Source organism: Erigeron canadensis, chromosome 5 (genome assembly GCF_010389155.1).
Source record: "Erigeron canadensis isolate Cc75 chromosome 5, C_canadensis_v1, whole genome shotgun sequence".
In the NCBI taxonomy this organism is placed as follows: Eukaryota; Viridiplantae; Streptophyta; class Magnoliopsida; order Asterales; family Asteraceae; genus Erigeron; species Erigeron canadensis.
Genome location: NC_057765.1, coordinates 28,589,421 through 28,654,003, shown reverse-complemented (window position 1 = coordinate 28,654,003; position 64,583 = coordinate 28,589,421). Strand labels below are relative to the sequence as shown.

The 64,583-nt window shown below is 32.9% G+C and overlaps 11 protein-coding genes across 12 annotated transcripts in view; 10 read left to right on the top strand and 1 right to left on the bottom strand.

The window, feature by feature from the left end:
• The first annotated feature begins 14,952 nt into the window (after positions 1–14,952).
• On the top strand, positions 14,953–16,883 carry LOC122601501 (LRR receptor-like serine/threonine-protein kinase FLS2). The gene is made up of 2 exons (XM_043774257.1): positions 14,953–15,709; positions 15,796–16,883. The coding sequence occupies exons 1-2, from the start codon at positions 14,953–14,955 to the stop codon at positions 16,881–16,883; spliced, it is 1,845 nt and encodes a 614-aa protein (XP_043630192.1).
• A 5,055-nt stretch (positions 16,884–21,938) lies between these two features.
• On the top strand, positions 21,939–25,442 carry LOC122601500 ((+)-pulegone reductase-like). The gene is made up of 6 exons (XM_043774255.1): positions 21,939–22,199; positions 22,870–23,050; positions 23,693–23,859; positions 24,441–24,523; positions 24,908–25,034; positions 25,127–25,442. The coding sequence occupies exons 1-6, from the start codon at positions 21,939–21,941 to the stop codon at positions 25,379–25,381; spliced, it is 1,074 nt and encodes a 357-aa protein (XP_043630190.1). The 3' UTR covers positions 25,382–25,442.
• Positions 25,443–26,591: 1,149 nt separating this feature from the next.
• LOC122599665 (probable membrane metalloprotease ARASP2, chloroplastic) lies at positions 26,592–28,233 on the bottom strand. The gene has a single exon (XM_043772210.1). It carries the CDS (start codon positions 28,178–28,180, stop codon positions 26,870–26,872), a length of 1,311 nt encoding a protein of 436 aa, XP_043628145.1. The 5' UTR covers positions 28,181–28,233; the 3' UTR covers positions 26,592–26,869.
• A 2,256-nt stretch (positions 28,234–30,489) lies between these two features.
• On the top strand, positions 30,490–31,065 carry LOC122601499. The gene has a single exon (XM_043774254.1). It carries the CDS (start codon positions 30,490–30,492, stop codon positions 31,063–31,065), a length of 576 nt encoding a protein of 191 aa, XP_043630189.1.
• Positions 31,066–31,992: 927 nt separating this feature from the next.
• Positions 31,993–33,017, top strand: LOC122600713 (putative germin-like protein 2-1). The gene is made up of 2 exons (XM_043773465.1): positions 31,993–32,110; positions 32,482–33,017. Exons 1-2 carry the CDS (start codon positions 31,996–31,998, stop codon positions 33,015–33,017), a joined length of 651 nt encoding a protein of 216 aa, XP_043629400.1. The 5' UTR covers positions 31,993–31,995.
• A 1,947-nt stretch (positions 33,018–34,964) lies between these two features.
• LOC122600845 (putative germin-like protein 2-3) lies at positions 34,965–35,725 on the top strand. 2 transcript variants are annotated; one of them, XM_043773620.1, is made up of 2 exons: positions 34,965–35,073; positions 35,190–35,725. In XM_043773620.1, the coding sequence occupies exons 1-2, from the start codon at positions 34,965–34,967 to the stop codon at positions 35,723–35,725; spliced, it is 645 nt and encodes a 214-aa protein (XP_043629555.1). The 2 variants fall into 2 exon arrangements, with proteins under 2 accessions (XP_043629555.1, XP_043629554.1); XM_043773619.1 differs by having other exon boundaries at positions 34,965–35,079.
• A 1,539-nt stretch (positions 35,726–37,264) lies between these two features.
• LOC122600689 (putative germin-like protein 2-1) lies at positions 37,265–38,039 on the top strand. Its single transcript, XM_043773443.1, has 2 exons — positions 37,265–37,379; positions 37,504–38,039. The coding sequence occupies exons 1-2, from the start codon at positions 37,265–37,267 to the stop codon at positions 38,037–38,039; spliced, it is 651 nt and encodes a 216-aa protein (XP_043629378.1).
• A 5,067-nt stretch (positions 38,040–43,106) lies between these two features.
• LOC122600729 (putative germin-like protein 2-3) lies at positions 43,107–43,797 on the top strand (the record flags this gene model as incomplete). Its single annotated transcript, XM_043773483.1, has 1 exon — positions 43,107–43,797. A coding segment is annotated over one exon (546 nt), but the record flags the coding sequence as incomplete, so codon positions are not given.
• A 919-nt stretch (positions 43,798–44,716) lies between these two features.
• LOC122602029 (putative germin-like protein 2-1) lies at positions 44,717–45,493 on the top strand. Its single transcript, XM_043774762.1, has 2 exons — positions 44,717–44,837; positions 44,928–45,493. The coding sequence occupies exons 1-2, from the start codon at positions 44,717–44,719 to the stop codon at positions 45,491–45,493; spliced, it is 687 nt and encodes a 228-aa protein (XP_043630697.1).
• A 1,473-nt stretch (positions 45,494–46,966) lies between these two features.
• LOC122600578 (putative germin-like protein 2-2) lies at positions 46,967–48,238 on the top strand. The gene is made up of 2 exons (XM_043773318.1): positions 46,967–47,169; positions 47,423–48,238. Exons 1-2 carry the CDS (start codon positions 47,055–47,057, stop codon positions 47,956–47,958), a joined length of 651 nt encoding a protein of 216 aa, XP_043629253.1. The 5' UTR covers positions 46,967–47,054; the 3' UTR covers positions 47,959–48,238.
• A 15,583-nt stretch (positions 48,239–63,821) lies between these two features.
• LOC122600113 (L-ascorbate oxidase homolog) overlaps positions 63,822–64,583 on the top strand; it is a 6,335-nt gene continuing 5,573 nt past the window's right edge. The window contains exons 1-2 of the mRNA XM_043772776.1: positions 63,822–64,159; positions 64,273–64,382. Coding sequence (XP_043628711.1) covers positions 63,971–64,159; positions 64,273–64,382 — 299 coding nt within the window. The 5' untranslated portion in view covers positions 63,822–63,970. The remainder of the gene's footprint in view (positions 64,160–64,272; positions 64,383–64,583) is intronic.

Genomic DNA, 64,583 nt, shown 5'->3' with positions numbered 1-64,583 from the left:
CACACAAAAAAAAAGAGTCGGCCGATCTTCTTCCCCAACCCCTATCGCGACCCCTCTCTCTCGCCAGATTCACGCCGGATTCATCATCATCATCACCGATGCCTTCTTTCTGCCGCAACAAAAGGTTGATTCTGTTTTTTTCTTAGTCGACCATCACCGGATTCAAAAGGGTTTTTTATTTAATGTTTTGATTATTATTATTATTATTATTATATTTTTGCAGATTTGTGATAGAGTTTGGGTTGATTTTTTTTTTTTTTTTTTTTTGCATATTTTTGATAGAGTTTGGTTTTTTATTTAATGGATTGATTGTCAATTCGCCACCAACCACCGTCGCCGGATTCATCACCATCAACAAAGGTTTAGTAATTTATGATCAAATTTGCATTCTGGAAGCTGAGGTGAAAAAACTTGTTATTCAACATAGCTATTGTTTAAGTTATAGGTAGCCAAGGTAAAAAAGTTGTATTTTAACATGTTTTATATTGAACGCGGTTCTCAGACTGCTGAGTTTTGGCATTCACAAAATACAATGGGTTTCACGTTTTGTGTTCGTAAACCAAAGTTGCATTGGACGTAACTTTAGTTGTTATTAAAAAAACGAGATTTGATGTTCGAATATCTTCTATATGTGACATACTCATTAGCGTCAAATAATTCAGTATTACTTTTACGAAAGCCTTAAAAATGACATACTTTCTTTTTAATTATATTTTTCTTGATTTAATGTCTATTATCAGTCAACTATAAAAAAATAGGATTTATTTTGCTTAAAATGTAACTTATATGCCCTTTAGCTATTGGGTTATGTGTGATTGCAGATGCGGTTTGGCTTCCGGTTGTGGTGGTATGTAAACGAAGAGGCCTCTCATGGAAGGGTAACCCTATTCGACTACTGCTCTCTTTTTTTCTTCTGTATATCTTGAAAATTCATATGCAGGTACATCAATATGTTTTCCAACAACGGGTTGATAAATAGGAATTACATAACTCATGGAGGTTATTAGATTTTCCATTCAAATTGCAATTTTGATTCAAAATTCTTGATTTTTTTTTTATAGGACACCGTTATTATTCACCGCTATTATTCCTTTAAATTGCAATTCTTGTATAGGTATTATTTTTTAAGTTGCAATTCTTGATAATTATATTTATGATTAACGATGTCATTTAAATTTCTTGCTGAAACTATTGTCTTAATAGCTTCTTTTTTCTTCTTCGTTGGGGTGAATTGAAGTTTGTTAAAACAAGTTGTCAATCACAAAAGGTATTTCGTATCATATATGCTTATAGCTACATGTGTTGATATGTTGTGAAGGTCAGACGAATCACTGCTACATAAGTTATTTACTTTTAGTGATGGACTCAAGTCATATATAAAAGAATTTAAAGGTCTCAAGTTTAATGTACCACAAGCTCTGACAGTATAGCCATTGAATCTTCATTAAAGTTAGTTTTAGTTGAGACATCATAGATATTACTATGAATCATTTGTCTATATCTTAGGCCTAAGCTATCGTTTTTTATTTTGTTGAACGGAATTTGTAGGAGTAATAGAGGGGTAAAATAGGTAGACGGAAAGGATGAACCATTTGAGTGATGAATACTTTAAATCAATGGTGGTTTGGTTTCAGGAATGACAAATACTATATATATCTATATATATATTAAAGGTATTGCTCTCTGCCGTCTCTTTTGATTGCCCATTGTTCTTCTCTCTAATTGGTAAGTAACTAAATTAGAATTCAACACAAGGACTTGCTAATATCAATGAGATCTATATATCCATTAACATAGTTTTCTGCAAAAGATAAGGTTTAATATAATCGTTTGTATTATCTAATGTTGCAACTGCTCAAGCAGGATCTCACCTTTCGATAGCATAAAAAACTCATAGTAAACTCTTTCTTTTTTCATTTAAGTTTCTTTTTTTTTCATAACGAATACTTGAATCTGATGGTTTTGTAGTAATCTTTAGGTAGGACATCCCAGTGTGAAACATTTTGAAAGGACTTATATCTTGGTTTTTGTGGCTGCTGGACCAGATCCATTTTATGTTACCACCGACGCAATCAAGTAATTATGTACAAGGTAATGATCAAACCACGGACATATTGTTTTTAACTTTTATTATTTCAATATACAGGGTAATGAGCAAGACTATGCTTAAATGCTCTCAAAATCATGCTCGCAGAAAGTTTAACTTAGGATACATGTGTGAGCATGGCCAAGGATTTTGGATCTCCATCTTGCCAAGCGTTACTTAACTACTACTCATTTGCATATCCATCCCATATTTGTAGCAATATATTTAAATGCTAATGCACATATCTCCCAGGTTAAACTTTCTCAAATTGTTGTTAACATCAGTCGCATCGACAAATGGTGGGTATGCTAGATGTAAATTTCATATTGTAGGTCAATTTCTAAAGAAAGCGTTAGAAAGTATTATTTTTTATTTTTTAATCTTTGAAACATTGGATTGACAAGTGTTGATTAATGTTGAGGACAATGATCTCGGTTTAACTATTACAATCGATTAAGATTATTAGCCACATTGCATGTGTATTTCTACCTTATACAACCTCATGTTTTATTCATGAATTCACGCAACAAAGTTGCCACATTTATCCACCATTTTTTTAGAGATACCGCTGCAACGCGCGGGCACCCCTCTAGTTAATTCTAGATTAAGTGGGGTGGGAAAAGCTTCCTTAATACAAACATTGTCAAGTGCCAATAAAGTTGACCAACAAAATGTTTTAAGTTGTGGTTTAGGTTAATCACAACATTAAATAGGAAACCAGAAATAAATACATTATACGGATAACGTAAACTTGAAATAAAAGGTAAGTAATTATTATCTATCGATAGCAGCTTAGGTGCCTCAAATACTACACAAGCTAGTATATCCATGCTTCCTTGTAATCCAATCAGCAATCAACATAGTAGAAATAAATGTCAACTTATAAAGTCGATGATCTTAGACTATTCGTATGGGACTATTCTTTGAAGAGAGACTTGTGTTATGTGGCGCCACGTAAGCGTTTAGGAAGCCCTTCAAAAACCTAGAATGGGAATATCCAACACGGTAGGGGTACTTGTGTCATGTGACAACTTTTAATTCATTATTTGCAGCAAAAACGACGTTAGAAACATATACTTTGCAAATTCTTGGGCAACTAATTTTGTCTGTGAAAGGTATTAGTAGGCTCATACCGTTCAGTTTTAATGTATTTTTATAGAACGATGAATGTCACTTCATATACCCAACTTCAATTTCAGAGAAAATCCATTTTAGTTCTAAATCTAGCACACAACAATTTATCTAGGAGGCTTCCAGCATCTGTTGAATATATTATTCAACTTACAACAACTAATCTGGGGAATTGCCTTTGTCGATGAGGAATTGAACCAGTTTAACCTTTTTGGATTTAAGGGGAAATAGATTTTCTGGTAACATACTGGTTTGGATTGGTGAAAAGTGAAAACTTAGGATTAAAGGGTCTTAGCCTTGGTTTCGATGACTTTTTTGGACCAATTCCTTTACAATTTTGTCAACTTATAAACTTTCGAATTCTTGACTTGTTAATTAACATTGTCAATGGGACTATCCCCTCATGTGTCAATAATCTTACTTCTATGATTCAACAAAATTTGTTATCGACACTAAACATATACGGACATGTTTACCCAATTAATGGATGTTTTGGATTTAAAGATTATATTGACCTCGCGATTGTCTAGTGGCAAGAGATTAGACGTGAATTCGTGACTAAAGTTTCAATTGATGAGAATCATTGATATCATGCAAGAATCTAACAAGACATGTCCTTAACAAAATAACCGATTTTTAGGAATTGGTTGCACTCAAGTTATCTAAATCCCTCTCTCTCTCTATTAAAAGAACCCACCTTTTTCTCAATTGATTACGTGGCAACCGTACATTAAAATTCAATCAGACTAACTTTCTTTTATTTTTTAATTAGTCCTTCCCAAATTTATTATTAGCCCTCTTTCTCTCAAAAACATCAACTCCTCCATCCCTACTAATCAAAAAGATCGACCGACAACTACTTCAATCAATTCCCCTTTTTTATTTTATCTCTTAACACATAACATATCTTGATCTTGATTAAAATAACAATACTAATTTTAGATTCACATCTTAATCAAAGTATCTGCAATATCATCACCAACTATTAATCACGGAGACTTTCAATTATCCAAAGTTAGGAAAAAATGGACGATTTCATATGCGATTTCACCATCCTCCGTTTGATTTGGCTGCTCTACATATTAATTATAATTTTATTTGATGAATTGTGGTATTTGTTATCAATTTAATAAACTTAAAATTAAAAAATATATGAAAACAAGGTCATCTGATTATTTTATGACATATTGCATAAATCATATCAGTTCATACTTTTTGAACTAATTAAAAGAAATAAAAAAGACTCATCTTACTATATAGTTTGTAAATTGTGTATAATTTCCAAATGTGAATTGTGTTGTGGATAACTCAACTTGACATAAATAAATCTCGATTAATATATTAACTCTTTTCATTTGTTTGTGGCTATCATATACAGAGGTTGTTTGTCCCTATAACTTAGTGAAATTTGTGAAGACCTTTCATTAATACCTTGCAATTATTTGATACTAAAAGTCAACATCAACATCTATCATAGCTCATCTACACACGTATATAACTTCCAAAGTTAAATACTTTATGAAACCTGTGTGTAAACACGGGTCTCCATCTAGTACTCTTTATATGGGAAGATTCCACATAAAATTGGTCATATGTACCTTAGGTCGGTCCTTATAGTGTGTCTCCATCTAGTACTCTTTATATGGGAAGATTCCACATAAAATTGGTCATATGTACCTTAGGCCGGTCCTTATAGTGTGTCTACATCACGTCTAGGCCGCTTCCGATGCACCAGACGCAATCGACGCTATAAGCACCAGGTGTGTCTGGTGCTGCGTCTTCCTCTTGCTTTCAATTTTGAACGCGCATTTGGCTATACATGTGGGGCCCGATTTGTGTTTAAACTAGTGTAAATATAAAAAAAAGAATTTTTCAATTGAAAAACTAGCAACGGCTAGTTTGCCCCTCTCCTTCTCTTCATTTTTTGTTTTTTTTCCCTATTTAAACAACACCATTTCACCACCACTTCTTCACATTTTACTTCCGTCTTCTAATTTCTTACTCTATTTAAAACACATCTTTCTCTCAACATTTCATCAATCAAAATGCCTAGGAAAAACAAAAATCTTGCAAACCAAAACAAAAACCAAAACCAAACCCAAAACACAAACCAACACCAAAACCCTGCCCAATACCAAAATGTCATGGATGATTTTGAGTCGCTTATAGGTTTGGGACCCCTTCCACCAGTACCAGTGGGATCTCCCCCCTCCATGTCGTCGTCTAATATGGCGGGGACCTCTAGCAGCTTTGGTGCGATGAACCAATCGTTTACGAGCTTGTTAGGTACGCCAACGATTATAGAACAGTTTCAACATCTCCTGTTGCGGCAACATTTTAACCAACTTCAGGCTGCTAGTGGGTCCAACCAGAGGCCTGTAGGTGAGACTTCTTCACAACCGGCACGAACTAGTGTTGCATCTGCATAGGAAGAAGAAGTTCAAGAAGTTCCTGCACCGCCTAGGCGAGTGACAAAAAAGGGGGTGACTGCAGCTAAGAAGGCGAAATGGTCCATGGACGAATGTGTAGATGCAATTTCTGAGCGCCTTTTATTGTCCGTCGCAATGCAATTCCATAGGCTGATTATGAAGAAGAAAAGATGTCTTCAAGGTCATGATGATGTCAGCACGAGGCAGCAGGTCGTGATGGCGTCATCATCACCTCGTGATGACGTCAGCACGAAGTTGCTAGTTCGTGTGAAGGAGCTTAAAGCCCACGAACGAGATTGAAGTCCAGCCCGTTTATACAGCCTATATATACTAGAACTAGGTTACAATTGTAGGTTAACGATCTTAGTTGCAACAGATTTCGTTCATAGCGCACGAGGTAGAGATCTATACCTCGTGCCAGTCAGATGTATACTGATTTGGTGTAATATCCATATGATTAATGTTATTCACGAGTTTTACATCTGTTCTTATCTCTTATTCTTTATGTAATTCGTGTTTATATGTCCATTTATTATACAGAAACCTCAAAGTCGATTATGAATGGATTCCGCACTTTCATAGTCGAATTGGTCACGATTTGAACGATCCGACGTGTTCCAACATGGTATCAGAGCAGGGAAGACGTTTTCAGTCTTCAATCGTGATCTGAATTGAGGATTTTCTGTTGAATTTGTCTGCAAATTCGTGAAGATGAAGAAATTCGTATAACTTCGTGCTTACGTCAGCACGAAGAGGATTTAGCCTCGTGCTTACGTCAGCACAAAGTGGCTAGTATTCTCATGATATTTCCTTTGACTTCGTGCTTACATCAGCACGAAGTGGATCAAGTTCACGAGGACGTCACCACGAGTTCATGGACAAGATATCACGAATTCTGATTAAGTTCGTATATACGTCATCACGAAGAGGACTTTCCCTCGTGCTGACGTCACCACGAAGATAATCACAATTTTATGATTAAGTTCGTGTATACGTCATCACGAAGAGGACTTTCCCTCGTGCTGACGTCACCACGAAGATAATCACATTTTTATGATCAAGTTCGTGTATGCGTTATCACGAAGAGGACTTTCCCTCGTACTGACATCACACGAAGATAATCACATAATTCATATCAAGTTCGTGCTTACGTCATGCCTTAGTATTCCTTACTTCGCGCTGACGTCATGTTGAAGATGATATGTCGATCTGAAGCAAGTTCGCGCTTATGCCATCACGTAGAGGTTTGTCCCACGTGCTTGCATTAACACGAAGATGTCTACTTCCTTGTTTTAATCTTATAACAAGAAGCAGATCAAGTAAAGAGGTTCCAAGTTGTGTGCATCCATATTCAAAGAAGCACACGAAACAGAGTAGTAGAAAAACAAACAAAAAAAAAAAGTTTTTTGGCGGGAAAAATAATTTTTGCCCATGGTCTTAAAATGGTATGATTCATGGAGATTTGAAGTTTGGTAGCGTTTGAAAAATTTTCGGTCCGTTTTTGTGCGTTTTCGGCACGTTTTGGATGAAAATTTTCGACAATTATCAAAAATTTCCCACAGCCTTATTAATAAAAATTTACGTGAATACCAATGTTTCACGTAAATAAGTTTTCCCATGAAAATTTGGAGGGAAAACGGGTATACCCTGTTTGGCGAAGAGCTTTAAACGTCGTGAGCTCTAAGCATTTTGAAGAACCTCATGAATGAGAGATACAGTAACCTATGATAGGCTGATTTTCAGAGTATTTGCAGAGAAAAGGGGGGAATAAAAATTTCAAGGTTGTTCTTCGATGAGATTTCTTCGGTTTTCTCAGCAAAACTCTGCAGGTTGTAGAATTTACGCAGAAATAAGGGGGAATATAACGATTCTTTCGGATTTCTCAGAATAATTCTGCAATTACTCGAGTTATATTAGCAGCAAGGGTGTTACTCAAAGTGTTACTCAGCTCAGATTAGTGATCAAAGAGTTATTCTGTTCGGCTTCACAAATTGATAGTGTCATTTTTAAAATATTCGAGTAATGAAGATCATAGTGTTTTCAGTCTTGATTGACACTGTTCAACGAATGATCTTCTATATAGCAGTTATGGAAGCTTTTGTCGAAGTATTGGAGCAATGAAGATACGGGACATAGCTGAAACTTTGTTGAAGTATTGAAATGATGAAGCTGGTTATTTGTTGTTTGAGTATTTAAAGATTGAACCTATCTATATTCCATGATGTAAGGATAATAATCAGGCGATATATAAGTTTCATTGCGAGATTAAGGTCTTTATGTGATTGGCGGTTTATATAACTGAAGGGGAGATCCGATAAGAAAGACTTCAGGTGATTAGTAGAGTTGTGGAGATACAAAACGGAGTTTGATGCTGCTATAGTTGAGACAGGGTCTATGGTATTACATTTTGTGATGCAGGTTGTAGAGTTTCTTATCTTTGTGATAGCCAGTTGATTTGATGCTGATTGTTGGAAATTCAACTTCTCTATTATATGCCGATTAAGCAAGGAGAGCGACAATCCTAAGTGGAAGGTGGCAATGCTTAATTCGGAGGTGGCTAACAGTTGAGGGGGAGAACTACAATGAGATGTGTTAGGTTGATTGGTTGTCATAGAGGGACAGGGACTTTGCAGTTTGAAGATCAGGATGCAATGTTAGAAGATCGAGTTTCAACAAGAAGACTCGATGTCATCAGTTAAAGGAGAGCCAGTGGATTCAGGTTTTTCGGTAGCTATTGATTATCGGAGTTCATCTAGAATCGATTGCAATGGAAAAGGGGGAGTCTGTAGATGCAATTTCTGAGCACCTTTTATTGTCCGTCGCAATGCAATTCTATGGGCTGATTATGAAGAAGAAAAGATGTTTTCAAGGTCGTGATGACGTAAGCACGAGGCAGCAGGTCGTGATGACGTCATCATCACCTCGTGATGACATCAGCACGAAGTTGCTAGTTCGTGTGAAGGAGCTTAAAGCCCACGAACGAGATTGAAGTCCAGCCCGTTTATACAGCCTATATATACTAGAACTAGGTTACAATTGTAGGTTAACGATCTTAGTTGCAACAAATTTCGTTCATAGCGCACGAGGTAGAGATCTATACCTCGTGCCAGTCAGATGTATACTGATTTGGTGTAATATCCATATGATTAATGATATTCACGAGTTTTACATCTGTTCTTATCTTTTATTCTTCATGTAATTCGTGTTTATATGTCCATTAATTATACAGAAACCTCAAAGCCGATTATGAATGGATTCCGCACTTTCATAGTCGAATTGGTCACGATTTGAACGATCCTACGTGGTCCAATGGAATGTGTTTTGTTGTCCAGGGCGTGGACACATGCTTCACAAGACTCAAGAGTTAGTATTAGCCAAGATGAGACAATGTTTTGGCGTAAAGTGATCGAATGGTACAACCAAGACCCCCTAGCCGGAGAACGAATCAAAAGTCAGTTACAAGGAAAGTGGAACAAGATCAAGAGTTAGTCTAAGAAGTTTGGAGCAATTATGAGAGGCTGCAAGAGCATGGGCGACAGAGTGGTGCAGCTGAGAGACAAGTGTACAACCAAGCTCACATTGAGTACTTGGAGGTTCATGGACCGCCCAGGTATCAGTTTGAGGCGTGTTACGAAGTGCTGAAAGACTGTCCCGCCTTTTGGCAAGATCATAGTGTTCCTAGAAGAGGCGTGGGTGATTATGTTTATTTGGGTGATTATGTAGATTTGGGGCAGTCGAGTGCAAACCCGGATGTGGCGACAGACCGGTTGTTTGGAGACGACCCAATTCGTAGACTTGTGGGTTAATGTTAGCCGGAAAATGTCAAGTGGTTCGGATGCCACTTCTTGCCGTGGTGGTTCGAGTGGGTTAGAACAGGCCTTGAACATACTTGATCGAATGCTCTTGTTGCAAGAAGAGCATATGAGAAAAATTGATGAGGATAGGAAGAAAATAGAAGAGGAGCGGAAGCTGAGAGCGAATGCTCGCTTCTGCAAACAGGTCAGGGCGGCTTTCGCACTTCTGCAATAGCCAATCCCCACCGGCATCGATGAAGACGAGTTGGAGCAGATAAGGGCTACGCGTAAAAACCTCATCGATAAGTACGAGCCGTATTTTAAGGATATCTAGGCTTAGTTTGTATTTTTAGTTTAATGTGTTGTAATTCTTAGGTTTAATTTATATGTTTATGTGTTTAATGTTTTATTTTTAAGTGTTGTAATGTTTTTTTTAATAATAAAATGTGTTTTAATTATAATAAAATGTGTTTGTTTAATTTTGTGAAAAATAAAAATGAAATAATATAGTAATGGATGAATAATGTTAGAAGTGAGGTTATAAGAGGGGTGTTCTTGGTGTGTAGTGTTAGAAATTGGTTAGAAGTAATATCCTATAAGGAGAGGCCTTAAATCATATCCAAAGTGACTTTATTAAATTAAGCATATCCAAAATGACTTTATTAAATTTTTTTTGGATGGTGCCAAAAATATTTTTTTGGCATAGTTATCCTTTTCTATATTTTGTCTCAAACAGGGGATCCCAAAAAAACATCTTGATGCCACCGAATTCAAGATATTAGTGCACACTATTTTCTTGATAAAATGTCACTGAATTTCGTTTGTTTTCTAATGCTGTTTACACAAGTATTGATGCTTTATATTAATTAATTATATAAGTAAAAAACATCTCTAACTTGTGTTGTTCATCAATGTTTTTATTTTATCTTTAAACTCTTATTATAAAGCAAATGTTTTTTCAACCTTAAACTTTTAAGTATTTGAGAAGTCAAAAATACTTTTTAATTTACATACTACCTACAAACAAAATACATTAAAATATCATACCTACCTTCATATCCAATTTTTTTCCCTATTAAATAAAAACTCTCATTAATCAAGTAATACCCACACATCCACTTTAAATAATTAACATAATTTGTAAATTGATCCCTTTTGACCCGAACCCAATTGATACTAATTTTAAAATGATATATACCCTGCAGTGGCGGATTCAGACATTAATAAGATAGGGGCCTAAATTTTTTCCGTCAATATTTATATAATCTACAAACAAACTATATAAAATTTATGGAATGTATGAACTACTTAATAAAATTTTGCTTTCTATATTGGTCAAAATTTTTATTAATTTCGATGATGAAAACACATAACATATAATTTTTGTTACAGAATATATGAATTAAATATTTAAACTAAAATTTTCACAAGTTATGAAGCTTTAACCAATCTTTATAATGTAATAACACTAGCTAGTTAACCTGTTTCAACCCGGACTTATTAATAAAAGTTTTGTAATATTAAGTTACGTCGATGTCTAAGAATTATAAGATATATAGTTCAACCATACTCATAATCTCGGAATAGTATACATTATATTTCGAATATATATATAATTAGCTTATTAACCCGCATAACATGCTGATAATTTAAAAATCTATTATGATAAAACTATTTAGGTGATGAAAATTTAAAAGATCATGTATAAAATATTGGAGTTTTCAAAAGAAAAGAAAAACTATTTTTTGAATAAAAAGATAACATAAATAACAAATATAAAAATGAAATAAACTTAAAGGAAGGAAAACGCTTATAATATCATAAGTAAATTAAACAAAAAAAAAAAAAAACTTTAAATATGATGATATCATAAATCCAGAAAATAAAAAAGAAATAATTCATATAAATAAGTGTAATAATAACAAGTAAGCATTATTTAAAAAATAATGATGTCATAAGAATCTTGTTTTATTTATATAAGAGATATACATTTTATTCTAATCAAATAGAAGCTACAAAAGTTTAGGGGTTAAATAGAAATTTTAGATATAAGAAAAGGACTTAAATGGCCAAATATAAAGGGTGTGCTTCTGTTCTTCTAAACTAGTTTTTGTGCCCGGCTTCGCCCTGGGACACACAACGATACGTAAAATTTGCAATTACATAAAGTAATTACGTAATGATAAATGTACACTATAAAAGCATCTGAACACTACAAAAGCATCTGAAGGTTAAAAAAAGGTATAAAACGAACAATAAAAAGTGTTGTAAACGAATATTTAGAAGCTAACTTGATTATTATAACGAAAACACCGCTTTATAGTATTATATTCGCCCATTGGTTTGTGATAACTCGACTGTTGACCGTATAAGAAACTAAAAATAAGACATCAGGTAAATCTCCAAATGAAGTTTAATGGTAAACTGATGATTCACAATAATGATAATATATACTTGTACCACGGTATAAACTTATGGTTGATAAAAGTTGTACCATGGTATAAACTTGTACCATGTCTGATAAAAGTTATACAAATCAATGCATACGTAAGTACTAGTTTATGTTTTGATGCTTATACCATTAGCTACATTAATAATTTGTTGCAGAAATCTAAAAGGAAAAAACATTTAATAATACTAGTAATAAAATTATATAAAAAAAAATACCCTAAAATGGTGCGGGCCCCACAAAAGTATTAGAGCCTTTTGAGAAGAAGATCAATGTTCAAACCTTGACAATGATATTTATTTGGTGTATTTAAATAGTTATTAGTAGTTTAGATTTTGTTATTGAAAAGAAAAAAAACAATTTGAAAATATAATTTTATAGCACATCAAGAAAATATATAAAAAAGTATCTTAGAATGAAACAATCAAACAAATTTTAGAATAAAAATTGGCTTCTTTTATGAAGTGTTTTACCCTTTTTACCCTTTACGCTAATCACGTTTATTTCTATAAACCAAAATACAAGGCCAAAAACAAAATAACAGAATAAAAAAGATGTGAGCCCCACCAAGTGTAATAAAAAAGATTGTAAAAAAAAAACTTTAAAAGGCATGTGGGTCCCACTAAATTTAATAAAAAAAAGATTGAGAGAAGGCGCGCAGTCCAGTACCTTTGGTTTTCATATATATATATAATAATGAAACTCTAAATTTTTTTTTTATTATTTTTATAATTTCAGCCACCATCACCAATTCATCGTTCCAATTATCAAGCTTTTTTCTTTCTTCTTTAACTTTGTTTCTTTGAACCCACTATTATTTTCTTGTTTTTGTTCTCATCCTCTATATAACTCTAGGGTCCCAAACTCCCAGTGTACTTTAAAAAAAAATTACTAACAATCGTGAGTTGAGGGTAGGGTGGTGACCACCCTCATTGTTCATTGGGTCCGCCACTAGTACCCTGTCACCCGACCGATCCTTAGGTTGTAAAAATATTATTGTTTTTCAAAAGTATTTGGTTTGAAATTATCTTCATCACATTACCTCGCACATTATACACTATCACCGCTACAGCCCGCGGGTACCCCTCTAGTAAAACAATAAACGAAACAATTTGTCAAAACTAATGGAAACAAACTTCCTGTTCTTGGAATATTTTTTATCGGGTTGGTTTTGGAGTGCAATGGTTTTCAATGTCTCGAATAGTCACATAATGAATGTACTTAGCTAAATTATGAAAGAGGTAAGAAATCATAAACCTATTTGTACCATTTTAAATAATGTCCGCTTCCAAAGTTATCGAAAGTCATATTTTCTTTGTTTTTATCATTTTTATCAATTTAGAAGATGTCAAACATATATTTAACTATTTCAATTAAATATCGAACATTGATGATTGGTAATGTGTATGTGGCATCACAATTAAGGAAAAAGTACATGAGATATGATTGATATCGCCATAAGAGGAATGATGTCTCAATACAACACAGCAAAGATGGAGGGATTTCTTTGTAGAATGTATTTGAATTGGTTTGGAGAATTTGCACAACACATGGAAGTGTACTTGAAAGAAGAGATCTCTTATAGAAGATAACAACGAAGCACAAATTAAATGAAGGGATTGAAAGTTTTGTTTCCCTTCTCTCGAGCTCCAACCTTGACAAAGTCATTGTTCAAGTTGCCAAATGATTAAAAAAAATATGATTTCTTAATCATTTTCAATATCATTGCAACTCGGATAAATTACATTATGTAAATTCGACTCTACTATTCTAATTCTTAATGCAAAACTAACCCGTGTGTAAAACAGTAAATGGTTGTTGAAACTTTTTGTCTTGGTAAGAAAGCTCAGGTTCACACTGAACACGAGTGTTCGTAAAAAAAAATTCCTTCGACATAATATTCAAGTGTTATACCTATCACCAATCTTTCAATTAATCTTTAAGAATGTGTAGATAATTAAACATTCGCTCCATTCTTTTTATAATAGATGTAGAGTCATACTAATACTTTAGTAAAAAACTATGGGGACAGGTTAAGTAAAACATGTCATACCTATCTTAGGTAAAGCAGAGGGGATTATGTAAAATTCTACGGAGGGGGGGGGGTTATGTAAAATTCAGAGGGGTTATGTATGTTTGTCAAATTCAAAGGTTTAATCTGTAACTTTTTTTAATGTGGCAGTACTTAAGCTTAGGTAAAGTATGCAGTACGGATCATTTTCCCCAAAACTATACTTTGATTAGTTTTCCTTGACAAAAAGCCAAGATTTTATTAGAAAAAAAAAACTTATATATATATATATATATATAGGGTAACACTCCAGTGAGAACAGTCTTAAAATAAGAACGGTGAGAACACTTAAAAAACATCATTTTGATGCATTAAAAGTCCATATAACTAATATAGTGCATAACTAATTATCATTATTTAAGTGTTTAACAATACATTGATCTGTCAAAATCGAAAAAATCACGTTTTTTGGTGGATGCATCATTTTGAAGAATATTTTGAAGAATATGCATCCAAGATGGATGCACAAAACAAAAAATATGATTTTCTTGATTTTGACAGGCCAATGTGTTGTTATACATTTAAATAATGATAATTAGTTAAACACTATGTTAGTTTTATGAACTTTTAATGTATCAAAATGATGTTTTTTAAGTGTTCTCACTATTCTTATTTTAAAACTGTTCTTATTTAATTGTCTATATATATATATGGTCCAATAATCATGTAGTTAAGTTTAAATGACATAATTCAAAGGACCAGCAAATGTGAAAAGAAGAAAAATATGTAATTGATGCAAATTTCCTACACTACTTGGTCTTTATTAACGTATAAACTGGGTTACTCATTAACTACAAATTGACCAACAGATAGAGCGGTGTCTATAGTCAAAGTATGTATGAATTCCTTCAATTCAACTTCGTACTATATATAAACCTTCATTGATCGGGGTTCATGTATCAACTGATTAACTAATTAACAATTATTTTTATTTTTATACATACAACATGATTGGCTATAATAAATTCAAAAATTCTCATATTTTGATTATTATGTCATTTTTGTTTCAATGTTTTGACAGTAGTAGTTCTACAGCAATTCCGACTTTCCTTGGCAAACAACCAATAGCAAAAGCTAATAAGCAAATCAAATGCACCAATAAAGAGAGAAATGTTCTCCTTGATTTCAAAGCTGGCCTTCGAGACCCCTATCAACATGATTGTATCTCTGCATGGGGAACTAAGAAGGAAGATATCGACAATTGTTGTAAATGGTTGGGAGTCACATGTAACAATCAAACGGGTCATGTTGTAGGGCTTAACTTATCCTCATGCGGTCTTGAAGGTGAGATTAGCCTTTCATTGCTTAATCTAATCTATTTGAATCATCTTGACCTTTCTCGAAACTCTTTTAATGGAACCATTCCCATGTCCATTGGTTGCTTGACTGAATTAAGGGTTCTTCATCTTTTCTCAAATTCTTTTACCGGTAACATACCCAACTCTGTTGGTTTTTTGACCAAATTAACATCTTTTGACCTTTCTCAAAATTCTTTAAATGGAACCATTCCTGAGTCCATTGGTTACTTAACCGAATTAATTCATTTTGGGCTTGACTCCAATTCTTTTAGCGGAAACATTCCTCTAGATTTATCAACCTTTACTCGTACATCAGAATTAAATCTGAGTTCCAACAACTTTTATGGTCCTATAACGAATGTTTCTTCCGCTTTAGTTGTGTTAAATCTTTCGAAAACGATTTCTATGGAGGAATTTCATTTTTGTGTCAAATTGTTGATGGATCTTTATGGTATCTTGATCTCTCGGGCAACTCATTTTCTGGACAAATTCCTGATTGTTTGTGGCATTTGAAAAATCTAATTGTCCTAAATCTAGCACAAAACAATCTATCTGGAAGGCTTCCAGCATCCATTAAATATCTTATTCAACTTAGTGTGTTGGTTTTGTATAGCAACAACTTATCTGGGGAATTGCCTTTATCTATGAGGAATTGCACCGGTTTAACCTTTTTGGATTTGGGGGACAACAGATTTTCTGGTAACATACCGGTTTGGATTGGTGAAAACTTAGGATTAAAGGGTCTTAGCCTTGGTTCCAATGACTTTTTGGGACCCATTCCTTTACAGTTTTGTCGACTTGTAAATCTTCGAATCCTTGACTTGTCAATGAACAATCTCAATGGGACCATCCCCTCATGTGTCAATAATATTACTTCCATGGTCCAACAAGAGTTCTTAACTCCACAAAGCATAAACGGATATATGTATTCATTTAATGGATCTTTTGGATTTAAAGATTATATTGACCAGGCAATTGTCCAGTGGCAAGGGATTAGACGTGAATTCGTGACTAAAAATCTTCGATTGTTGAGAATCATTGACATATCAAGCAACAATCTATCAGGACAAATCCCTAACAAACTAATCGATCTTCAGCAATTGGTTGCACTCAACTTATCCAAGAACGCTTTATCTGGGGAGATTCCACATAAAATTGGTCAGATAAAAAATATTTTGACGTTGGATTTATCAAGAAACCATTTTTCTGGAGGAATACCGTCCAGCATATCCGAGATGACTTTATTAAATTATCTAGACGTGTCATATAATAATTTGTCAGGAAGAATTCCATCTAGCACTCAACTTCAGTCTTTTGAAGCTTCAAGGTACATTGGAAATGCAGGATTGTGTGGACTTCCCCTTCCTAAAAGTTGCACTACAGATGAAGGATTTCAAGTACCATCAACCATTGGTGAAAGAGAGGGTAATGGTGACGAAGCTGACAAGGATGAACTCGATAGATGGTTTTATATTGGTGGCGCCATTGGGTTTGCTTTCGGATTTTGGATAGTGTGTATAACTTTACTCGTCATCAGCCGTGGAAGACGTACGTTCTTTGACTTTCTGGATACCTTGGAAGACTGGATTTATGTGAAGGTGTTGGTGTTCAAAGCAAAATTTTAGAGGTTCAAGAGAGGGGCACATGAATAATCGTCAATAAGCGTACATTAAAAGTTGTATCTTTTTCTTATAAAGTTAAGGTAATAGTTCTCATTACATATAAGGTATCATCTGCTTGTGTATGTTATAATGAATTATCGACATTCCTGTTATTAGCAAAATCCTTTAACATGTATAAAAAGATGTACCGAATATGTTTTATATATATATAAAATATCATTTTTATGAATGTTATACCGAAGTATTCACATTATTAAAATCCTTCGCTTTTTTATTCTCATTTTCTAGTTTATTACAAGGATTTTTCTTGTATTTGGCATAGTTATCGTTTTCTACGTTTTGTACTTTTGTGTCGAATATGGGGGATCATAGTGATACCACCGAATTCAGTATAGACTGTATAGCCGTGAACACTATCTTCTTGATAAAATGCCGCTTGTTTGGTTTCTTATGCAATTTACACAACTATTGGTGCTCTATAGTAATAATTAACCATGTAAGTAAAAACATCTCAACTTGTGTCGCTCATCAATGTTTTTGTACAACAACAATAAACCTAACAATTTGTGGAAACTAATGAAAACAAACTTCCACTACTTGGAATATCTTTTATCGGGTCGGTTTTTGAGTGCAATGGCTTTCAATGTCTCCAATAGTCATCACATAATGAATGTAGTTGGCCTAAAAGTGTATAATTTTGAAAGAAATAAGAAATCATAGACCTCTTTGTACCGTTTTAACTAATGTCTACTTTCATAGTTATCAATCAATCCAGTTGGATCAAGTGGTTACTTTTTTACTTTCATAAGTCATATTTTCTTTGTTGCAATTCTAATTTTATCAATTTAGAAGATGGCTCAAACAAAGATTTTAAGTATTTCATTTAGATATGGAACATTGATGATTGGATATGTATATGTGGCCTCACAATTGAGGAAAAATCTACATGACATATGATCGAAATCGCCAGAAGAGGAACGATCTCTTAATACAACAAAGCAAGTTATTTTTGTCTTGTGATTCTGTTCTATCCAACTTTTTCGATTTGTTCACTTAACGTTGACGAGTTTTCGATTAATGAAGATACCTTCAGAAAGAAAAGGGGTGAACAAACCTAATGAAAATGAATATAGATTATTGTAAGTAGAATTTGATAATTCATATGTGAATGAATATGTCACATGTATCATTCACATATAAACATCAAGTTATAATATAGAAGTTCTTATGGTTCTTTCAATTCAAATGTCATTCACATATAAACATCAAGTTATAATATAGAAGTTTTATGGTTCTTTCAATTCAAATGGTTCTCACCTACAATTTTTTCTAATATATATTGATAAGAAGTCTTTAATCTCATAATAAAGATTCTAAATATACGTTCATGAAACTTCCGATACATGACAGGGGAAAATATTAATTTTTTCCAAACAACCAACTAAACGATAATGCTATGATGAGAGTAGATATGTTATTAATCGGTATAAATTAACACTAACATAATCCTTGAGATGAAAACATTTATTTATATCGTATATACACTAGCTTTGTACTCGCGCGATGCGGCGGGGCATAGGAAAAAAACGCTGGTTAATTAGCGGTATCCGCTCGATTACCGGATCACCGTACCTATGACTATGTGTGTTTTAGACAGCGGAAATGACGACGGTTTTAGGGGGCGGTAGCTATGTGTGTTTTAGAGGGAAGCTGTTCTGAAGGGATGTATGTGTATATTTTGTTCCGGAGGATGTATGGGTGTGTTTTTTGGTATAATATGTGAGCAGCTTCAGGGGAAGGTAAGGGAGACAAATTGGGCGTAAGGGTATTTTTGATATTTCAGGATTAAAGTGTTTGATGGTAGTGTAAATTAAAAGGGTAAAATAGGAAATTTAAAGATAGAGTGTTTAATTTGGAGAGTAGTAGTTTGTTTATCTAGGGAGTATAGATATACATGGGTTAACATTTATTATTATTTATTAGTCTTCAGTCCCATCCGATGAACGAGTATATCTAAAACATATGTCTTGTATAGTTTGTTTCAATGTTCTGGAATTTTATGATAAATTATAAAATTTCGCCTAATATAATAAATTGATAACATATAAATAACTATATAATAACATGTTTAAAAATATTCAATATCACCATGCAATGATGAAAAAAATATTACATGTTATTATAAAATATAAAAAATAAATCAAACAAAATATAATAATGAATAATATAAAAAAAAACTTGGTAAAAAAATATATAAATTATACGAATATAAAATTTACATTTAATCAAACAGTATATATATCTAAAAAAACACCAAGTATAGAGCATAATTTAAACTTCCAGCTAAAAACAATTGTTAAATAAAAATCATATAAAGATCTAAAATATTAGCTTTGTTTATACTATATAAACGAATCAGATCGATATATAAATTATCATCTTAAAACAATATAATACGATTACACATGAAAAAATGTAACTTTAAAATAGATATAATAAAATAAATATCAAAAATTTAAATCACAATAAAAAAAATATACTGTATAATAAATAAACTTAACTGGATTAAAACCATAATCGTGTTTGAGCCGATTTTATTATTCATAACTTATAGTTTTTTTATGAAAAAATATTAAAATATTTAGATATTTGATAATTACTAAAATTTAAAAAAGTTTTATATATTAAAAGAATGAACTTATTTTAGTAGATTCATAAAAAATACAATTGATAGTAAAATTACGAATATAAATAAAAAAAAAACAGAACTAAACAATAGAAAAAATAACTTCAGTGATTATAAAATTTAATAGATTGGATTTTAGATAATTTGTTAATAATAAAGTTTATTTCTAAAAAGATAAAAGATGAAAATAGAAAAATAATATAAATTAAAAAAGAAGTAGGAGAAAAATATATATAACTTCAAAAGTTTTAAGAAGCATTTTTTAAAGGTTTCTTTGAAAGGGTTTTTTTATGATGTTTTACGCATTTCACAAAGTTAACTTTTATACAAAATACATTGTATATATTAAAATAATAATGTAAGTATAGAGATGTAGTTGTCCAAAAACTAAAGGTAAAAATACACAAAATAAACATTTTAGGAAAATACGTTACGTAAAATGGACTAACTAATCTATATCTATACTATTTATTAAAGAAAATACTCCCATGTTGAAAGTTACATGGCGGGAAATGGCTAAAATGTCTTTCCATGTAATATTTTTATCTACCACCCTTAATCTATACTATTTATTAAAGAAAATACCCCAATGTTGAAAGTTACATGGAAGAAATGTCTAAAATGTCCTTTCATGTAATATTTTCATCTACCACCCTTAAGATATGTAATATTTTTACTTAGCACTAAAATATTTTTACTTACACTATCCCTTAATATTAATGATTAAGTTATACTATCAATCCTTTATTTTTTAAAATATTCCCATTAATAATCTACATCAATCGACGTCTCATCTACCACAAATAGTCGCATCTATCACCACATCCTCGCTGCCACGAATACCACCGCATTGCGCGGGTAACGTGCTAGTCCTATAAAAAGAATAACCCTTTTTATTTTTGGTAATGTTGAAAATATGTAATATTTTTACTTGGCACTCCTTAAAATATTTTTACATACACTACCTCCTTACCATTAATAATTAAATTACACTATCAATCTTTTATGTTTTAAACCATTAACCTTTTACATCAATTATATACACAACTTAGTGTTGCTTCATCACCAACCGTTGCCCAACCATCACACCATCACTGTCACAGCGTATCATGCGGGTACCGTGCTAGTTATATGTAAATACATTGATGGTGCCATTAGTATTTATTTATATATGTATCAACATCATAGTTCATACGTCAAGATGCTAAACACATAAATTCATGAAGTTAGTTCCAACTAAACCCATCCAAAGTCAACTAAACAAGCAGATCCCACAACTTTTACGATGAAGCTTAACAAAAGTTTTCAAATATATAGTATTTGATTTGATATTGTGTCAAAGTAAACATCAAACTAATAGTAGAAGCTAATAAAAAAAAATGTATAACATAAATTAAATAAAAAAAATGCATCGTAAAAGTTACACAACATATAAAAGCGTAATAGAAACTAATACAAAAGTATACACTAATTAATATAAGCTTTTAGTAGATGAATTCGAAGGATATGTTTCAATGTTTGTAATTTAATACGAGTACTATATATTTTTTTTGTTAACGTTCAAATTCATATTATAATTATAATGTTAGCGAGAAGCTAGAAATAAAAAAAATAAAATAAAATGCCAAGTAAAAGGAAGTTGCAATAAAATACAATCGGATCAATTTAGAAGTTAAAGCTGTATAAATTATACGAGTATATATCTAGGCGAATCTATGCGATACTTCTGAGATCTACCTGCAAGCTAAATTAAAGAAATTTAAACCTTAAAATTCTTTAGCTCAATAGTGGATATATGGGGCCTTACTGGAAAAAATTCAATCATTCCTAATCCTCTAATATCTACCGGTAGAAGGCGAGACAATAAGGTTGATGTATAATTTATTACTCCTCTTGTTGCATTTTAATTGTTCAAATTTGACTTATTAAATCTTTAATTTGACTTCAACTTTGACGGTTAATATTTTTGTTTATATTTTATAACACTTCCCTTAAAATTATATGAATGGATTGAGTTTTAAGCATACTTTTCATTAATATAAATTTTATCATCGGACATATAACATAAACGAAAATATATACGATTAAAGTCTGAAAGAAAAAAAAAAAAATTTAAATAGTGTAACACATTTATTAAAATGGAATACTTAAGTTCACCGTGTACGAAAATTACATACAAAACTTTGAAACAAATTTATTGTGTTTAATTATGCATTCGTGGGCCCTTTTATAGTTTTATATATATTCGATCACCTACCATTCTACCAATGTACCATTATTTAACCGATCGGCCACACCACCATTTACGCTTTATATATCCAAAGAACTAGATTATTTTCACCATAAACCATCTAATAAGAGGCCGGAGAAAAATGGGTGGTGTCGCCGAAGTAGTAGTGGCCACGACGGTGTTGGAAAGCAAAGAGTGGTATTTAGCTGCCTACGTACCAGAAAATGTACCTACGTCTGATCATCTAAAGCTACGTACGACAAAAGTTTCTCTAGAACACAACTTGATACCTGATCAACATGTTGTACTCCAAACGCTCCTAATCTCCGTTGATCCATATCTACGTTCAATGATGACCGGGCGTGTAGGTGATCTATATTTGCCTCCACTTCAACTCGACAAGGTTAAGTTTGAACAGTTTTCTAATTATATTGTTATAAAGTATACATTAATTGTCTCTTACGAGTAATTTTTTAAGGGTGCAACACGACTGAACTTGTCCAAGTTAGTACAAAGAAGAATAATATGCTTAATTTACAAGTATCACATGCATGCCTAAAATGACAAAAGGTTAAAGATGCACCCAAAAAATACGTTTTATTATAACTGGATTTAATAAAGTGTGTTATATGTACTTACGTATAATATAAGTAGTTGAATTAATAGGCTAACAATAAGAAAATAAAATCAGCTGTGGACATAGCTAAAAATTAATGGTGTATGTCTGTATGAATTTAAATCACCATTCTTAATATAGGGCATGTTTGGCAACAATTTCAAGAGCTTTTTGTAATATTTTGAAAAATTAATTCTTATTTTAATAAAATGGTTTGTTTTGATGCGACTCACATTAATTTTGTTTAATAAAAAAAGCTTCAAAATGAAACGCAGTAGCATTTTAAAAGCTTTTAGTTTAAATGATGATTTTAATATATTAATTATAAGTTCATTTTGTGCTGGGACCAATTACAAACATATGTAAATTTTATGCGTATGTTGTTATTTTCTATTGTAGCTAAACTAAGTTCATTAATAAATGTGATAAAGGAATAAGGTTTATTGTACATTGGCAGGTAATAACAGGATTTGGGCTGGGGAAAGTGGTGAAGTCGAAAAATAGCAACTTGAAAGAGGGTGATATTGTCGTTAATCCATACTGCCCTGTTGCTGAGTATTGTGTGGTACCATTGGATTTCCTTCAAAAGATTGATCCAACACCCAACATTCCTTTGCCTAATTACATGAGTTCTCTTGGTAAATTATAAATTTAATTTATTATTTCTACTTATATATTTACTATCTTAAACTCAGATTAAAAATAAAAATAAAATTGATTCGAGGTGTTCAACGATTCAATTAATAGTTTCTTAAATTTTCGATTCAGTGTTTTGCATTTAACAATTATTGAAATACCGAGTTAATCAGAAGTAAACCAAACCAAAGAAGAAATGCAGGGAGAAGAGGAGAATATTAAGTGGGTAGGATTTAATTTTAGCCTTAGATGGGGTATAAAACAAGGGCTAGGATTGGATTCTTGGATCTTTAAGAATAATTTAGGATGCGAATGAATATATATCAACTTTCATAATGTCACCATGAATTGGGTTTTGGTTAATGATGATAAATTTAAGGCATTTCTTAGTCATGCACAACAAATGAACAAAATATATGATGTATTGTTTCCTTGTCAAAACATTAAATAGAAGATAAAAGGTCCTTAAGATGCAATATATTGAATTAAATCACTGTTGAGCGTTGACTAAAACGTAGAGTGTTTTTATTTTTTTAAAGTTATTTTATAGATCTTACTAAAATGTTGTATTATTTTAACCATGATGTAATAATTTGTTTCATTGAGTTTTAATGAGAACCATATATTGAATGTTGAATGAAAAGGAGTTCCAGGATTCACCGCATGGGTAGCGATAGAGCTAATTTGGAACCCTAAACCCGAATCAAATGTGTTCATATCTGCTGCTGCCGGGGGCGTTGGAATGTTTGCCGGACAATTGGCTAAGTTAAAAGGATGTCGAGTTGTTGGAAGTACAGGTTCGGACGAAAAGGTACTACAATATCAAACATGGAAATGCTATTACAAATACTTGTGATATAAAGCCATATGAGAATATCTTCGATCATTATAATCCTGATTCACAGTTTCAAGTGTGGATGACTAATAAGTTCGTATGATAAGAAAATGATACGTTTTTAGGTTATTGTTTTGTCACACCAAGATCTATAAATGTAGTTTTTAAACGTCTTCATTTTATTATACCAAAAGGTTGACGACATAAGACTATATAAACAAAAGTCGCATATTTTTACCCATTTAGTGGTGAAATTTTGAGATTCACAGGTGCATATATTATTTGACTCTTGTTAAACCATCACCAAATGGACGAGGAGACATGTTTCCTCACTAAAAGGTATCAGGTTCGAAGCCTACTATAGGCATATTTGAAGTGGCCACAAGTATGTTAATTCTACCTATGATGGACTTGATGAGTTTTTTTCCCCAAAATTCTGGGTGAATTTAAGAGTAGAAATAGATTAGTTTGCCTTTAAATAAATAAATAAATTTATAAGGAGAGGCAGAGGATAGGGTAAGGCTCATATACTTTTGTTAAATGGGCTCATACTGCAGGTTCAGCTTCTGAAGGAAGAATTTGGATACGATGATGCATTCAACTATTGGAAAGAATCAGATTTTGATGTCGCATTAGCAAAGTAATTTGATTTCCTACTAGCCTACTACATAGCATACATACATTGTTGCTAGTTTTTATATTGTCGTAGTAGGCAGTAACCAATACGTGTGCGCAAACACTTATGCAACCCATGTATGCAAGCTTAGCGCTTATCCGTGCAACATTCACACAAGACGCAATGTATCCCCTTCATAGCCCAAGTACATGTCTTTTCTACAAAAAGATATATGTAAATAACGTACCGTAAAGCCTCTTGTCATATACAAGTCTAGGTGATCCGTCAAAAATAGGTTAGAACGATATTAGCTCGTCTAATAGATACACAACTCCATTAACATTTACCATTGCTAAATTTGAACATGTATATATATCATACAATATGCGCTTTACAAACAAAATGCAGGTATTTTCCAAATGGAATCGATTATTACTTGGACAATGTCGGTGGCAAAATGCTTGAATCTGTACTTAATAATGTCAACAAAGGTGCTCATATCGCCATAAGTGGTATGATGTCTCAATACAACACAGTAAGTCACTTTTGTCTCGTGATTCCGTCTTATATATCCAACGTTTTCAATTTGTTCAGATAACATTGACGAGTTTTATTTCATCTATGAAGATACCCTCGGAAAGAGAAGGGGTGAATAACCTAATGAACATGATCGGAAAAGAGGTAAAGATGGAGGGCTTTCTTTGTGGAACGTATTTGAATCGGTATGGAGAATTTGCACAACAGATGGAAGTGTACTTGAAAGAAGAGAAGATAATAGCAAAGCACAAAATAAATGAAGGGATTGAGAGTTTCTTGGAAAGTTTTGTTTCTCTATTCTCGAGCTCCAACCTTGGCAAAGTCATTGTTCAAGTTGCCAAATGATAAAAAAAAAAAGTGATTTCTGTTCCAGTTTCTATATTATCCATGTCAGAAATACTGTTATTGGATCATTTACATTATGTAAAACCGACTCTACTATTCTAATTTAGTTTAAAAAAAAAACAAAGCAAGGGGCTTTTGACATGATTTCTTAATGCAAGCCTAAGTCTCTGCAAATGTTGGTTGAAAGGGGCAAAAACACAAAGGCCAAACTGCCAGGTAATCAGCTATATTGTGTTTGTCTCAAAATTTCATAAACCAGTTCTTGGTTTATAACCAGGAACAAAGGATGTTCTAGAAGTCAAAAGAGCGAAGGTTTATTTAGTTAAGTCAGGTTTGGGACAAGTACATTACTTAGGAAGTTTCGGTTTAGGTCCATCTTTTTTTGGACCCAGCTAAAAGTCCTAAGTTGCTAGAGATGCAGAAATGAGAGGGCCGAGTAGGTTTGGTAACATGTGACATGTGACAGTTGATTCAAGTCTAAAGAGTGAAGTTTTACTGCTACTCAGGGATACACCGGGTCAACTTTTTAATCTTTTTTGGTTGGTTGAGACAACTTTTGTTAGAGACGACTCTTAGAAGTTGGAAAAAAAAAAGATCCAGTTCTTCGAATTTACAATCTTAACCATTACCAACTACAAAACTATTAATTCATAAAATGATTTAGAAGGTAGTAAGTATTTGATTAAACTTTGGGCGACTTCTGATCTGCTTCTACTTGACTACTGATGTAACAACTAGTTGTAGAACTGTTTTAACTCGAACAGACTTGAAATCATAGATAAGGGTAGTAATTCTACAATGGACAAGGCTACCTCACTAGTCACTACACAGGTTCAGTCCAGTCTTATATAAAGATTTGGTAGCTCAGATCAAGTTTTAGCAAATGACAGCAGGTGAACTCTTAGGGAATTAAAAAACAGACAAAATAACACTACTTGATACATTTGAAAGCAGAAAATTTCAAATGGAGATAGCAGATTGAGCTGGTAGGGTCGCATGTCAAAATGGGTTCTGATTGTATGACTTTAAATAGACTTCAAGTTACTTCAACTCGGTTAACCTGTTTCTTGTTTCAGGGTAAACTTTTCTATTTGACCCATTTCAGATAAAACACAATCCATATGATCCATTCGTAAGTATCTGAGATAAAAATTCTCACTACAATTTCGAGCATAATACAGATTCTAAACTTATCGATATTGCTAATGAATTTGGTTATGTAATACGAGTATAAACATGAATTAAACTTTGTGAGGTATCTTGTTCTATCTCCAATTCTAGTATAATGAATTTCAAGTTATGAACAAGGAATGTATAAAACAAACCAAATTGAAGGAACATGCGAATTGATACAACACAAATAGTACAAGTGCGGACCAAAGTGGTACCTGATTTGATTGGACTCATATCGAGCAGCATAAGGAGTTTGTACTATTGCTGATGAAGATTCCCAAATCGATCACATAGCTGAATCATTCTCGAAATGAATTACAACAAATCCTTAATAAAGTCCAAATTTAGTGTGTCCCGAATAATAAGGAAAAGACCAAGACCGAAAACAAGTGTAATCCCAGATGACATTATCCCTTGCTCTACTTCTAACGGGAGCTTTCGCCCACCTCTTATCGCCTCAACAAGGATTAACGCCAAAGAACCCCCATCTAAAGCAGGCAAAGGAAGAAGATTAATCACCGCAAGATTAAGATTCAAAATGGCTGCAAACTGATACAATCCATCGATATTCGACTTTGCAACTTCTGCACCTACAGCTATAATAGCAACAGGACCCGAAACCTTGCTTGCAGATTGTGAAAAGTTAAGAAAAGTCTGCTTCAAACTATCCACAACATTAAACGTCAAACCCCAAAATTCACGCCCTGTGAAACTAAAAGCTTCTAAAACATCTTTCGGTTTTTCTTTCAAAATTTTAACATTTGGGGCTAATTGAACCCCGATTCGACCACTACCATCAAGATTCTTATCTGGGGTAACCTTGACTAAAAAATCTTTCCCCCCTCTATCTACCTTAAACAACACCGTCGATTTAGGATTTTTCTTGATGACATCAACAACTTGTGAAACTGAATTCGGGATACTTTTAGGCAACTCAACATCATTAACCGAAAGAATAACATCACCGGCTAGCAACCCGTCTCGGGAAGCAGCCGAAAAGGGCCGAACCTCGGGTACAATCACACCAGGGAAAGATTCTTGTACAGGCAATCCAACAAATACAATTTGCGCAAAAATAATAACATATGCAAAAACTATATTGGCAATCACACCAGCTGAAATAACAAAAATCCTATCCAAAATAGGCCTATTTTTCAACAGATTTACATCATCAATTGGGATATCACTATCAGGATCATTATCAGGAAAACCAACAAAACCACCTAAAGGAAATGCTCTTAATGAATACTCAACATTATTAGCATTAAATTTAGCTAAAATAGGCCCAAAACCAATAGCAAATTTACTTACATGAATTCCTTGAAGTGAAGCAGCTAAAAAATGACCACTTTCATGAACAACTATAATTGCAGTCAAAACTGACACAGCTTCAACTACAGATTGTGCACTTTCAAACCCACCAAAACCAAAGTCAGATAATGCTAAAGTTTGAAACTTTTTCTTGTTTTCATATGGGTATTTAATTCCACTTTTGCCAAAAGGGTATTTAATCTTTTCATTTAAACATCCAAGATTTGAAGATGGTAAAAGTGGAAAATGGGATTTGGGTTTGTTGTTGTAATGAAGGTAATTAATTGTTGAAAAAGGTGAAAGATTTGTTAACATGATGATGTTTGTGTGTTTTTTTGAAAATTGAGATGATAGGTTGTGTCTTTTTAATGAACATAAAGAATCAGAAAAAGGAGAAGAAAGAGTATTTGGATAATTTTTGTATTTGGGTATGTGGATGGGAAGTGAGTGACATGTCTTAATTGGCCATTCATGGATTTTTGGCTGATTTTGTTCATAATGATATTTTGATGGTTTAGCCATTTAGGCCTATTTGGCTCATGGGCTTTAGGTGTTTGGATATGAAGACTTGCCTGAAATAGTTTGGCATGTTTTCAAGGTAATTTCACTACGATAGATAGGTGTACGTCTAAGACACTAGATGTCAGCGTATTGTGACGGTTAAATGGTGATTATTGAGGAACGTGTAGAGTTTTTTTTGTGTGCAAAAATATTTTGAATAGAAAAAAAAATTTTGAATTAAGAACTCCCAGATTATATTATAAGGGAATATAGATAATTCATCGTATATAATTTTTGCGATATCATCGACATAGGGATGTGCAAATGGCCCGACCCGCGACCCATAAATACAAGAAAATCAGAACCGTGACCCGGACCGCGATGGTTCAGGTCGGGTCGGGTTCGGACGGGTAGCAGACGGGTCACGGGTTTCCTTCACCTTTTTTCGATTTTTTGCTTGACCCGGGCCGGCCGGCCCGACTCGCGCAAACCGTGACCCGAAAATGCAACAAAAACTTGACCCGTGACCCGGGCCGTTAGCCCTTCGGGCGGGTCGGGTCAGGGGTTTCGGTTTTTTTTTCCTCATCCCTACATCGACATATACCAAATAACATTTATATTCTTTAATTATTACATGGTTTCATTGATATGTTTTAAAATAAAAAATTTATAAAAAAAAAAAATCCAACCTTATTCAACCCAACTAAATCTAACATTCATACTCCTATTAATAACATAACCAAACTATTTTTTACTATAAAAATGACAATGAAAACTAGCTCAATTGGTTGGAGTCATCCCTGGTTTTAACTCAGATCATGGGTTTGACTCTCTAAAGTGACATGTCCGCGAGATTTTTACTTTGAACCATCTGTAACGGCTTATGTTTTACATCTCGTAGTCTAGAGTACATGCAAGACTTTACTATTATATGGTGAGGTATTTCCTGATGTCGAATACTGACGACTGTTAGAAAAAAAACCTATAAATAATAATAATTTATGACTAAGGTATTGTATTTAAAAAAAAGAGTAAATTACATTTTTCGTCCCTGAAGTTGTCACGTTTTTCACTTTTCGTCCCTTAAGTGAAAAAATTACAATTTTGACCTTAAAGTTGGCAGATTTTTTCAATCATCGTCCCTCGCCAAACGTCGTTAAGTTTCAGCCATTAAGTCAGACACGTGCAAAACACGTGAGGGACTGAAACTGCAAAAAATGACAAGTTCAGGGACAAAAACAGAAATTTACTTTTCTGTTGTCATCATCTTCATCTTCTCCGGCTGACTTTCGTCGGAAAATTTGCCGGAAAACTTAAAATGCTAAGATATCGGCATTTTAAGTTTTCCGGTGAAAGTCAGCCGGAGAAGATGAAGATGATGACAACGGAAAAGTAAATTTCAGTTTTTGTCCCTGAACTTGTTATTTTTTGCAGTTTCAGTCCCTCACGTGTTTTGCACGTGTCCGACTTAACGGCTGAAACTTAACGACATTTTGCGAGGGACGATGATTGAAAAAATCTACCAACTTTAAGGTCAAAATTGTAATTTTTTCACTTAAAAGACGAAAAGTGAAAAACGTGCCAACTTCAGGGACGAAAAGTGTAATTTACTCTTAAAAAAATTTAGAAATATTTTATTTTTATTTTAAGACTATGTTATGTATCATTATATAGAGTAATTAGATGAATAAATATTTTAACAAAATAAATAACTCATTTTACAATATACTATATTATAGATTTAATAATTTAATTATTATTTGAAAAGGCAAAATAAATAAATACATATATACATACATAATTATAATTTAATCATTGATACGTGTAGCATTGGATGTGAAATGGTTTGTAGATGCACTCTCACAGTCTCACATGGCATTAAGTGGCATTATTATATATCACCAACCATCCGGTATGCGCATCAAATCCGGGAGTGTGGAAGAATTTAATTACTAGTGTGGAAAACTTCAAGGTAGCGGGTAAAGGTGTATATATCTAGTTTAATTAAAGGGGTTTGTGGCAATGGGGATAAAATTCGATTTTGGTTGGATCCTTGGTTAAATGACAGTTGCTTGAAAGATCTATTCCCTTTGATTTTCAAGATCGAGAGCGATAAAAGATGCATGGTGCGTGATCGATTCTGCATGGATTATAAGAGGTTTGTAGGAGCTCCTGAATGGTTTTCGAGATTGTTCACGTTGGAAGAGAGCGAGGAATGGGTAAGATTCAGTTCTCTATTGGAAGGAGCTCGCATATCGTCATCTCCCGATAGATGGGTATGGTTAGGGAAGAAGAACGAGGAGTTTTCCGTCAAAAGTGTTAAAGGCTTTATACGAAGCTCCATGGACAAGAGCGGAAGATTTCTTTTCAAATGGGCTAGAGAGATACCAAAAAAATGCAATATTTTCATGTGGCGAGCATCTATGGATCGTATACCTACATATAAAGCACTACAAAGTCGTAATTGCTTTTTTGGGATGTTAAATTGTGGGTTATGCGAGGCTTATGAGGAGACAATAGTACATCTTCTATGTCACTGTCAAATAGCGATTGAAGTGTGGGGAAGAATTGCAAGTTGGTGCAAGGTAAGTCCATTTGTTGTGTCATCAATTAAAGATCTTGTGGAGCTGTTTACTAAAGTCGGGTTCAGCAAGAGGAAAAGCAAAATATTTAAGGGTATTATATTCATTGCTTGTTAGAGCATATGGAAAGCAAGGAATTAAAAGGTATTCGAACAAGCAACGATTAATTTTACTAAGGTGTTTCAGGAAATCAAGTGTATAGGATTTCTTTTTTACAAATGTAGAATGAAACAAGGTAGCATTAATTGGGAGGAGTGGTGTAATTTTGATGTTAATTAATCCTTGTACTTGTGTACTAGACCGTAATTGCGGTCATATATATACGACCTTTACTTTTTGTTGGATCGAACAGAGAGTTTTTATCCAATGGGGATGGTCTAAGATGTTTAAAATATGATAAATATAGTGTGTCTCGTGCGTCAACCCAACCACACCCATATTATTATACTAAACGGATGTCCACACATGAATATGTTTTAATTTATTTCATTAAGGGTACTATAGGTATATACATGAATATGTTTAAACCAGTGAATAAATAAAAGGGATAATATGGTCATTTCAAAATCTTAGTTATTTAAAAAGGGTAGTTTATTTTATAAAGTAGTATAAAAATATAGATATAGATTAATTCACATAAAAAAAAAAAAAGAAGAGTTAATAATAGTAAGGGTTTTACACTTGACCATTTCCTACCTTAACAAGAAATAACAGATAATTTTGTGCTAAAATAATATAAGAACTGATATTGACCAATTCTTGGCAATAAAAAAAAAGAATCATAACCAAGTTATAGAATGCAGGCTCACCTCCTCCTTATCCAGATTCAGCTGCTTAATATTCCATTACGAATGATTATCAACACTTTAGACGGCAATTCTTAGATATAATATCTATCATACATCATTATTATGAGGAAATTAAGACACAAAAAACATTTGCTAAATGACAGAACCATGTCCACTATAAATATAGAGCCACAAAGTAACTATTACTACACCATTCAAAACATCTCAATTGTGTCCCATTTCAAAAAACTTATTAGCGATGTCGAACAAAATCATGCTATGCAGCGTTTTAGCTCTCACGCTTGGCTGCCTTGCTTTAGCCTATGAACCTAGTCCCCTCCAAGATTTTTGTGTAGCTGATCCCAACAGCTCAGGTATTGAATTTAAGTTTTTAACAAAAGTATTCATTGCTAAATATCTGTTGGGGTTTTTGTTTATAGACATATAGCATGCGTTAGGCAGTTAGGCAAAGAGGTTGCAAGACGGGTGGGTTGGGTAATGGGTTAAAACGGTTTATAGTTGCAATGCAATGGGTCATGTTTTTAGGATGAGTTGAAATGGGTTGGGTTATCTATCAAAAACTTTCCTGGCAATTTTCAAAACAAATATAAACCAAAAAAAAAAAAACTAATGCTTAAGCGCAATACATTATTATTACAATAATAATACAAGTTTTTTTCTTTTTTTTTTAAAAATAATAATGTAGAAAGTTTAATGAATTACTTGTATTACATTTGATGTGCAGTGAAAGTTAATGGTGTAGCATGCAAGAACCCAATGCAAGTTCAAGCAGAGGATTTCTTCTTCAGTGGGCTACACCTCATGGGTAACACGTCAAACGCTGTGGGATCAAGGGTGACCCCAGTCTTTGCGACTCAGCTACCAGGGCTAAACACTTTGGGAATCTCAATGGTTCGAATTGACTACGCACCATGGGGACTCAATCCTCCTCACACTCACCCAAGAGCCACTGAGATCATAACTGTTCTTGAAGGGACCCTAGAAGTTGGATTTGTGACATCTAACCCTGATAACCGTTTTATCACCAAGGTTCTGAAAAAGGGTGACGTTTTCGTGTTCCCAGTGGGACTTGTTCATTTCCAACGCAATATTGGTAACGGATATGCAGTGGCTCTTGCTGCATTGAGCAGTCAGAACCCAGGTGCCATAACAATTGCAAATGCTGTTTTTGGTGCAAATCCTCCAATTCCATCGGATATTCTAGCCAGGGCATTCCAAGTGGATAAAAGCATGGTGGAGATACTGCAAACAAAGTTCTAAAGGAACAGCAGTTCTGCTGACATAACCTTTGGTGTTCATGTTTGAGTAATCGTTTAATTTCATTCTGAATTCTTCTTGTACACGTGTACCTTACCTTTTTAAGTTCCAATTCTTTAATTTTTCAATGAAAAGTCTCCTTGTTTATTAAGTAGAATCGACAGCTTATTGTATATGAATTCAAGATCTACATGTGAACACTTATGATGCAAATTGATTCAAAGCCTTGATGATAACACTGATATTACATTTAAACAAGGAATTTGTCTTAAACCTGTCTGGATTTCATCTCATGAGCTGCTGTGAAACAAAACTTCGAGAAATGCTGCATATCTTGTATCCAGTAGAACATAGAAAACATGTTAAAATGACTCAAGGTAAATCTTCTTTATTTCCTGCATAAAGATGCCAAGACAATGCACAAAGGGAAATATATTGGCACGGCTCAATCAAATTCACAAAGCTAATTGATGCTTAACACTTACCAATTTCATCTGCGTATGCGTGTGAGTGTGTGTGTGTGTGTGTGTGTGTGTGTGAGAGAGAGAGAGAGAGAGAGCTTATTATTCTGTTCTACCAAAATTGTATCCATATAGGAAGGGAAATAAGCAACTCTTGTACACAAATAATTATGTTTTTTTTTTAACGGCAACAGAAATATATAATAATAACAACGACTGCTAGCAAATTGCTAGTGATCAAATTACAAAGTACAGTTACAAAATCTAGATAATCAACAAAATACTATATCTAGACTCATCCCGAAAACTTTAGCATGCAAAAAGGTTGAGAAAAACTTGTGCCGATTACGGTGACCCAAGACAAAAGAAAAAACCTCATCGTCGAAGGCTGAGCCACCGGTTTTCACTTTGTGATGTTTTTGATACAAAGCCATACAAGTTTCGGGGGACACAAGACTGGAACCAGCACATAAAGCAACATGGGTCAACAACAAGGTATCACCACCGACACAGCAAAAAAAAAAAGATTATGTTGTTGTTGGATGGATGTACTTACGTATAGTATCTAATTAACTCTTAACTTACTTATACCTTTATCAGGTCCCATCGGCCATCACAGAGGGCCGTTGCTTTCAATGCAATATTCTTGTCGGTATCATTTTCCGTCTTTTTATATTATCATACTAACCGCCATAATGTCTTAATCATACGAGTGTTGGGACTTGGTATCGAAGTTTTACATTTTGCAAAAAGCAAAAATTTCATGTTTACATTGTGAGGGTGTATTAAATCACACAACAACATACAGAAAAAGCTTCACAATCTGCACACTACACATTGGGTGATTAGGCAGGACATCCCAAATTCCAAATGATTCAAGCTTGAATATTCCCAGTATATAAACAAAAAAGGCCTACGTCATATTCAGTTTTTGATACAATCATATGTTTCATTCACACGTCTAGGAAACTTTATTTATGCAGGGGACATTTGTAAGCCTTGAGACAGGTTTGCAATATAATATAAGATCTAAGCGTGGGTACTTCATCCTGCATAATCATACTAACAAATTTGGATGCCGCCACCCCAAGATGCTAATCATGTTAAGGTCTAAGCAAATAATTTTGTAAGAATAGCATTTAGAATAATATTACAGGCAAATTTATGCTCTCACATATAAGAATTCAGACTGACCAATTCTTGGCATTACAAAATAACTAGTACTAAACAGTCAAAGCCGGCTGACCACTTCCATATCAAAAGTTCTACTATACTAAAATGATGAATCTCCAACATGCAGTGACTAATATGCATTAGACGGCAAACCCTTTTTTTGTTTAACAGTATTTTAATATGTAGAAAGACACAAAACAATAAACAACAGATTTGAGAACCATGCAGATAACCTTTATATATATGGAGCCACATAGCAGCTGTCTTCACAATCAAAAACATCTTACTTGTGTTCATATTCAGAGAATCAAAAGAAATGGCAAACAACCTCATCCTGTTTACCGTTGTAGCTCTTACCTTTGGCTGTATAGCCTTAGCCTATGAGCCTAAACCCCTCCAAGATTTTTGCGTAGCTGATCCCAACAGCTCAGGTATAGTATAGTCAATAGTCTTTAACAAAGTTACTCATTGGTAAATAGATAAAAGGTTTAACAATCTATAGATTTTTTTTTTGTCTAATGAATTCACAACAAACATGCAGTGAAACTAAATGGCGTTGCTTGCAAGAACCCGATGCAAGTTCAAGCAGAGGATTTCTTCTTTAGCGGGCTACACATCAGGGGTAACACGTCAAACACTGTGGGATCAAGGGTGACCACAGTCTTTGCAACCCAATTACCTGGGCTAAATACTTTGGGAATCTCAATGGTTCGGATTGACTACGCACCATGGGGACTCAACCCCCCTCATACTCACCCAAGAGCCACTGAGATCCTAACTGTTCTTGAAGGGAGCCTAGAAGTTGGATTTGTGACTTCTAACCCAGATAATCGTTTCATCACGAAGGTGCTAAAAAAGGGTGATGTATTCGTGTTCCCAGTAGGACTTGTTCATTTCCAACGCAATATCGGTAATGGAAATGCTGTGGCAATTGCTGCATTAAGCAGTCAAAACCCAGGTGCCATAACAATCGCAAACGCTGTTTTTGGTGCAAATCCTCCAATTCCATCAGATATTCTTGCCAAGGCATTCCAAGTGGATAGAACTGTGGTTGATCAACTACAAGCAAAGTTCTAGAGTAACAAAGATTCAGAATGACAAAACATTTACCATTGGTGTTCAAGTGATTTTGGAATTCATTTATTGGCTTGTGTTCTACAACTTCCATTCTAAATTCTTTGTGTGTTTTCTTCCGTATTGAAAAGAAGAGCTTGTTGTATATTTCGATTTGAAGGTGGCCTAAATGTACTTTTATCTAAATTTGTGATAAGGTTTCCAAATCCTATTATAACTTTCTTTCATTATGAACTAAGATCGAATATGTCAATATACTATATCATCCATCACTGCTGATCGAAAAAGGATTTATTAGAAGATCAACCTTCTTACGTCAAGTGATCTAGAATGATAACAGCAATGAAAACAACTATATATCATAGATTAAACTGATAAATTTATTAAAATAAAAAAAGTCACACCATGTCATAGTAATAGTACTCTATGACAACCTTAGCCTAGAAAGGTTTACATCTAGTAAAATCAAGAAAATGTGTCATATTGATGTACATGCCTTGCCTCATCAACAAAACATACTTAAAGATACTAATTGTCTGCTTTCCCCCGCAATACAAATTTATATGTAAATTTTTTTGAGAGAATGTACAAATGTATAGATATTGCATGGCGAGCACAGTTGACCAAAATTTTAAAGTTGTTTAATAATTAGCTTTCTCTTTAGATTGAACTGTCTCAATATATCTAAATTTGTCTCTACCTTCAAGTCTCAAATACTTGACCCTACGTTTGTTTTCCAGTTAGTGTGAGCGTGCCTTTGTATGTGTTCATAAGCGAATGAGAGAAAGCATAAAATAGATTGATTATCTCAAACAGTTTCTGTTTATGGTATCTACAAAGAGGAGGAAGAAATAAATTTTCTACACAAGAGATTGTCTATTGTGTGGGTGTACCTATACGTCTGAGTCCTATACAACTGGTTTCATAAATATTTTTCATTGCTTTCGACGCCATGAAGACAAGTCAGAGGATCATGTTTTGTGTACATGTTGTTATAGTCCACCATATATTCTTTGTGTCTTGTCATCATGAAAAAATGCCACTGCTTTTGAGCGCTCATAAGGAATGGGTGATTAATCTGATGGAGTAACTAAATAGAGTATGCAAGATTCATTACTAATTCAGGAGTTCAGGGCATTGAACCACATGAAAGCCAAGAAGCCTAGAGATCCCCAAGACCATGCGGTCATTCCGACGCCAAGATGCTATTTAGATAAAGTGTTCTATATCAATAATCTTATAAAATTAACAATTACATTGCACAAAATTTCATATGATTACATGAGCATAGTCATAGACCAATTCTTCGCACCATAATTGAGTACTAAATTCTGAAAAAGCCGGCTGACCATTTCCTTATCAAGACAAACATTACTTTACTAGTTTATTGATTTGCTGACAGATTCCACGTCGGACGGCAATAGTAGTATCTTATTATGCAAGAACCATGCAGAATAGCTCCCTATATATTAAGCCAGAAAGCTACTGTTTTTGCACCATCAAAAACCAACTCATTAGTGTTCCTATCAAAACTTTATAGAGATGTCGAACAAACTCATCTTATTCACCGCATTAGCTCTTACTTTCAGCTGCCTTGCCTTGGCGTACGAGCCTTCACCTCTTCAAGATTTCTGTGTAGCAGATCCCAACAACTCAGGTATTGTGTTTAGCATTATTATTCATTGAAAAAAATCTGATAAAAGATTCTTATTAATCAAGTTTTTAACTACAAATAGACTGTTATTCGATGTTTATAATGGAATGTTGTAAATAATGTGCAGTGAAAGTTAATGGTGTAGCATGCAAGAACCCAATGCAAGTTCAAGCAGAGGATTTCTTCTTCAGTGGGCTACACCTCATGGGTAACACGTCAAACGCTGTGGGATCAAGGGTGACCCCAGTCTTTGCGACTCAGCTACCAGGGCTAAACACTTTGGGAATCTCAATGGTTCGAATTGACTACGCACCATGGGGACTCAATCCTCCTCACACTCACCCAAGAGCCACTGAGATCATAACTGTTCTTGAAGGGACCCTAGAAGTTGGATTTGTGACATCTAACCCTGATAACCGTTTTATCACCAAGGTTCTGAAAAAGGGTGACGTTTTCGTGTTCCCAGTGGGACTTGTTCATTTCCAACGCAATATTGGTAACGGATATGCAGTGGCTCTTGCTGCATTGAGCAGTCAGAACCCAGGTGCCATAACAATTGCAAATGCTGTTTTTGGTGCAAATCCTCCAATTCCATCGGATATTCTAGCCAGGGCATTCCAAGTGGATAAAAGCGTGGTGGAGATACTGCAAACAAAGTTCTAAAGGAACAGCAACGATTCAAATTACCCCCCAAAAAAAATACAGTTTTTGTTCATGTGATTAATTGTCTACAAGCTTTCCATATTTAATTTATTGTTATTTTAAAAAATTTATTTAATTCTATAATCACCACAATAGACTCTTATTCTTTGTTTAAGGTCTCATAATTCATGTTTAACTTGAGTTGATCATATGTAAACCTCTCTTATATATATGAGTCAAATTTCACCACAATGTAAGTGCATAAAAGATTTCATATTTTCTTCATCATTATCATGTACACATAAGAGGCTATATTCTGTTCTAACTATGTATAATATGCAAGAACAGAATTCTAATCACATTATAATACATGTCACTTGAAAATTTGCCTCCAAGTAACCATATAGATATGACTATATGAGAATTACCTTTGGTTTTTGACTATATTTCTTGTCTGTATTTTGAAGCCTTCGAGGTATGCTTCTGTGAACTGCTGTATATCGGAACTTTTTTCCAAAAATGGTGTTTGGTTTCGTTGTGTTGCAAAAATGGGGCTCTCACATTCCTGAATTACGGTTTGAAAATTTTTTTAAGAACTTTTTTTCCTATAATGAATGTACTTGCTTTGCCCCCATTTGAGTACCTTCAATGCAGTACATAATGTTTCCAAAAGAATGTACAAACGGAGAGATATTGACACGGCTCAATCAAAATCACAAAGTCAATCAATGTTGTTCTCTAATTGAGCCGTCTCAATATCTCCGCATTTGTCAATACCTGCAAAATTTAAACACTTCACCATATGTTAGTCTTCCTTGGATATGTTTGTGTATATGAGAGTGAAAGTGCATATTGTAAAATTGATTACTTATTAGTCTAATTTACCTAAATTTCAGCTATATATATAGAAGTAGAAAAAAAGCAACTCTTGTACACAAAGGATTGTGTGTCTGGTGGATGGATGTACCTACATATCTAACTTTTAACTTACTTGTACCTAAAAATAGTCCCATCAGCACGCATGGCCATTGCTTTCAGGGAAAGGAAGACAGTCATATGATCATGTTTTGTGTTCATGTTATATTCTTAGTCCATAGCTATTTGCCTATTTCTATTGAGGGAAAAGGGATGTGGGCCCAAGTGTGCCTTTTTGTTTTCATAGGCCCAAGATCACATGAATAAAAAAAAGTCCATATTGTTAAACTTTGGGGAATAGATTTTGGTCGTTTGTCTTTTTAGGCCCATTCAAAGTTCTAGGTCTATTTATTCTAATGCCAGAACCTGATCATTAATTTCTCTCCCAAATCACTACATGCAATCTATGTTTTGTGAAAATCACCTTGATTATTCTATATTCTTTTAATCAATGATAATTTAAAGAGGTGTTTCTGGCATTTGTGTAAATCAACAAGTTTCGTTTGTGTTTATTCCCTTTATAATCTACATCATATAATAGACATATCCTCCTAAATATGCGATTAATCTTCCTAACGTCATATGTAATTATGGATCCGTGATAGTTTGAGAATGTTGCCTCATATAGATCACTTGCTCCTTGGTGTTTTCTGTAGTGTCAAATGGTCATTGTTTGTCATTGTACAAACTTCTATATGTGGACAAAAAAGTAGATAGAGATTTTGATAAAGCAACCATTCAAATGAAAGCTAATAATGCCTAAAAAATATAGAGAAAATAGCCTAAATACCCAAAAAAAAAAAAACATCTTAAATATATTAAATACACAACTTTTTTTTTACTTTTAACAATATACCCATAAAATCGCAAACAGAAATGGAGAATCGCAAACAAGAATGGAGAATCGCAAATTGACCAAAATCGCAAATCAGATTTGCGATTAATGTCTGATTTGCGATTTGTGATCCATATTTGCAAATCGGGCCAAGTCTGCCTATTTCCGACCCGCCCGACCCGAAAACTTATAAACCCTATCTGTCATCATCCAAAATCGCAAACCACCCACTTAAAATCGCTCCCACCATCCTCCACCAATATTTGCAGGAAATGGATGACATGGATGATATTTGCTATTCTGAGTCAGACCAGCGGTCTGCATTCGTTGTTCGTTCTGTACAACGGGGTATACGCCCCAAACGTGTTGGACAACAAATAAGGTCTCCATACACAACAAGACATTTCAAACGACGTCACAAGAAAAAAGGAAGCTCCTGATATTAAGGACCATGTTAAATGTGGTGAGCCAAAACCCATTCTAGCTTCTGAGATACCTCTCGTTCCACAGGCACCTTCTGTTCCATATGTACCTGTTAATGAACCAAGAGTTATTTGTCGATTTCTTAGAGAGTATAGAGATGCTAGTTACATACAAACTAATTGATTGGACCACATATCAGTTACCCAAAAGTACAATCAATATGGATGATCGGTTCAAGTTGGTAGAGACAATTGAGGATAGCACCCTTTGGGCAAGAACTCCAGTCGAATTTTATCTACATGAGCGGGGCCAGGGATGCTACGTTGACTTTTCTCTGCACCGTCTACGTCATGTTCGTCTTTTACAAACATCAACTCAGCCAAAAATCCACCAAACACCTTTTTGTTTGCCTGTCTATGGTGAGGATAGACTTGGGTTCTTGAACAAGTATGTTGAATAATGAAAGTACTGACTTGAAACATTTCACAATCTTTTACCCTCTTTTACATCATATGCCACGTACAACCTTTTTGATCAATTTTACACTTTGTTTCAAAACGATGTTTATCTGATCTTGAAACAACTAGTTGATAGTTGTCTTCCACACATTTCGTATATAAAGCTATCTTCAAGTCTTCCTTTGTATCGAAACAATCACCTTTCTTGATACGATTAACTTTGGTGTAACAATCAGCAGGTATCTTTACCAATTCTTCTTCTGGTATTGGAAGTAATCCTGGCATATTCCAATAGTACTCGTGTGGCTCTTTAAAATCCCGACCTTTCTTGTCACAAACTTTCTTCTTCTTCTTTTTTTTTTTATCATCGTGGAGTTCTTCATCTTCTTCCCCATCTTCGTATTCTTCTTCTTTTGGGTTGCATGAATTACAAAAAGGGTGTTCAATAGTGTCTTTCACAACAATATCCTCCACGTCGTCATCATCATCAATGATTTGTTCCTCGACATGAACTGATTCTTCTTGTTTACTTTCACCAAAAAACCAATCTTAATCATCTTCAAGATCATCGTATGGACTAAGATAAAAAAAAATTGTGGATTTTGAAAATGTTGCAAATATTGAATGGGTTGTCTACGAAAATGATCAGAAATTTATAATTGTTGTGGAACAATGAAATTTTGATGATAATTATTTTGTTGTGAATCGTGAATACCAATACTAGGAGTCGAAGAACTTAGTCGATTACTTCCCGTTCCAGATCCAATTTCAGTACTTCTAGGCACAACAACATACAATGTATCAATATCTTCAGAAACACCAGTATAACTCATGATCGAATCGATCAACATCTACATTATCGTTTAACATGTAAATTTTACCATTTTTTGATTAAGTTAACCTCAACTCACTTTCAACATTTAAACTTAGTTTTTTTGCAACACGTAAAATTAACTTTTTATAAGTTAACTTATTAACGGAGAGTTGTAGTGAATGATGAAGAGGTTCTAGTGTATAATGTAAACTACCATTTATATTCTCCCATGACCCTGCATAACATAAATCTATCCAAACGGGTGATTCCATCACTAATTACTTACATGAAATCATAAGAATATTTTAGATAGAACTTTGAAAGAAAAATGAATTAATAATGAAATGATTCATGCTATTTTTCTTATCTTTTATGTTATACAACAAAAAATATGTAACAAGTACAGAAAATCCAACAAAAATCTCAGAATCTTATCCAAAACCTTATCCAAAATTCGCAAATAGCAGATCGCAAATCGCAAATCATTTGCGATTTGCGATTTTATGGGTATTTTATAAAAACTCAAAAAAAATTGGATATTATCATATATTTAAAGCGATTTTTGGATATTCACACTATTTTCTCAAAAATATAATTTGACATGTGTAATCAAATTATTGATAGTGGCGGCGACCATTAAAATAAAGTTATCTGCACATAAAAGGAGCAAAGATTATCATGCAATCCATTCTACAAGGGAAATTGTTGGTGACTATTTCTAGCACCAAACTATGAAGAAATAACAAACTAGCCCCTCTTCTTTTGTCCGCTCAATATTGTCAACCTTAGTCCCTTGACCTTATTCCATGCATGTTTAATCAACTTGTATAATCTTTTCTTTCTTATTAAACCGGTACAAAGACTAATCACAGAATAAAGATTGAATGAGAATAAGATTAGTCATTTTAAAAGAATAAAAGTATTTAACCAAGACAATCCAGATAAAGAGGCATTTTTAGTCATCGGCTACAAATCATATAATATGAACGGTTATACTTGAGAAGATGACAGGCTTGCAGCTGCAACAAAGTTTAGGAGTTAGCGTGTTCTGATACATTTGTACACGCCCTGTCTAAAGTTTAGGAGTAGCAGACAATTTTATGCTTTAATTAACATACCAGAATTGAGATTAACCAATTCTTGATACTCTACAAAAATAGTATATAATCAAATGCTAAATAGCCGGCTGACCATTTCCTTACCAGGACTAGCACCATACTCTATGCATATAATCTAAAGATCCCACGTTGGACGGCAATCCTTATAGATAATATGCAGAATATATGAAAAAAACAATCACTAAACAACAGGTGAAGAGCCATACAGATTACCTCTATATAAAGAGAGAGCATGAAAGCAGCTTGTATCACCATCCAAAAAAAAAACATCTCATTTGTGTTCCTAATCAAAAATATAAAAGCAATGTCGAACAAACTCGTCCTGTTGAGCTTTGTAGCTCTAACTTTTGGCTGTCTCGCTTTAGCCTACGAACCTTCACCTCTCCAAGATTTTTGTGTAGCAGATTCCACCAACTCAGGTATTGTCTTTAGTAAAACCACTTAAAGTTTGTTAAGATTTTTTAAACTTGATTTAACTGTATAGATATATAGCTTAGTATTAGTTGACGAAATTAATATCTTATTTATTGTGCAGTGAAAGTAAATGGTGTAGCATGCAAGAACCCAATGCAAGTTCAAGCAGAGGATTTCTTCTTCAGTGGGCTGCACCTTAGGGGTAACACGTCAAACGCTGTGGGATCAAGGGTCACCCCGGTTTTCGCAACCCAATTACCAGGGCTAAACACTTTGGGAATCTCAATGGTCCGGATTGACTACGCACCATGGGGACTCAACCCCCCTCATACTCACCCAAGAGCCACTGAGATCCTAACTGTTCTTGAAGGGACCCTAGAAGTTGGGTTTGTGACATCTAACCCTGACAACCGTTTCATCACCAAGGTGCTAAAAAAGGGTGATGTTTTCGTGTTCCCAGTGGGACTTGTTCATTTCCAACGCAATTTGGGTAACGGATATACAGTGGCTCTTGCTGCACTGAGCAGTCAGAACCCGGGTGCCATAACAATAGCAAACGCTGTTTTTGGCGCAAACCCTCCAATTCCAGCAGATATTCTAGCCAAGGCATTCCAAGTCGATAAAAGCGTGGTGGATATGCTGCAAACAAAGTTCTAGACTAAAAAAGGTTACCAAAGAAACAACTTATTAATGTTTGTGTGATTGTTTGGGTGCATCTAAAGCTTACATATTGAATTATTTGTATCTTTCTTGTTATGTTCTGATTCATTGGCTTTTCTATGAAAAGTAAGTTAATTTATTATTTAACCTCAGTTACCGAATGAGTAGATTTAGTTTATGTTTTATCACTAACGGGTCAAACGAGTAAAAAGTCAACCAAAACCCAAACAGGTCAAACTTGCCAAAATTTGATACAAGCTATTAGTGTGTAATTCTATTAGGAACATTAACTATCTATAAAAAATTGTTTGCAAGTCACCTGACTAGTCGACCCGGCCAGACATATTAATAAGATAACTTTACCCATTACCCAACCCACATAATCAACCAAATACGGAGCAACATTTATGGTCTACAAATGTTTAGAATTACCATTATATGAATCCACAAATTCTCTAAAAGAAAGTAAATCTATGATAAATGTGTAGGACATATTGTTGGAGACATCATAAGGATACTACAAAAGTTGATCCCACCACTGACCCATTATTTCCTAGCATATATTATTACAAGAGAAACAACTTGGGTAACCAAAATCCCTGATATACCATTTTACCAAAAAATTAAGTTTCACCAGACTAACCCGCCAATGTGATTTGGTTGGTTAGTTTCTCCAAATAGAGTTTTTTTTTTAAAATATTATTTTTGGTTAAATACTTAAAATGGTATATCAAGTGGCTTTTTTTATAATATCAGTGACAATAGCAGCATGGCTGCATAGGCATATACTACATGTTTAGGAATCATGATCTTCAAATGAACTACAGGCAATTCTTGAGTTCTTTCAAGATTTAAATAAGATAATGGACTTAACATAGTAAACTAAATAGTCCTTAACCACCAAGATTCAAGACCTTTTGCATGATCTCTCTTCTATACTTGACATATATAAATGTAATTCATATACAACCACATATGTTCATCTAACACATCCATCTTCAGTTCAACACTTTATCACTCTTGTTCTCCAAACATTAGGCGAAATTTTTTTTTGTAGAACCATGGCTACAACTAATATCTTCCTCATCTTGTTAACAACGTTCAATCTCTCAATACTAGGCGTTTTTTCATTTGAGCCGGCTCCCATGCAAGATTTCTGCGTGGCAGACTCATCGAACATAGGTTAAATGCTCGTTACACTTTTATGATTTTTTTATAATTATATTAACAATGTTAGCATCATCTTATAGTATCGGTTTATAATTTCTTTACTTTTTCGTTTAGTTGCAGTTAGAGTGAATGGTATGTCTTGCAAGAACCCTATGTTTGTTCAAGCTGATGATTTTTTCTATAGTGGGCTTCACATTCCTGCTGACACAAGAAATTCTTACGGATACAGAATCACCCCTGTAACCGTATATCAGATACCAGGGCTTAACACTCTTGGGATCTCAATGATGCGAATCGACTATGCAATGTGGGGTGCTAACCCGCCACACACTCACCCTCGAGCAACTGAAATACTTACAGTTTTAGAGGGAACTCTTCAAGTTGGCTTCATTACTTCAGACCCACAAAACCGACTCATTACCAGAGTCCTTCAACGAGGTGATGTGTTTGTTTTCCCAGTCGGGCTCGTTCATTTTCAAAGGAATTTGGGTCATTCTAATGCAAGTGCCATAGCTGCATTTAGCAGTCAAAATCCTGGAGTTATTAGCATTACAAATTCGATATTTGGGTCTACTCCGCCGATTTCTACTGAGTTTCTGTCTCAAGCATTTCACGTTGACAACAAAACAGTGAAGCGACTAAAAAGGATGTCATCGACACATGTGTGAAGCTTAGCCACTTAGGAGCTATGTTTAAGCAGTCTTTGATCCCTAGGTGGTGGATAATAACAAAAAAAAAAAACGACCATTTCATATTTATGTAAAGAAATTTAGAGAATTTGTCAAGTTTATGATACCCGAATAATTGTTATATGCTCAATGATATCAGAATCTTACATTGTTATATATACGTCTATATTTTCTCAAAAAAAAAAAAACAACTTATACTCCTCTATTTGGGTTTAGGACTCTTATGAATAGGTTTTCGGATTATTGTTTCATCTATAATAAGTCAAACATGTAAAAATATAAAATAAAATAAAGGCTTGAAAAATGAACATGTCAAATGGGTTGGATAAATAAATTGTAACTTTGAATTGTCTGTAAATACAGGGGTTTTTCCAAAAGAATTTGCAATTTTTCCTGGTTTCCAAATCTAGGAATGTCACTTTAAAAGTCTGGGTTTCCAAACCCCGGATTTACCCTTGCTCCACACTAGGACCTTTGGTTTCCAAATACTTCCATGACTCCTGAGAGCAACCCTATATAATCTCTAAAGCAATGATCATCTAGTATCCCTTAGCTATTTATCTAACTGACTTGTCTAAATATATATGACCTCAGATTAGTAAGAACAAGTAAAACAAGAAAGATACACACTCTATCTTATTTCTGCAAGACAAAAAAGGAAAATGCATCAAATAGGTCATATGTGATGTTGAATTTGCCCACCTTTTTGCTACAGCTTTATGAGATTTTACATTGCTGCAATCAAACCTTTGAGACCATACACAAGGCGTGCAAGGACAAAAATGATACCAAATCATTGACATGATATTAACTAATAAACAATATAAGAAATCAATATGATAAAGGTTTCTTCAACTTTTCCTTTAAAGTTGTATCACCGAGAGCTAACCATGGCCGTATTCTACAATTCAGAATTATACATGCATACTAAGTTTACGGACAGGGGTATGTAATCTGAACCACCATACTTACGAGTAAATTAAAGAAAATCTATAGGACAATATCTAGCAAACCAGAAACAACATTATTATTATGAAACATAAAGTCCTCTAGAAAAGCATCCTAAATTGAGTACATCAACAGCTTTGAGCTTGATTGACCGGGTCAAATATACAGCAACAACAGGCAGACATGATGCCATTTTTAATAATAATGTATTGTCTAGTAAAGTAAAATCACTTAAAGTTTTGGTCCTTAAGGGGAATACTCATCATTTGGGTCATATGATCTCACTAAGGCATGCTTCCGAATTCGTCGAGTGCTGCTTTAAGATCAGGAATTGGTAATAGTATATACTTTTTATGTGTTCATGCAAATGCTAACATTTATCATGAATTTGACATGTCCTCCAAGACTGCAATTTTTAAATCTGAATATTTTAATTAACAATATACATGTATACACCTATATATATGGATTTCAAAATCAACTTCTTAAACACTCACAAATTTCTATTGCCTGCCCTTTGTATTTTTCTTGTTTAGTTCCAGCTTGTAAGTATTCATTCAAATAAATAGGAAATACAATAACCGATTTGGTAATGGCAAAACAGTTAGCCCATTTCAGTTTATTAGCCCTTGCTTTCTGTTGTTTGGCCTCTGCCTGCGAACCCAAACCCTTACAAGATTTCTGTGTAGCTGATCCAGGTAGCTCAGGTATGTATATAAAGCATATGTTTCTTTGAGGTTTATTGTGATTTTTATCTAATAAATGTTAACCAACCATCAATAGATGATTTGGTACTTAGAGGTTTTGGTTCAAATCCCAGTGTGAGTAAAATACTCCCAGACAGGAGACATGGGTTTTCCCAAAATGGGATTCGTTTGGATTGCAGTTGGGTATATGAATAGGCAATGTCGTTGAGTCAAATTTTCCTTAAAAAAAAATCTAATGAATGTTAATTTACAGTTTATGTAAATGGCATGGTGTGCAAGAATCCAATGGACGTTCAAGCGAATGATTTCTACTTTAGTGGGCTACAACTTATGGCCAACACATCGAACCCTTGGGGATCAAGGGTGACACCAGTGACGGTAGCTCAGTTACCTGGGCTCAACACATTAGGACTCTCGATGATACGCATTGACTATGCACCTTGGGGAATCAACCCTCCTCACACTCACCCACGAGCCACTGAGATCATCACCGTAATAGAAGGCTCCATAGAGGTTGGTTTTGTTACTTCAGATCCAGGGAATCGTCTTATCACTAAGGTACTATATAAGGGTGATGTGTATGTCTTCCCAATAGGACTAGTTCACTTTCAACGTAACGTTGGAAACAACAATGCGGTGGTGATTGGTGCATTAAGTAGTCAAAACCCGGGTGCTATAACAATGGGGAATGCTGTTTTTGGATCAAACCCACAAATTTCGGGTGAATTTCTAGCTAAATCTTTCCAAGTGGACAAGCAGTTGGTAGATCAAATAAAGGCAAAGTTCTAAAACAACCGCCAAAAGAAGAATCCGAAAAAAAAAAGCTTGTGCATAACTTGTTTGCATATGTGACTTCACATCTCATTTTTTGTGTCAGAACTGAATGTTAATGTCCGGATTGTTTATTTCTTTGTTCATTTATTCCATCTAAAACAGAAGTTTGGTTCTTTTTCTTTAATCTGAAAAGTTTTTTCCTTGTTTAAGGGTTGCCCCGAGATGGCAAGCCTTTTTTTGCTCATTGTAGCGGTCTAACCGATGACTATAATCTATTGAGAGACACTTCGGTTCATGGAAACGATTAAGTCAACTGGCCAATCTTGTGGCTCAGTTAATATAGATGCTTGGTTGATTCTTGTCAAATATTGTATATGGCATCATCTTTTAAATATGTAGCAGTGCCATTATTCACTTGTTACATCTTACATATATTCATCAAAATACTAGAATTTGTGACTTTTACCAAAGAAGATTTGAAAAGATAACTTTCCTTTTAATTGCATTATTCCATACATATAACCAAAAAAGACTTAAACTAGTAATGTAGCACACCATCATTTGTCACTCTTTTGGTTTAGCTTGATATTTTAGCAAATAACGTAGGTACTACCTATTGGGCTATTATATCTTGTCTAGTGGGCCAAGGCGTTGGACTCTATGGGCTAGGATTTATTTTTACTTTATTTCTCTTATGGCAAAAATTCTGCCGATAAAAGAAAAGGCTAGATGATCATCACCCAAGGCATATAGTTTTTACTTTTTTGTTTTTCATTCATTCCACGATGAAAGAAATTGAAAGATTGAAATTAAAGAATATAAAAATGGTCTTTCACATTCATTTGTATTTAATTTTTTTGAACTGCAAAAGATCGAACTACATCCTTAATTTGCCATATCTTTCAGTAATTTTTTTCTAATCTCTCGTTGTAAAAACCCTAATTAAATAACTTATTACAAAGAGAGATTAGAAAGTAATTACGGAAATAATTGCAAATTGAGAAATCAGTTCAACCTTTCACAATTTACAAAGAAAGAAAAACAAATGAAAGGGATGACCATTTTTATATACCCTTATTTTAGTCTCTTCAACTTTTATTAATTGTGGAATGAATGAAAAAAAAATGAGTCAAGGTATATACCTTGATTTTAAACAGAAAAAAACAAGTATTTATATTTTATAAAAATAACAAATAAAAAAATGAGATATAATATTAATGATATAGAAAAATAGGAATATAAAGTTATCTTATACCAAAGCTTAAGTATGAAATCCTTACATACTAATTTTATACTATTTGTTGTATATTAGATAAACTAGATTTTATATTTTTGCTAAATACATTTTACAACATCATCAATATCTTAATCTTAATATATACTATAAGACAGTTGAACTAATGAGTTATTAACTAATCACATCATTCAATTTCATCAAATTGACTTTTGATGATGTCATCATTTAGATAAACTACAAATTAAAAATCTTGATGATCATTATCCAAATATATTATTATATTGATATTTATATTAATTTATAGAAAAAGTCTCATTAATTTACACTTTTTTGTTTTCTATCAATAATTTACACTTTTTAGCCCTGAATACTTAATCTATATATATTTTTAGCCATCAATTTGAGAGAATTCTTTAAAATTTGCAATCATTTAATTAATTAAAAAAAGTTCAACATATGAAATATTGTCTACAAAATTTATTTCAAAACCTAATAACTTATTAACAAATATTAGATTAGATTTTTATAAATTATAAATATTAATATTTAGTTTAATATTTAGTATAAACATAAATTAAACTCTAAATGCATATCCTAAACATAATAACAGATGACGATATATAACATCATCATTTTTAAATACAATAGGAATTTCAAATCAAGAGTACTAATTGTTATCAAAGAATATAGAAACAATTCTAACTGTAATCAAATTATTATAGGACATGTGATTAAAAATAATCTTATGCGTGTTTTGGGTCCGCATCATGATCAAATACATATACTTGAATATCAAGTACAGAATCACAAGTATGTTTATATTTTAATTCTTAAATATTTTTCATAATAATATCACATTATGAGTACAACTGGTTTCAAAATATTCTATAATAGAGAAATTACTATATATAACATGTACCTTGTGGAATGACTACGACAAACATATCATCAATATGTCTAGGCTAATAATGACAGTGACGAACCTATAATTATTGTACAACAACTTGCAAAATATAACACTTAAAACCATATTTCTACAAAATTATAATTTATGACTTAAATGTATAAAGATTTAATATTGATAATATCGTAAATCCCGTGTCCAGTGTTGGACACGGGTCTAAAATCTAGTAAGAATTAATATATGAAAAAGAAATAATTATAAGTAAAGGTAAGATTATACTTAAAAAGAATTTGAGATATTCGAATGTAAATAATTAATGTTAAATCATATTAAGGCTAGATGGTGTAACGAAGTTTTTTTTTTATACAAACTCTTCAAGAGAAACAAAACATTGATTACACAGTTGACCAAGTTTTCATTGATATCTTGCAAACAAGTAATTTTATTTTCGTTAGTCATAGTTGTTAAAAACAATAAAAGTAACAACTGGTTCGTGGAGTTTTTAATAATTTCGTGTGTTGTGATTTAACAATATACATGGGATTTCACCTGAATCGCACCATCTATGTGATTTGAACGAAATTCTGATTTTACAGATTTGAAATATTACAATTAGTTAGATTACACTTAATAATATAAAATAAAATATTGATATAAATATTTATTCGTATTAATTCCATTGTTGCAACCTCTCTAATTTTTAATAATATTTAACTTTGTTAGTAGACAGAAATAAAGTATTAAATTTTTAAATTGAGTTAACGTGTGAATTGATAATAGAACAATAATAAGTGTAAACTAACTTAGATATGTGTTAATTTAAACTAGCATGGTACCCGCGCGTTGCAGCGGATATACCATTGACAATGCGTTCGATATCGTAATTACCAAAAACAGTATCAATGAACAATTAATTAAGCGAGATACCACGATGATACCGTAACTTAAATATCAAAAATAGTAACAAAAAATACACGTATTAACAATATAAGTGGATATCCAATTGAAGTGAAATTGTGAAAATAAATTAAATAGGAATGCATTTTAATTGAAATAAAAGGAAAGGCATTCTTGTACATTCGCATGGTTACATTTCAACATTTGATGAGAGGGAGTGTTATTTCTTTTATATAATAGTATAGATAATTTCAAGAAATTGACATCTGTAGTTAGTCAATTAAGGTTAAGTCAGTTGCTTTTAGTATAAATTAAGATAAAATTAAGATAAGATAAGATTAAGATGGGATAAACTTATATGTTTTATTTAGCTATTCCCTAAATAAATCACATAGACCATAAATTTAATTAATTAAAAAATTTATATATAAGAGATTCTATACCTCAATTTAGATATTCAACCACCTTATATTCAACCCCTATATGAAAGAAACTAAACTTGCTATAAGTAGATTCATATCAGAAATGTTTAAAGTTTTAGAAATTTAGAATATGGATGATATCTATTTTCGGGAGGAGGCCGGTGAGGAATTTATAAGGACAAATCCTAATTTGGTGTGTGAGTTTCGTTTAGGGTTTCAAGAGTTGAAGTAGGGGCTTTTTGGGTTGATGGGCTGGGCTAGGTTGGGTTGGGTACTTGGGTTAATATCTGATGGTTGTGGTTGGGTTTATATTAAAAACCGATAACAAAACGCTGGATGCGAAGTATATACAATATACAAAGCTAGGATTAAACAAAACTAACTTTCATGTGTCTTTTAAAAAGTAAAAACTAGCATAAACAATAGGGATAACTGCAGAAAATAAAAAGCACCTTTAGACCAATTCACGATATTAGCAGTGATCTTTAAAAGTTTTTGATTTTAGCAATGACCTTTCATTTATTGACGTAATTAGCAACATTTGACACGTGTCTCTGATGACGTGAAAAATTTTAATGACGTGGCAACTTTTTACTGACGTGGATTTTATTATTTATCTATTATTCTTATTTTCGTTGCTCAGTCGGTTCCCCCAAAATAAAAACCCCTAAATCCTAACATTGACATAGGTTTATAGGATTCATAAAACCGAAAATCGATTACTTAAATCATAAGGTAGATGGATGATGTCTTGTTACAAACTATTACATGGTCAGAACTTTTGGGGAAAGGTGAACGGTATTTACAAAAGCATCACCTCCCTGTAAATCATAATCAAAAGAAACGCAAAATTACATGGGGAAGAAAACAAATTAAGGACCCATTGTGATTAATATGGTAGTAACTAGTAAACTAGCAATACCCTCAATGGAGGTGGTGGCTTGAATGTTTGTAGACAATCAGTAGTGTTCAAATCCCAAACCTATATAAAACAAATCACATTAATCAAAAGAATTAGTCATGACATATTCAACACATTTACAGATGAACGACACTGGGAATCATACTATATCTCTATGAGGCCGAATGAAACGGGTCAAATATTGTATTTTAATGTACAAAAGCTCTTAATCATTATTATATTTAAATAGAAAAAAAATATAACCATCAGAACCCTCAATTGTTTCCCTATCGCCCGTAATCAGTTTTGGGTTTATGAACTCTGTAAACCCTAAATGTGTGTCACTGTTACAATGTGAGAGTTTTTATTTTGGGGGAAACTGACCTGGCAACGAAAATAAGAATAATAGATAAATAAGAAAATACACATCAGTAAAAGTTTGCCACATCATCAAAATTTTCCACGTCATCAAACACACGTGTCAAATGTTGCTATTTACGCCGATAAATGAAAGGTCATTGCTAATAACTAAAACTTTTAAAGGTCACTGCTAATATCGTGAATTGGTCTAAAAGTGCTTTCTATTTTCTACAGTTATCCCTAAACAGATAGGATTTATTTCTAAAAAATGAAAAACTAATTCAACTCCAAATGTTTGTTTAGAAGAAAAATCCAATAGCAAATATAGGATTTTTTTTTTTTATGCGTCCGGGAATGAATTAATTTTCATATAACAAGTATAACCGTAAATGCCAAGAAACATACGGTGTGCCGGTGTGCCGGTGTGGAACTGTGGATGACTAACTTCTTCAAAATCATTATCAAAAGTGAATATAACCATAGTTTTTAAAAAGAGGTGAATATATATATATATATATATATATAAACGTTGATGTAAGGATTATCTGGTTAGAGGTGTAAACGAGATGATATAGTTCACGAGCTACCCAGAATTGACTTGTAAATTATTTAAAATGGACTCAGTTTGAGTCGAGTTGGAGCTGGAGCTACTCGAGTATGTTCTCGAGCCGAGCTCGAGTATCAAAAAAACGAGGTCGTGAAGCTCGCGAGCCTTATCGAGCATCTTTAATGTTATAACTTTACTCTTTATATGTAAATATTTAATTATAAATATATCTGTTATTAACTTATTATCAATATTTATTATAATTATAAATATAACTCTAATCAAGTCGAGTTGAGCAAGCTCGATAATATCATTTACTCGATCAAGCAAGCTCGATAGTATCATTTACTCGATCGAGCTCGAGTTCGAGCTTGGAAATAAAAACTTGATCGATTTCTTGAGTCAATTCGAGCTCGATCCTGAAACTTGTCACATCGCATTAACAATTACGTAGTACCACGTTATACATCTATACTTGTAACTAGGGGTGAGATAAACCGAAAACCGAATCGAAACTTTCGGTCTTTGAAAACCAAAAACCATTGGATTCGGTTTTGATTCGGTTTAGTTTGTCGGTTTCTTGGTTCGGTTTGGGTCGGTTTCGGTGTTGTTTCGGGTTTTTTTTTTTTTTTTTAATATTTGCTTTATTATGTAGTGTTAACAATAAAAAGGTTTATTACGCAGTAAAATTCTTAAAAGTTTATAGAAGCTAGACTATTAAATTTTTGTCATGTATTGTTAATGTCTACTAGCAAAAAACATTGAACGTAATATAACTTATGAATATGTAGAACTGGGCTATTAAGCGGGACTAGTTGCAAAAACAAATTAACTTGACTTTTGTATTCGTATTCGTATTGTACATAATTTAATGAAACATTAGTTACGTAAATGAGCTAAACTAGTAATAGATACAAAATGATATAAATACTAAATTAAAAATTATATATATAGTATTCGGTTCGGTTTTGAGGGCCGATTTTTGTATATAAAACTGAAAACCGAACCGATTCAATCCGTTCGGTTTTTGAAAAACCAAAACCAAACCGATCGGTTTGGTTCGGTTTTCTCGGTTTTTTTTGTTTTTCGGTTTTCCGGTTCGGTTTTTGCTCACCCCTGCTTGTAACAATCATAGTAAAAACTAGACTCTCCAATGCCCCATCATAAGATACCCAATCTCAAAAAAAAATTGTTTATTAATGTTATAAACACCAGCTCGTCCAACCCACCATGGCTATAAACACCCAATCTCAAAAAATGTTTATTAATGTTATAAACACGTCGAGCAACAACCTCACTAAGAATGTCGAGCTCGTTATGTGTACCCCCGTTATGAATAGAGCATCCACTTTTATCCATAATATCAACCAAATTAAAGTTAACTTATATTTTCACTTATGTGTCATATTAGGTCGACATATGAGCGACACGACTAAAATAGCATCGAATACGTGAATTGTGTTAATATAATAATAATAATAATAAAAGGCGAAGACAAAACCTGCCGGTGTGGTTTTGTAACTTTGTAAGTGTGGGCTTCAAGATATATATATTGGTTTGGGATTAGTTCCTTTGAATGTAAGAAACTTTGAACGAATGTTTATAGTAGGAAATAACTAAAGTTGTGTGTATTGTATGTAAACAACTTTGAAATAATGTTTATTGTATGTAAGAATTTCGTTTCAACCAATTACAATCTGACAAGTGGCACCTGTATATGGTTGTCACGTATGTTTTCTTACATACAATAAACATTTTTTCAAGTTGCTTACATACAATGCACATAACTTTAGTTTTTTCCTACTATAGACATTCGGTCAAAAATAGTTACATTCCAGGAAACTAATCCCTATTGGTTTTATAAGACGGTAAGGCAAATTAAGGCTAATAATCTTTGTAAGTTTATAATGTTTGCGTCTACTCGTCTAGGTAGGCTTTGCAACAAGACATCGCATCGCATATGTTATACAAATGTGAATTTAGAATTACTTCTCTCATATTAAGTGTTTGATTTTGACTTTTTAACTTTTATTTTTTCAACTTTAACCAGTTAAAATAGGACAATTAAAATGAGACGGAATGAATATTAAACATTTCGTTCCAAATGTGATAAAGTTTAGCAAAACCCTATACATATATACTACCTAATTAAATTAAAGAATGAAATATTTGTAAAAAATGAGACCTTTACAATCAAGCTTTTAATAAACTGTCATATGAGTCCATGACAAATGAGATGAACAATGACGCGAGGAAAAAGAAAATTGGTTCCGTCGATTCCATTAATAATGTAAACTGAAACAATTTCATTTGAGCTGACCCATTTAATAAAGGGAAATGATATATTTACAATAATTTTTAGCCATCTACAACAATTCATGTTTTATACAGTTATTTGTTGTGCAATCTAACATGTACATTTGATGTAAATGGCAAAAACTTGTTGTAAATATACCACTAGGGAAATCTGAAAATTTTTATATACTAAATAAATAAAAATACATGGTTTATGAAAAAAAAGAATTTACCATGTTGGATCTACTTGTTGGAGATTTTTTTCCATCTAAAGACATAACTAACGGGTTCAATTAATTTTATGTCTAACATGACTGAAAGTCATTATTTATCATTTAATATTTTTATCATTGGTAGAATATGGAAACGTTTTTTCTAATTATGTCTATGATAAAATTGTTCATATCTCAACTTCCTTCATACATTGTCGAATATGACTGAGTATTATTATTTTTTACTTGGTTTATGAAAACTGCATTAAAAAAAGGTGATTTTGCCATTTCACAATTATATAATGCTTTAATTCAATAAATTAAGGTAATATGATAAACTTAAACAATTACAATTATTATTTTTAAGGAAAATTAGTCTTTAATGGTTGTAGTTAGCATAAATAAAAAATTATAATTTTTATATGAAAATTAATTTTAAAAGTTTATGATAAAAGTAAAATTATCTCATGCATGTTTTTTTGTTTTTAATTGTAGACAATTAATTTGGGACAGAAAAAAAAAAGTAGAATAAATAATTTCCGACGGAAGAGGGTATTACTATGAATAAAAAATGGGGGTTGTGGCCTTGTGGGTGGTGGTGTTAAATAGTTTCTACCTAATGTTAAAAAAAAATAAAGATAGCCTGTAGCTATAAATGTCACATGTGATACCTATAATCAATACATACACATAATGACATAACGATGTTACGAATTCAGGGTGCAAGACGGTTGGCATGCAGTTAATTCGTGCCCACAAAGTTACACATGTAACACCCAAACAAGGCGGAATAATGTGATATTCCAAGAAAAGCACAATACGATATGAAAATTAAGTAGAGACAAATCTAGATGCATTAAAAGGATTGAGAATCCATACAATTTAATCAATTACAAATCCGAGACCATACAAAAATGCATAAGGAGCACGACCGTCAAACGTTTACAAAAGAGTGTACAAAAGATGGTATATGATCCTAAGCATAACCCATAAGCGGAAACAATGAATCACGGATCCAAAGTAAAGTCCAAGTCCAATCCTAGCATGCAAACAATCAATCATCATCCAACAAGTCTTTGATTCACCTGTTCACCTGAAAAGTGTACTAAAACGGGTCAACATAAAGATGGTGAGTTCGTAGGTTTAAATAATGAAAATCAAGTGTGTCGGGATAACAACCGTTAACGATATACGAGGATTAATAACGTTCGATAACGTGGGCTCAACAACCCAATACGTGAGTATAAAGATACCCATAACATGAGTATAAAGATACCCATAACGTGGATTTAACAATCCATAACATGAGCATATATATATGTAATAAACGTTTCAATAACATGTATCGCAAGCTTTATACCCATAACGTGGATTCAACAATCCATAATGTGAGCATATATATGTAATAAACGTTTCAATAACACGTATCGCAAGCAAACATTAAGTAGTTATCATCTCGTTCAATATCATAATCAATCGTATCAACCGACAAACATTTAATAAACGAGTACACTTTCCACCCCAAATAAAGTAAACGTAGGGGCTACAAAACTCACCATTGCCTTTTATCATCAAGTTATAAGTATTTGAATGAGTTACGATTATCCCAAGCCCTCAATGATCGACCTATTATATGAGTATTAAAATAAGTATAGGTATTTATTTACACGTTTTTGTGTATATATATACATATACATACATATATAAATATATGTATACATATATAAATATATGTATGCAAATCGAATCGAGACCATTCGACTTTGATTGGGTTTATGTAGTGTATGTATTAATTTATATATACTTTTTATTTATATATGTATATATGTATACATATACAAATCTTTGTAGACTTCTTGAATACCCAACTAGACCCACAGCATGGTTGGATCAGTGGTAAACACCCTTGCCTTTAGAGACAGAGGTCATGGGTTCGATCCTCATCCCATGCAAAGGTTGGAGGGCCTTTTCTACCATTTAGGTAGAAATTGGAAGCAGCCTCTCTACTTAGGTAGAGGTAACGTCTGCCTACATCTTAACCTCCCCCATACACCGTCGAGGTATTGGGGCTCAAAACCCGCGGAAGGCGGCACTGAGCAGTTACTTACTTACTTACCCAAGTGAGCAAGAAACAAGACGGCCCGAAGGAAGTTCCTACGACCCAATAAGAGAGATGGCCTAACTAGAATGTCAAGTAAAAGAAGGGGGAAAAGGAGCCCGTAAATATATATATATATATATATGCTTTATATACGTATATATATGGAGTGTTTTTTCCCTGCCAAAACACAATCGGTCCAGGGTTTCTTTTCCCAGCCACCACATAACAAAAACGGCTCATCCAAGACCCAAAAAGGATCCCACACAGCCAGACTTGATGCAAAGGAGAAGGAGGTAAACTGAGGAAATTCTGAGAAAACAAAAGATCCACACCACCGTAACCTACGGTGGTGGGGGGTGTAACATACGGTGGCTAGAAGAACAACAGGTGTAAGCTATGGTGGGAAGGGGGCGTAACCTACGGCTGCTTGGAAAGTGGGGTTTTTGGCGTCTGGTTCAGCATAAACAAGGCGTAAACAGAAAGGGGGTGGCGTAAGGTGAAACTCAAAGAAGGAGATGGGCGTAAGGTACGTTGGATGAGGCGTATCTAACGCTGTTGCAGGGTCAAGGGGGCGTAAAGGGAGCCAAGAATGGCGTAGTGTACACTGGTTCAAAACAGGGACTACCTGGGTAAACCCTGCTCCTCAGACTTGAACCTGTGTATACCCAAGTCAAGCCTTCATAGAAGGACTACATATATCTCAAAGTTGATGGAATGGAGATTCGAACCTGAGACCTATAGGTCACCAGAGAAACTCCAAATCACTCTACCAACTACTAAAACTCACTCTTTAAATTTTACACTAAGTATACAATTATATAATACATCATATATTACCTTTTAGGGCTTTATTTGATAAAAACCCATGTAAATTTTTTAGAACAATTATTTATATATTAATATTTGTTGATCGTACTTTTAAAATTTAGAATTAACATAGCTTGCTTATTAATTATAGAATATATGGTGCCTGATAAGGGTGGGTAAAGTTCGATTTGTGAAATCTAAACCCATTAGGTTTGGTTTTCTCGGTTTGGGTCTTTTTCGATTCGGTTTTAGTCGGTTTTTAACTAATTGTGGTTTTGAGCCAACTTGAACGAAAAAATTTTAAGTTTATATCATATGATTATTATACTACAACTTCAATAACTTATTAAAACAATATATTAACAAAAACAATACAACAATGACAATAAATCCATCAAAATAAGTTGAACAAACTTCAAATATTTATTTCAAATAACCTTCATATATAACTATCTATATCTTTCACGTCCAAGTGTCCAACTGATTAAACCGAATCGATCTTTTTGTGTATTTTCACATAAAACATATAATTAATATTGTTTTGTACACTAACAAAAGCAAACGTATTAACATGTATAATGATAATGAGTATTAAAAGGATATAAATATAAAATTATATAAACAATTTATATTTTTAGTTTGGATTCAGTTTTTATGGTTCGGTTCGATCGAACCAAAGTATTCAATTTTTAGAAACTCAAAACCGAAAACTATTGGTTTTTATGGTTTTTGATTTTTCTTTTTTTGGTTTTTATGGTTTTTGCTCACCCTAATGCCTGGTGTATAAAAATTTTAAACACATGTAATTTTCTTGATTTTAAAAAATTTAATAGCGTGTCGAAGACGTTATAGCATTTAAATTTAAATTATTAGCTATTCAAAATCAAAATAAACGAATAAACAAATAAAGTTTTGCATGTCTAAATTTATAATAAAATATAGTTAAAAAACTAACTTATATTATATCTTATTACAGTATAACATATTTATACTAGATCCACTAACAATATTAATTAAGCTATTAGCATGGTACCCACGCAATGCAGCAGAAACGAATATCTTTTTGTTCTTTGTTGTGACATCGTCATGGCTCCGCCGTTGGATAACTTGACCAGATGAGAGAGAGAAAAATGTGGATGATCCTATATTGTCTTTTAGTCTTTTATTGTGTATATTTTTGTTATGACCATAATGTCTTTGAAAATTGATGCTCTTGATATATGACTTTAAAAATGGATGACTAAAATTTTGTCTTAACTTAAAATTATAAAAGTCTTAATTTTTAAAAAAAATTTAATAAAAATGCTTTATATATAAGTATAGATATAGATTATAGATATCTGAATAAATTTCGTTATTATTGAAGTTTTTCGCAAGAAGTTTCAGTACTAGTACTTGGCACAAAAACAAAATGTTTCATTGTTAAATACAATTAAACAATGAGTCACGAGCAGTCCACAGCAACAAATGAATAGCGATGGGAAATTGGGAATGGCATAATCCAGTTCCTAATAGTATTGATATCGAAAATCATCAAAATTTAATATTAATCTCAGTCCCACATAAGAGGGTGTTTGGGGTTAAGTTATGAGATGGATTTTTAGATCATTGCATTTATAAATTGTAATCCGTTTATGATGTTTGGGTAAAAATTTCTAAAAATCAATCAATTGCGTTTAGAATGTTACAAAATGCACATTTGAGAAAGCAACCTTCCCCTTGCTGCACAAAAACGCCGTTCTCAAAAACCATCTTCATGTCATATATTTTACACTAATACCCCGTAGTATATACCCCCTAATTATAAGTTCAATCATTATCATTATCATTATAAATATATATATATATATATTGCCTACAACTTTGCGAGTCTCTGTGTTTTTTATTTTATTTAATTCTCTTCCGTGCCACTTATAATAATATTTACAATACTATACTTGATAATATGATCTGTTTTTTTCCATAAATTATTTATTAAACAACTAGCTTATAACATGCGTAATACGTGAGAGAATCATATAAAAATAGTTAAACTTGTATATACAAAAAGCTAGAAAAAAAAAATTAAATTAAAAGGTATAAAAAAGCTAAGAGGAGAAAAAATGTACCGTAATGAGAAAAAATATTTTAGTTGATTACCTTATTTATCTTGTATTTTAATCATTTTGTAAAGAAAAATTTAATTAGAATATGGATGATCGATCATAATCATCAAAAATCAAGAATCTGTAAACTTGTAAATAAAAACACTCATTTAAACATGGATCGGAGTTAAAAAATCGTTTAAAAGAGCGTTTCTCAAATTGTTTTGTTATTAAATTATTAGACATTATTTTTTGTAATAAATCGTTTGATCGAACTAAAAAGAGTGTTTCTCATGTTGCTTACAATTTATATTGTTTTTAATTTATATTACAGAAATAGTGGAAACTTGCAAAAGGTCAAAATGTATGGGTGTTTGAAAAAAAATTGGAATTTGGAGGACTAAAATCATTTTTGACTAAAAGTCTAGTCAAAGATGATGTAAGCATTTTAATCTAAGGGTTGAAAATAAATGATAAAATTCAATTAAGGTCTAGATTTTCCATTTTTCTAATTTAGGTTTCTCTTTTAATATATATAAAAGATCATTTTTATCGATATCATCCGAGTATTGCAATATTATCAAACCTTTTATTTTTATCAAACATCGAAAGGTTTTAATACTTATTTCAAATTATTGATTTTTTACAATGTATATCCGATTATTACATCTTGTTCCTCGTAGAATATATTGATTCTAAGAATTTCATAATAATTACTATCTGGTTAAGACTCTTTTTGTCATTTTACTTGTTTACATTTTAAATATATATATTTGTCAAACACTAATAGGGTTAATTATCTGATTATTGTGATATTAAACAAGATAATCAAAACACATTTTGTTACAGCGAATTACCTAAATATGATTATTCAAAACACATAATCTATTTTCGATAAGCAATGTCAAACACCCTCTAAACCAGTATCGACACGGTATTAATATTTCCGGATTTTTGGGAGATTTTTCCAGTATCAACCTGGAAAGTGCCGGTGCCAAACCCATTTAGAATTTGGTATACCTATTGTATCAGATGATATCGGTATTTTGAGTTTTTTTTTTTCCCATCCTTACAAATGTCTAGAATCCATGATACGATCTAATGTGTTGTATATTGTTATAAATATTTTTCCTTTTTCTTTTTCAACGGCTTCCCTTTTATTAATAATCTATATTTATATTTTTATTTTTATTATACTGTATATTTGTATAATATAACACTTCTAATTTCTAGATACTTAAATGCGCTATTAGTGGCTTTTGATTGTAGCATGGATTGATATTCCATGCCCTCATATTCGTCCAAACCAAAAAATGTTTAATAACGCTAAAGGTAGCAAAGGAAAAGAGGCAATAATTTAAGATGACACAATCTAACTCCTACATCATGTGCGATGATCATGGAGAAAATCAGTGAAGGGTCCTACAAGATGTCACATACTGAAAACCACGTATCTCGTTTCTCGTTTTCTGGATAAAATGGATAAATAATCAGACACGTACTTTAAACTAGTAGAAGAAATAATACAACTAGTCAAAGGAAGGCTCGTTTTCAAGAGTTTGACGTATACGCCTATAATCCAACGAAATCGAATATATCATATTTGGCAACAAATAATGGTGACCATGAATTGTTTGTTTAGCTTCACGACTTGTTTTATATATAAGATTGACTTTATTAATATTTGATAATTCTTGTATGGGTGAAATGATACTAGTTGGATAATGTACATGGTGATGATTAAAAATGATGAAACTAACTAAAACAAGTATCCATTTTGACCTTTAGATGCTCTACTTTGAGATTTTGCTTGCTTAAAACAAGTATCCGTTTTCAATTTGATACATTTAATTTATTTTTTAAAGACTGACTGGTGAAACCCTGTATTTTGGTAAAATGTGTCCTAATTTGAATCCAAGACGATACCATAAAAGGGTTGCTCTATTAAAAAAAAATGTGTCAAATTAACACAATTTAATATAACTTAAATAAAATTTTCTAACCACCATCAAATGTTTTACTGACAATGATACGTAATTGCATATTTCCTAATAAAAAGATATTAAATTTAAGTCTTATCATATGCATTTTTTTAATTTTTATGAGATACTAAAGAATTATCATTTAAGGATTTTAATTGAGGATTTCCTCGGCGAAACCAGAAAGAAAGTGGCCTGTAAAACAATTCTTTATCATTAATCTTGTATCGGCATAAAGTAACGATAATGATATGATAACGACAAAATTGTTACAATTTTTAGCATTTTTATTGATGACTTGTGGTTATTTATAATAGATTTTAAGAAATTTTGACACTTTTAGTAGTTTTTATTTATCATTTAGTTATACAGACACATAACTATAAGTTTTATTGATCGAAAAATGTTTCAAAATTTTAAAATTGGTTATATTAACCGGTATCCCATATTTATTTGACCCGTACCACAATACATCATTTTTCAAAAAATTTACATTACTTGAATTTAGTAAACCCGTAGCCCGGGCTACCCCTAAATTTTGTGGTTCCGCCCATGTTTCCGGGTCTAAACTTTTTAATACAATCCTAATTAAAATAACATATGTTAAATTTTCATCATTATATACTATACTAATTCAATAGGTTGTAAATAGTAACTCGTCTGCGTGGCGAGTTATTATTTGTATGCTAGTTCTCTAACGTGTACCTGAATAAGACAACGTATGTTAGACCTTTCACTGTCGAATCGCAACACAAAGTTTCCAACGAAATTCATTTTTCAAAAAATATAGAAAAAAAGGAGGTAATAACATATCTTAACATTTGATTCACATGCCATAATAAATAAGCAACTTATCTAACAAATTATACGAGTATAAGTTATTTATGCATATCTCTTGTTTATAAATCAAAAGTTATGGTAATTATTTCGTTCCGCATATAAAGATGTGTGTGTACGCTCCACATTGAAAACGCGGTTTGTTGCTATTATCCCAGTTTTTGATGCACCACCGACGGATACAATCTACCGTTGTTGGATACAACCAAGCAAACTAAAAGTATATATATATATACCGGTCCTATCAATTAAATGAGCCCTCCCTTTCATTTCTTTATATAGAATCTCACAAACAAAATAATCCCCAAAAAGACAATAAAGCAAAAAACACACATTAAAAAACTCAAAGAAATAACAAGAATAAGTCCAGAAGACACTGTTTGTTGTCCATGTTAAGTAAAGAGTAAACACCCATAAAGCCATCTTCATCTATATATTTTCTACATGCATAGATCTATATTATCTCTGTTTCTCAAAGACACAATGGGTGGCCAAAAAACAAAAGTGTCTCCATTTTTGGTGTTGGTCTTGCTTTTTTTGGTGTTTGATGTCATCAATGGTGAAGATGCATATAGGTTCTTTACTTGGAATGTTACTTATGGTGATATTTATCCTCTTGGTGTTAAACAACAGGTTCTGTTTTCTTTTCTTTCTTCATGAATATATATAAAATAAATATTATTGGAGTAGTAATTTATCATACATGAAGATCATGTAAGTGACAAAATCTTGGTGTGTGGGTGTAGGGAATATTGATAAATGGGCAGTTTCCAGGGCCACAGATTGAGACTGTGACAAATGAGAATTTGGTTGTAAATGTTTTCAATAGCTTGGATGAGCCATTTCTTCTTTCTTGGTTAGCTCTTTACTTACTTTTACTACATTTGCTGCTTATTTTTAGTTGAAGTTGTTATTTTTTTCATTAGAGTTAATGACATAAATCGTCCTACCCAAATATTCATCTTTCGTCCTTTAAAATCCAAAATCTCAAAGACAGTCCTTTGACTATTTGACCGTCAAGTGCTCTCCGTTAAACCCCCACGTGAGGGGTACTCCA

Bases quoted from the DNA above. Each gene is read 5' to 3' on its own strand.
- LOC122601501 (XM_043774257.1), top strand. From the start codon at position 14,953: ATGTCATTTTTGTTTCAATGTTTTGACAGTAGTAGTTCTACAGCAATT. The intron at 15,710-15,795 runs GTATCTTGATCT...TCCTAAATCTAG, and splicing joins ATTGTTGATGGATCTTTATG to CACAAAACAATCTATCTGGA.
- LOC122601500 (XM_043774255.1), top strand. From the start codon at position 21,939: ATGGGTGGTGTCGCCGAAGTAGTAGTGGCCACGACGGTGTTGGAAAGC. The intron at 22,200-22,869 runs GTTAAGTTTGAA...GTACATTGGCAG, and splicing joins CTCCACTTCAACTCGACAAG to GTAATAACAGGATTTGGGCT. The intron at 25,035-25,126 runs GTAAGTCACTTT...TCATCTATGAAG, and splicing joins TGATGTCTCAATACAACACA to ATACCCTCGGAAAGAGAAGG.
- LOC122599665 (XM_043772210.1), bottom strand. From the start codon at position 28,180: ATGTTAACAAATCTTTCACCTTTTTCAACAATTAATTACCTTCATTAC.
- LOC122601499 (XM_043774254.1), top strand. From the start codon at position 30,490: ATGGTGCGTGATCGATTCTGCATGGATTATAAGAGGTTTGTAGGAGCT.
- LOC122600713 (XM_043773465.1), top strand. From the start codon at position 31,996: ATGTCGAACAAAATCATGCTATGCAGCGTTTTAGCTCTCACGCTTGGC. The intron at 32,111-32,481 runs GTATTGAATTTA...TTTGATGTGCAG, and splicing joins AGCTGATCCCAACAGCTCAG to TGAAAGTTAATGGTGTAGCA.
- LOC122600845 (XM_043773619.1), top strand. From the start codon at position 34,965: ATGGCAAACAACCTCATCCTGTTTACCGTTGTAGCTCTTACCTTTGGC. The intron at 35,080-35,189 runs GTATAGTATAGT...ACAAACATGCAG, and splicing joins AGCTGATCCCAACAGCTCAG to TGAAACTAAATGGCGTTGCT.
- LOC122600689 (XM_043773443.1), top strand. From the start codon at position 37,265: ATGTCGAACAAACTCATCTTATTCACCGCATTAGCTCTTACTTTCAGC. The intron at 37,380-37,503 runs GTATTGTGTTTA...AATAATGTGCAG, and splicing joins AGCAGATCCCAACAACTCAG to TGAAAGTTAATGGTGTAGCA.
- LOC122602029 (XM_043774762.1), top strand. From the start codon at position 44,717: ATGGCTACAACTAATATCTTCCTCATCTTGTTAACAACGTTCAATCTC. The intron at 44,838-44,927 runs GTTAAATGCTCG...TAATTTCTTTAC, and splicing joins GGCAGACTCATCGAACATAG to TTTTTCGTTTAGTTGCAGTT.
- LOC122600578 (XM_043773318.1), top strand. From the start codon at position 47,055: ATGGCAAAACAGTTAGCCCATTTCAGTTTATTAGCCCTTGCTTTCTGT. The intron at 47,170-47,422 runs GTATGTATATAA...GTTAATTTACAG, and splicing joins AGCTGATCCAGGTAGCTCAG to TTTATGTAAATGGCATGGTG.